This window comes from Crocuta crocuta, unplaced genomic scaffold, assembly GCF_008692635.1.
Source record: "Crocuta crocuta isolate KB4526 unplaced genomic scaffold, BGI_CrCroc_1.0 scaffold235, whole genome shotgun sequence".
NCBI lineage: Eukaryota > Metazoa > Chordata > Mammalia > Carnivora > Hyaenidae > Crocuta > Crocuta crocuta.
The window spans coordinates 3,040,741-3,112,829 of NW_027531285.1; the positions used below are offsets into that span (position 1 = coordinate 3,040,741).

General features: G+C 36.7%; 2 protein-coding genes and 1 pseudogene across 3 annotated transcripts; 1 reads left to right on the forward strand and 2 right to left on the reverse strand.

The window, feature by feature from the left end:
- Window positions 1–2,469: 2,469 nt before the first annotated feature.
- SLC7A13 (solute carrier family 7 member 13) lies at window positions 2,470–16,434 on the reverse strand. The gene is given in 6 exon segments (XM_077771330.1): window positions 2,470–2,724; window positions 3,236–3,284; window positions 4,845–5,202; window positions 11,357–11,488; window positions 15,758–15,863; window positions 15,865–16,434. Coding segments are annotated over 6 exon segments (1,470 nt in total).
- Window positions 9,609–11,953, forward strand: LOC144237591 (uncharacterized). 2 transcript variants are annotated; one of them, XM_077771267.1, is made up of 3 exons: window positions 9,609–10,175; window positions 10,526–10,621; window positions 11,731–11,953. In XM_077771267.1, the coding sequence occupies exon 1, from the start codon at window positions 9,773–9,775 to the stop codon at window positions 10,121–10,123; it is 351 nt and encodes a 116-aa protein (XP_077627393.1). In that variant the 5' UTR covers window positions 9,609–9,772; the 3' UTR covers window positions 10,124–10,175; window positions 10,526–10,621; window positions 11,731–11,953. The 2 variants fall into 2 exon arrangements, with proteins under 2 accessions (XP_077627393.1, XP_077627394.1); XM_077771268.1 differs by having other exon boundaries at window positions 10,526–10,603.
- A 54,837-nt stretch (window positions 16,435–71,271) lies between the features above and the next one.
- The window catches only part of LOC144237633 (small ribosomal subunit protein uS2 pseudogene), a 6,887-nt pseudogene continuing 6,069 nt past the window's right edge, over window positions 71,272–72,089 (reverse strand).

Genomic DNA, 72,089 nt, shown 5'->3' on the forward strand with positions numbered 1-72,089 from the left:
AATTTTCCCCAAACTGAAAAAAAAATATTTTCTGTATTGAAAACGCTCATTGAAGGTCCAACATCATCGATGATAATAAAGGGAAGCTTAATTTTTTTCCCCTCATCGTAAAGTTTCAGAAGTGCCTTACCTAGAAATATAATGCTGAAGGCTTTATTCTCTACAAACTTATTGTGTGACTTTTCTACAGTCAAGTAGTTTGTTTCTCATGCTTCTAAACAAGCACTTAACTATAAGCTAGGAAATATCCCAATATGCCTAAGGCATTGTCATAGAGCTGACACTTAAGCAAAATGACTTTTCTTACCTTCCTACTAGCTTCACGTACAAGAAATTGAACAAAGCAATTCAAAAGGATGTCATCTCCAAAACCCCCATCTTTTAGGCCTAATGGAAAGACATGAACAGAGTCACTGCAGCACAATTATTTCTTTCACAACCACATCTTTACCCTAGACAACAAAACATGGCATAAACGGCAGCATCAAGATTCTTGTTTGTCCAGACGCCTGGGTGGCTCCCAGGTCATAATCTCGCAGTTCGTGAATTTGAGCCCCACATCAGGCTTGATGCTGTCAGCCTGTCAGCACAGAGCCCACTTTGGATCCTCTGTCCCCCCTCTAACCCCCTCCCCCACATGTGCTCTCCCCAAAATAAATAAATATTTAAAAAAAAAAAAGGATTCTTGCTTGTCATGAATTCCCAGGGCTCTCTTTGTCTGCTAGGGTCTCTGACATCAGGATCATCATAATCCAGTTCTGGAGATTACCTGGCTATGATCCTTAAGTTTAGTTTATGGTCTTTTGTGAAATACTGATCTTGTTCTTTCAGGACATGTTGCTAATATGGAGGCTCACTGTATGACAGACATCCTGGGATAAATTTTGTGATCCTTCCAGATTGCATATTTTAGCTCCAGCTCTAGCATGCAGATGAGTTGGTACCCACAGAAAGAAGTAAAAACAGGCTGGCCTTCAAGAATGAGCCTGCATGTTATAAGAGACCACACAAACTAGGAATTGAATTTGATAACTAGGAAGACCTCGCTTAGTGGGTTGAATGTTAGCTCCCCTAAAGAATATCCACTTGGAACATTAGAATGAGATTTTATTTGGAATAAGGATCTTTGTGATGTAATTGAGGATCTCAAGATGAAATTGTCCTGGATTAGGGTGAGTTTCCTTTTAAGAGAAAGGAGAAGAAGATTTGACATACAGAGAGAAAAAGGAAAGAAGTTAGAGGTCAAAACGAGAGTGATGTAGCTACAAACTAAGTAAAGCCAAGAATTCCAGCCACCACCAGGGGCTAGGAGAGAGGCATGGACCAGATCCTCCTTGAGGGCTCCCAGAAAGAACCAATCTTGCCAATACCTTGATTTTGGACTTCTATCCCAAATCGATGAAAGAACAAATTTCTGTTTTTTTAAGCTACCAAATTTGTGTTAATTTTTTATGGCAACCAACTCTAGGAAACCAATATACCCTCTCAGAGATATTCTAAACCTGCTCTGCCTAGAGAGAAAGGGAAAGTTCCTCAGGTGTCATCTGCTTTGCCGATTTCATGAAACAACAGTTAATATCTCTAAGGTCCTATTTATACAATAGAGATGAGATGACTTTTAAACTTCCAAGTACAGTTATACACCACTAATTAATTTCCACAATTCACCTGGGTCAAATAGGCAGGTGCCATTAACTGCACTTCAGAGTATAACAAGTAAGCCCCTTGCATAACATCATCAAAGGAATTCTTGACAGATGGCTTCAAAACAGACTCTACTTAAAATAAATATTATAGGAAAGTAAAGCACTTATGGTCAGGAGTGGTACAAAAAGAACTGGAAAGTAGAAGAGATGCTACACAAACATTCTAGAAGGCCTTATTTCCAAACATATAATACATATATATATATAGATATAATAGAAAAAGATATATAATAGAAATATATATATATATGTATTATAGAAAATTCATGCTGCAATTTTACCTTGAAAGACAAATGTTAAAATCCTGGCTTTTTCTACCATCAACCAGTTGTGGAATAAAAGTCAAAAGTTTCCCTGAGAAATTTTATTGACCTGACAGACTTATAGAGGTGATATCCATCCCACGCAGTCTTAGAGTAGGCATGTCTCAAGCCGTGATTTATAGGAAAGACTTAGGAGATTTTGATTGTTAACTTGTATCATAAAATCACCATAAATTCAGCAGTAAAGGGTGGGGTGCAGAAAAAAATGGAAGATATGGGGATATATCATCAATGTATCAAGCCATGGAAACCAAAACAGACCTTTAGTTTTACATAACAATTTTTGCTGATTTTTAAAACTAGGTACTATTATGGGCACTTCTTTATACACTATTTCATTCAAGAAAGCAAGTTACCATGGCCATTTCATCATTAATGTTCCATAATGTGCTTGATCTTTTTTTTTTTAATTTGACGTGCCTTTAGAAGGTTATTTTTTTTTAAGTTTGTACTTCTGACATCTGTTCTTCACCCACATCAGGGATGTAAACATTAAACAGCAACTGTAAATAGCATGTCATTTTCTCAAACCAAAGCAACCTCAATTTGAAATATATTAAAGGTATGTAAAACAAACGTCCACTGAGAACAAAGAGACATGCATAAATATAATGCATATGTGGAGACTTCACCAAAGGGACCAAAACCAAGCACAGGTTGATGGCCATTGTTATCAAAGGTAATGAAAAAAACACCTAAAAAAGCAAACTTCAAAAAATAAAATTAGATATGAAAACCTATATAAAGTACTGCATGTTTATATAAACAAACATAAGATCTAAGTTAATGAAAGAAAATGGGCTAAATTATCTGTGTTTAGATAAATCTTAGTAGTAGAATGTTGAAGACTTTCAACATCAAGGCAATGGTTGAAGGGAATGACCATCTAGTGTTTGACTGTGGAAATAATCATGATCATTTTCTATTAAGATAACCATCTTCTGATCTAGGCAGCAGGAATTCATTAAGAGGAAGTTCCTAAAGCTCAGAAAGTCACAATTTTCCCAAGAAAATATCTCAAGGCAGTGGGAAGGTCATGTCAAAAACAGAGTATCCTCAGACCCTCTGGTTATTCAGGCAGATATTGACTGGTAAATACTATGACTTTATAGGCTCAGTACGTTTGAAAAAAATCAAAACAAAAACTTTGGCCAAGACAATTCTCCCTATTTTTGGTGGGTTTTTGCCAAGCCCTATTCTTGGTACCTGCTTTGCATTAGGATTGTTAAGTGTCCTGCACCAAACATTATCCAGCCTAGGGAGAAAATTCAATAGGCAGTCACACTTGATATACATCTTTAATAAATAGATATGAATCTGTATCCCCAAAATATAACATAGCTGAATTCATATTTATGAAACCCTTTAATTAAAAGGTTATTCTCCTAGGGAATTAATTAAGAATTTCCTTTTGGGGTGCCTGGCTGGCTCAGTCAGTAGAGCATACAACCCTTGATCTCAGGTGGTAAGTGTAGGCTCCAAATTGGGCGTAGAGCTTACATTAAAAAAAAAAAATCTCCTCCTAATTTGTAAAACATCCCTAAGAAAGATAATTTGTCATCTCACAGCTCAGAATTAATTATCAAATAACTGAGGGAAAAGAGCATTCATGTGACACTCAAGACAAATGTTAACTGCTTATATTTATGGTTGCCATTGCCTTTCTTTTTGATGCAAATGTGTATCAAATAATAATATAAATAATAATAACTATCTATGTTAGACTCTGGATTCTTTGCATGTCTTAGCTCACTTAATACATTCCATATTCCTAGGAGGTAGGCATTATTTATTCCCATTTAGTTCTGAAGAAACTGAGGATCAGAGGTGAAATAACAAAATGATCCCTCCTTCCCCATGTATTTTTTTTAACACCTTCTGGAGGCCACCATGTGGCAATAATCATACTATGATTTTTGGTTCACCTGAGTGTCCAGATAGATTATTCCCTGCCCAAGGGCAGGAGCCAAGTCTTACTCCTTTCTGCACCCTGAATATTTAGTAAGGTGCTTAAAATATAATTGCTTTCAATAACTGATACTCAAATATGCAACAATAAGGGTATGACTGGATGGAAGAAGTAGAAGGAGGATGGAAAAGGAAGGTTGGTTATGAGTTAACCAAGGGTGGTTATTGGAACATTGCTTTCTTTCTCCCTGTGTTCTTTATTAAATGATTTATAGTTGGGGTGCCTGGGTGGCTTAGTCGGTTGAGCGTCCGACTTTCGCTTAGGTCATGATCTCGCGGTTTGTGGGTTCGGGCCCCGCGTCGGGCTCTGTGCTGACTGCCAGCTCAGAGCCTGGAGCCTGTTTCAGTCTGTGACTCCCTCTCTCTCTGACCCTCCCCTGCTCACGCTGTCTCTCTCTCTCCTAGAAATAAATAAAAAATATTTTTAAAAAAATGATTTATAGTTTACGTTTCTTATATTTATTTGTATGTGCTAAAAGGCAAATACTCCAAAGGGAGTGTTTCGGTCTTGGCTTTACTCCACACAGCATGAAGTTGGGCAAGTAACAACTTTTCTAAACCTGTTTCCCCATTTGTAAGAAGGGAATAAGAGTAGTATCTGCCTTTGGTATTACTGAGAGGATTAAATGTGATAAGCCAAGAAAAGCTTTTAACATGAAGCCTAGCACACCTAGACTATTCTGATAATCAGAGAATCAAGGCCACTTTTCTCCAATAAAAACTAAGACCAGATTACCTCTACGTGCATCACAATTTGTTAGTAGTAAAAGGATCTACCCATATATGTTCTGAATATAGTCTTCAAACATGGTTACAGTATATTTTATTTCACACAGAAAAAAAATACCTTGTAAGGTCTAGACTTGGCTCCTGGTATCTCAGTTTTAGTATTCCTATCATTGATGATGAAGACCAAATAAAAACTACAAAATAAAGATAGTTTATTGGGTCAATGAGGTTTGTTGAGACAATGGCAATTGATGCCTTAGTGACAAATACTAGCACCAATATAAATGGAGAGGAGTAAATATTAAGCATATTAAATAGCAAAGGCAGTTGGCCCTCTTGGGCAGCCATATATGTTACTCTTGATGATTGAAATACATTATTAAGAAGGTTGCTAAATATTGAGGCAGAAATACTAAAAGGAATAACTCATGTTAATGAGGGGATTACTCCATCAGTCCACGTGATAGCGACAGCATCTGCAGAAAAATAAGAACACACAAAAGGCAATGTATTAAAAACAAGAAATTAATGATAAACCTTTAAAGATTATCTCTAAATGAAGGCAGGAAACTCAAAAGGGAATTAAGAAAGTTAAATTTTGTTTAATTTCATTATTTGTCTTACATGTACCTAACACCATATGCATGCGCCCATTTTAGTCCTGTCACACTGTATGGTTACCATCTCATTCATCATCCCCAAAAGACCAGAAACTTCACTTCTTGAGGGCAAGGATCATTCATTTTTTTACTATAAAGACATGTACTTCAACAAGTCTCAGAAATACTGTTTAAGCTTTCAATAACAATTATGAAATGAATGGTTGAATTGATGATTGCTAACCTATTTTCTAAAACTACAGATCGCTAATAGTTGCAGTCAGAGTCAAAAAAAAGCAACATTGCTGACACAGGAAGGAGCCTTACAAAGGCTCCATGTTGTGGTGCAATTTGAAATACTTAATAGAAATTTAAAAATCAACTCTGTAGACAGAGAAAACAAATTATGCATAGATTAAAACACTCAACACATTTCGGTGTTTGTCTAAACTATAGACCAGTGGTTCTCAGTCAGAAGTGATTTTGCGCCTCACAGATCTTTTGGCAATATCTGGTGGCATTTTTTGGTTGTCACAAGTGAAGAACTTGTGAAGAGATCTTATATTATAAACACTAACTCATTATAAGTCAGTAGATAAAAAAAGGTACCAATGAAGAAATGCACCCACTGTTTATGAGAAACTGAGTCCAATTCGTATTATGTAGATATAAGCTAGGACAGATCATTTAGACACAGGGAAATAAGTTCTCAGTGTCCTTGACAGTAGGTGTCCTCTGGGGCTTTGCCCTGGCACTGGCGTTGCCTCTAAGGAATCAACATAATGACTTATAACAAATATTAAAACTTTTTCAATATGACAAAATTAAGTTAGCATCAATGATTCGTCTTAAAAATCTCTATTTTTGAACCCATTTTAAACAGCCTTAGGTGTGTACTCGCTTCGGCAGCACATATATTAAACAACGTTAAGTGCTATTTTCACCTTTCTCTTTAGTGCTCTTCTACAATTTTAGATCTTCTTTTAAAATATTTCCTGTCTCACTTATTGTTCGTTTTAAATAAAGTATTATTGGTTGTTCCTGCTGGACACATATACCTCCACACATTTTCCATTTTCAAACACATCTCAGAAATACTTCTCCCCACTAGTAAAGCCCTTGTCCTTTGATTTCCTGACATTCATTCTACAAACCCAATTGGTTATAATTAGAGGAAGTTTTAGTTCAACTCTGCTACATAATCTTTAATCTCTATTCCACGAGTAATTTTTTCTTTTTTATTCTTTTTCTCATGTCATTTATTTTCTTTTATAATTTTATTATATATGCTTTTGATAAGAAGTAAAATAAATAGCACTGAAGCACATAAAGTAAAAAGTAAATGTCCTTCTCCTTACCAATCCTTCATTCATGCAATCCAGATGTAACTACTGTTAATATCTTTTTGGATATTCCTTCAGAAATTTTCTATGCCTATGTAAGCATTCGTGCAAGGTATGTACCTGTGTGTGTGTGTGTGTGTGTGTGTGTGTGTGTGCAGGCACACTTAGGCTTGCTTTGTTTTTACTTTCCAATATACCTTGATCATATTAGTACATACGCATCCATCTAGTTATTTTAAAGAATTCTCATTATTCCATTACATAACTGTAAATTAAATGACTTACCAATTGGTGGATTAAAATATTTTTTTAACATTTATTTATTTTTAAGAGATAAACAGAGCACGAGTGGGGGATGGGCTGAGAGAAAAGGAAACACAGAACCGGAAGCAGGTCTAGCCTCTGACCTGTCAGCACAGAGCCCTATGTGGGGCTCGAACTCACGAACCATGAGATCATGACCTGAGCAGAAGTTGGACACTTAACTGACTGAGCAACCCAAGCACCCCAGTAATACATTTTTAAATAAACAAATTATTACAAAATTACCCTCCAAAATGATTACCTCAACTCACCAGTAAGTGATTCTGACATTTCCATTTTCCTCTCAAAATTCCTAACCACATTTGATTGGCCAGCTACCTGCAGGCTGCTTCTGGTCAGGAAAACCTTCTTAGCCTCTGCTCCCATACAATTTATTTGCTGTTTTAGAGTACCTCTTCCTATGACAATATTCTCTAGTTTTAAAGATAACACGGGACCTTCCAGAATACTAAATGGGAGCACCCCCGTCAGCAGTGGTTTAGCAGGACTTGAATAACATTGAAGTCCTCAAGCTGAAAAAGCTGAGAACCAAGGCTTCTCATTATGATATTTCCACACACCCCATTCTAGAGAGACATCCTTCCCACTGTGTTGTAAAATTTATTTAAAATGATGCCCTTTTTTTTTTTCTAAGAGAACAATCAGCAAAGAAGCAGGTCAGAGCTCTAACACTAATATAAACAAAAACAATACATGATTAATAGCACTGGTGTTTTCTCCATATAAACCACAGAGTCTAATATGTATCACAGCTTGGTATAATTTTTTTCATCGTTCGTCAAAGAAAATGTAGCACCCAATTCACACCACATCTTAGATACTTTACATTCCTCTGGAACTTTTCGTATCTTTTAAATATATTCATTTGATTGAAAACACTCCTTAATCCTTACATTTCCTTAATTTAGGAATCTATTTCCTTTACTTATAATTTATTTCTTTCACTATATAAATTATACAGTTCATTAAAGAAAATTTGGGAAATCCAGAAAAGAACCAAGCAAAAATCACCACAATATCATTCCAAGAGATCTCCACCATTAACTATTTACTTTCTGTTTTATATCATAATATAGATCCTGCTTTTCCATCACTGTTACATTATAAACATTGCTCATTTACTTTAAGTATTCATAACAAAATGGTCTTTGAAAACACTCAAAATGGCCTATTATACGGATTTCCCTAAATTTTTTTATTTCAAATTTATTGGATACTTTGGTGATCTTTAATTTTTTGCTCTCATGTGTAATGCTATGATGGTTGTTCCTCTACATACATTTTTCATGTATAGCTCTAATTATCTTCTTAACTTAAATTCCTAATACAACAGAAGATAGGTATTTGAGGGGCTCCTGGGTGGCTCAGTCGGTTAAGTGTCCAACTTCGGCTCAGGTCATGATCTCACGGTTCATGGGTTCAGCCCTGCGTCAGGCTCTGTGCTGACAGCTAGCTCAGAGCCTGGAGCCTGTTTCGCATTCTGTGTCTCCCTCTCTCTCTGACCCTCCCCTGCTCATGCTGTCTCTCTCTCAGAAATAAAACATTTACAAAAAAAAGAAGATAGATATTTGAATTCAAGAAAATTATTACAGAATCTAAACAAGGTCTGAGGATTATATTCCTACAAGAGTAAGCACTGAAAACCAAATTACAAGCAACTAAAGTCAAAACACTTCATGGGACTTCCACACGTGTGGAACAATTGTGCCACCCATAAAATTGCTACCACTATTAGGACACACCAGAGAAGATAATCATTATTTTTTAACAATGTTTATTTATTTCTAGGAGACAGAGAGAGAGAGAGGCAGCATGAGCAGGGGAGGGTCAGAGAGAGAGGGAGTCACAGACTGAAACAGGCTCTAGGCTCTGAGCTGGCAGTCAGCACAGAGCCCGACGCGGGGCTTGAACCCACGAACCGTGAGATCATGACCTAAGCGAAAGTCGGACGCTTAACCAACTAAGCCACCCAGGCACCCCTATTTTTTAACAATGAGTATGACCAGAGCAGTGGCAGTCATAACAAATGCCAGATTCAATGAACTGTAACATCTGGGTCACCTGACCAACAGCCCTGACCATATCCATAATTAATTTTATAAATTTATTCTCTACATAATCAAAGTAGTTAATAAATCACTACTTGTTATTGTCTAATTTATCAGTTTGTTCCCACAAACACTCAAAATCTTGATCATATCTAGTGTACAGGTCCCTATGAGAGCTAGACCATTGTGACTCAACACTGATACCAAGTATATGACAGCTTCCTGAATGGCAGTAACACAAGGATGCAGGCAAAGTGTGTTAAGACTTTTATATTAAACCTCTCTTAGATTTACCTTCAGTGCCTCAAAGAGTTACCAAAACAGTAACTGTGGAAGCACAGACGGTGTGTAAGAGGCTCCAAACAAGGCCCCAGGCGGCCCGACTGATGAGCTCTAGGTAAATAAATGTTCACTGCCCCAGCTGGTTCTCTATGACCAGGAGACCTGCTTTTGAAGAACCTTCTGGAATGCTGTATTTAAGGGGAAGTCCTTTCAGTTGGTATGAAGTCTCTTTACAGCCCTCAGCCTGTGTGGAAAACACCTTTGTTAAATCCAGGCCTCAGTTGCTCTCCCCCTGGAGCAACACCGTCTCTCCTGACAACAGGCGACACACTTTGAGGTCTGTGACCCTAAGCATTGCAGGCTTTGGGGCCACGAGTGTACACTGGTTTTTCTTTGTGTGTCCAGCAGTCGCACGTACCAGTCCCTGGACGAGATGTACCCGGCCTACAGATGTCAGGCCTGAAAGAAAGTGTCCAATCCGTGGTTTTCCGCATCAAGCCTCCTAATCACAGACCCTCACGAAGAGCGACGTGTGGAGCTGGAAGGTCTGCCGCGCAGGAGACGACGCTGGCCTTGCAGAAAAGCGAGGCTGAAAAGCTTGGGGCACCTTTGAGATCGTCCACAGCCCCCAGCTTGGGAGCCCTTTCCAAGACTGAGCATCCGCGAGCGCCCTGCGAGAGGCTGCGCCAGCGAGCTCGTCGTGGCCAGACAGCCTCCGTCTCCTCAGACGTTCGCTTCGACTGCCGGGAAGTTCCTTGCTCCGCTGTCGCGTCAGGACCGGGTCTCAGGGGCGACGCGTGACTGCGCAGCACGGTGACACGGTCACCCAGGGCTGAAGGGCTCGTTGAGAAAGGTACTGCTCTTCCTTTACATTAATCAGAAAACCTCTCTCTCTCTTTTTTTTTTAAATGTTTTTTATTTATTTCTAGGAGAGAGAGAGAGAGAGAGAGAGACAGCGTGAGCAGGGGAGGGTCAGAGAGAGACGGAGTCACAGACTGAAACAGGCTCCAGGCTCTGAGCTGGCAGTCAGCACAGAGCCCGACGCGGGGCTCGAACCCACGAACCGCGAGATCATGACCTAAGCGAAAGTCGGACGCTTAACCGACTAAGCCACCCAGGCGCCCCACTCTCTCTCTCTCTTTTTTTAAATCTGTGTTCACAACCAGTTTTTTATTGGCCGTAACGGACCGTCTCTTCTTGTAGAGATCGATTTTGGCCAACGCGCGGCAGTTGATACGGATGCATGTTTTACGCCGAACGAGAATATGATCTTAGTTGCTTGTAAGGAATTCTGGCATCGTACGTGCATTTTTGTAGACTTGTTTCTGGACTTACAATTACATACTTAATCACGTTTCTGTAAAATTGAAATAAAACCAGATCAGCAAAAAAAAAAAAAAGTGCTACTCCAAAGAGTAGTCCTAAAGGTGCTGGATGATAGTTTATGTCAGAAGATTATTTCATATTTCCAATATGTTCAGGGCCCCTTTGTCACCATAAATTTTAGAGTAATTTATAATAAGCATTGTTATGTTACATATTAATGTTATTAATTATATCCATTAATTGACCCTAACATCTACCCTTTTAACGGCTAACGTCCCACATTTCAAGTTTATCATTCCTTATGTCACCTAGAAGAATATTTATAAAATCATTGTTGTAAAAGTTGTGTGGCGTTTTTTTGTAAAAGTTTTAACAAACCTAAGCACTAATTATATACTGTCACTCTGGTGAAGAAAGATCACTGAAGGGATTCAAATATTTTGAACCTAGTCTGCATCGTATATCAGCATTATAGATATTTTTCCATATCATCAGAAATATGGTTTTCTATATTATCATGCTTAAAAATATAAAACTCTTTCCTAAGCCAAATCATACTCTTTGCCCCTTTTATTATTTTTGAAAATTACAAGTTGACTGTCTATATAAAATAGTGAAAAGCAAACAGCAGTCTGACTGGTACTTACATATACTAAAAGGAATAGAACTGTCATTATTATTTTTTGCCTTAGTCACTTGCATACAAACCTGAAGAAAGAATTTCCCTGGGTGTGAGAACAGTCAGGCAGGAAATGTTAACCAGCAGATAAATGATAGTCACCAGAGGTAATGCAGTAAATATGCATCTTGGGATTGTCTTTCTGGGTTTCTTCAGCTCCCCTATAACATATAAAAGAGCAAAATAACAATTGGTAAAAAAATTATGTCTTAAATTTATCTTTAAAACTGCTTCCTGCATTACCAGTGGGGTTGACTTCTTCTTAGCCACCCTGGCCACTACCACACTTAATCATACACATAGACACAAACACATTGATGAACTGCTACACACCTATCTCCTTTCCTAGATGATCTTGGTGTTAAGTGTGAAAAAGGAGAAAACTTCTTTCTTTTCCTTACAGATGATAGCATTTCTGAAGAAAGTCACAAGACTGAACATCAAAGATGAGCCCATAGTACCCTGTATGGTTTGGAGACTACCTGTGTCTTCAACCCCATCTATTAGGTACAAGGCACTTAATCTGGGTAGTGGAATACAATAGTAAGCAAGAACAAACAAAGTCTAACCTCAAGAAGAGCTATGTATGAAGTAAATAATCACATAAATAAAAGTTATAACAGTGACTGTGGTAAGTGTCCATATGAAAAGAAATAAAGGGCTACAAGAATATATAACATGATAAGTTGATGGTCTGTGCTAATTGTGTCATAGGTCTACAGGTTTCAGTTTTTCAAAAATGTCATGCCCCCTATACCCATACTCTCATGTGGAAGTTCTTTTCCTTTCCTAGCTGCCTGGTTGACCCTTAATCTTCTTTCAGATTTCAGCAAAATTATGACTTCTTCTGGGAACATAGGAGGGAAAGCTCTCCTTGGCTAGCAAAACTGTCCTATTATAAGTTCTCGTAGTAGGGTGCTTGGGTGTCTCCGTCAGTTAAGCGTCCAACTGTGGCTCAGGTCATGATCTTATGGCTCCTGTGAGTTTGAACCCCACATTGGGCTCTCTGCTGTCAGCACAGGAGCCCGCTCTGGATCCTCTGTCCTCCTCTCTCTCTGGCCCTCCCCTGCTTGCTCTCTTTCTTCAAAAGTAAACATTAAACATATATATATTATATAATATATATATACACATTCTCATTGCATATATATAAAAAGTAAAAGGGTCAGTCATAAGTTCTCTTTCCCTGTAGGCTTGCCTTCCCTTTATGTCAGTATTAAGTGCAAAAAAGAAAAGAGATCATGATTTAGCATCATAGACAATGGGTTTTCTAGGATAGTCTTATTCTCAAATATTGTTCCATTTGTCACAGTGTTTTCTCCAATTTTGCCATTCTCCGAGAATTATCCCTGACATAAAGAATTGAACATTAAAGTTCTGAGTATATAATGTGACTCTGTGTCCTTACAGCTGTTGGCTGGTAAGACCTCTGACTTACTGGAAACCGATCATTGCCAGTACACAAGATTCCTCTCAAGAATTTGAACCAAATGTCAACAAAACTTAGAGAATCAGGAAAAAGCAACATAATGATGGGGAAAAAAAGAAAGGTGGCTGATGGCTCTAGTTTTTAAGTCCTAGAGCTTCCCTATCTCCTGTTGTTCCTAAAGATTGATTACTCAGGTCTTCCTTGAAATACGGTTTTCTTCTTCCAGCAGATTCCTTTTTTATTGTTTAAGCCACTGTGTGTGGGTTTCTGTTACTTAAAGCCAAAACCCTCTGATTAATAAATACCCTTCCTTCATATATGTCAAATCTGTTTCATCTGCATCTGCCCAGGGGTAGAATATAATGTCCATGGTGTATACTAATATGAGCTGATTAAGCACTTGAAGAATAAAAAATTAGAAAGTTCTCATTTAAATGCTTCCTGAACCATTTACTACGTGTGGGCTTCTGGACAATTTATTGAACTACTAAGTTTTCAATTTCTTTACCTGTATATTGGGAAGAATGGAAAATATAGAGACAATAAAATTCCAACCAAATGCCTAGCACTCAATAAGTTATTAATGACTATGGTTATTAGTCAAAGGTTTTGAACAGGCAAAAAAGGCAACTTTTAGGATTAACTATACTTTCCTCTGGGCCTTTTACTCTTTTTTATTATGTATTAGATTTATAGAGAGAAGGTAAGGAATATAACATAACATAACATAATTCAAGGTTATAATGGCCAGACAGTGAATATCCTTGGTCTTGAACTTAGAGGATAGATGTTCCTACAATGTGCTAAGTCAGCTGACTACATATCATCTTTTTACAGGTAAAAGAGTTACTTAGAGCTTAGCTATACTTAAAGTTTATTAAGTAAATTAACATCCCAGCATACACTGAAATTCCTCCACCTTTGTTTACTGTCAGCTGCTTGTGAGGAATTTTATAATAGTTTATAGGTTAGTAAATTTTGTGAACCTATTTTCAGCAGAGAAAAATTATCCAGCAGTGAAACATCTTTGGCAATGGTACAAGATGAATAAAATCGAAACCAGAGATATCTCTTCTAACCTTATAAGAGAGAGAAAGACGAAGTGAAAGAGAGGAAGTAGAGCTAATTATCCTAGTTTTTTCATTTGCAGTGGCACATTTAATCGCAAGCTGTGTAAGAGGGTAATCTCATCCCAAAGCTTTATTTTCTCAGTGCTTCACATTTTAACTCAGTACAGACTGACTTCCCTTTTGCATCCAAAGTTCACCAATAACTTCTTAGTGAAATGACTTCTGCTCAATTCTCAGCCTCCTCAACTTTTGGAAGCATTTCACCATGTTGAATATACCCTCTTCTTGGAACATATAGTGATTTTCTTTTATAATTCTCTAAACTTCCTCTGACTTCTTCATTGTAACTTCTTTCTCCACCTACCCTCTAAAAGCTAGTCTTCTCCAGTCATCTGTCTCTAATCCTATGCCATTTTGTTCTACTTCTCTTTATATACTTGCCTTAGTAATCATATCTATTAACCAGCTTATCAGATGGAAACCATTTTCAGTCACCCAAAGTTACATGCTGTGTCTTGTATGCACCTGCATACTTCTGGTTTCCACAGCTTCATTCATATTTTTTTTGCTGGAATTTTTTGAGTTCAGTGAAACTTGCCACCTTTTTGATGACACAGCTAAAGGTGATTTTACCATCTACTGAATTCTCATAGTAGCCATAATGTTCCCTGTATAACCACTTATTAAATACTATCATGCCGTTATCTGTAAGCACAAAAATTATAGTGATTTTAAGTCATAATGACCATTTTTCAGATGAAGGAGAGAAAAAAAAAAGGTAAGCCCAAACAAGTAAAGATACCTGCCACAGTTCATAAGTGCCACAGGTCAGACCAAAATCTAGATATTGCCTCTTCCATTAGACTTTAGCCTCTTTAGAGTTAGGAGTCCATATTATTCATCTTAAGGCATTACTACAGGGTTTCAAAAATAGTCAGTGTTCAATAAGGTATTTGCTGACCAAATTATTTAATACATAATGGACACATCAGTGACTCAGGGGGTCCTAAGATTAAAGGAAATACAGTATGTGTTTTAAGAGTAGAGCCCACTTCATATTGAAAGGTTAAGGAAAAGAACTGGTAAGAAGGTTGAAATTGAAAAAAAATTAATGAAATGGGGAAGATCCCTTAGGAGGTGAGAGGGAAAGGATAGAGTTCAAGGGAAGAGACATTTTATTTTGTTTTATTTATTTTTAATTTTTTAACGTTTATTTATTTTTGAGAGAGAGAGAGAGAGTCCAAATACAGGGGCAGAGAGAGAGGGAGACACAGAATTGGAAGCAGGCTCCAGGCTCCTAGCTGTCAGCACAGAGCCTGATGCAGGGCTTGAACTCACCAACCGCAAGATCATGACCTGAGCCGAAGTTGGATGCTCAACCAACCGAGCCACCCAGGCACCCTTAGACTGACTTGTAAAATGAAGAGAGAAATCTTCTGTCTTGACATTGAAGGAAAGAGCATTAAATCTGGCCTCAGAGTAATTTGGTGCATCTATGATTCTCTTCTCTTTAAAAGTACTTCAGAGCATAAGTGTGTCGCACCCACTCACAACACAAACACAGTCTGGCATTGGATCATTCCTGGATTCACAGTTTCATGGGAGGGAACTATTTCCACAATCCCAAAATTCATCCATTAACAAAAAGTAAACTAGTTAACATGGAAATCCCCTATTTATGGTCCCAGAAAAGAAAGTGGAAGAAAAGTAAGTCATTCAACAGAATAAGCACCTTTGAATGAAGGGGAGAAATCATTAAGACTGTGTGATATGTGCAAGACTGCCATTTTCTGACTCAATTTAGAAAGAATAAACATTGAATCATCATGTATTTAAAGCAAAACTCAAAATATTCAAAAAGAAAGTACATTTCACATTGCGTGCAGTAAGTCATGACTAGAGATTTTCTTTCTCAATGAATTGTTAATTACCTGCTATACATGTAAAATATTCCCCACCTGCAAAATATCCTCGGAAAATGGCTTCTATAAACTCAGAAGCTTCTGGAAACTCAATATCAAAAGAATTCTGGAATCTTTTCTACATTCTCCTTCCTTCCTCTCACCAGCAGCATGACTTCATTCAGGGAAATAAGGCCGAGTATAACCATTTTCAGTACTAGCCTGGCTGTCTGAAGCCAAGTCACCTCTTTCACACCATGAGAATTCAGAATTCCCACGATCCACAATACGGCCAGCGCCAGACATTTCTTTGGCAGCTTTGGAGCAGAGCAGCTGGGATAAAAAGTCTCGATGCTGTACTCAGCAAGGAGTAGGGCTTGGCTGGCAGCTAACCCTGGCACCAGAAACAAGCTTGTCCAGAGACTCAGGAAAGAGATCAAGTTGCCGAAACATCTTTTGAGAAAATAGTAGTGAGCTCCACTGCGTGGGAAGGTTATACTTATTTCTGCTGAGCAGAGAGTGTTCATCATGGACAACAGCTCACAAACAGTCCAAATACACAAGGAGACCCCCACATTCATGCAAGAGTATTTCAGTACCTCTTTGGGGGCCACAAAAATTCCTACCCCAATTACATTAATTATTTAAAAACTTGTGCCCCAGCAATATCCAAACATTCTCTTAAGTTGTATCTTCTCTTTATCCATTGTAATTGAAGCATTTTTTAAAATATGAAAATGTATATAAATTATAATTTTTAAATCTTCCTGCCCATAGTTCTGGAAAGGATATTCTTAGATTCTCTGAAATAGAACAGTTCTGTCCTTTTTGTTCCTCCTTAGTAAATACAGCCTATTTTCAATCATTAACAAAATATATGTGATGCATCCAAGTAAAATAGTGAAAGTTACTTGGAAGTGTTTAGTTTGACTTGTTTCTTAATTATTATCAAAATAATACATTCAAACGGAAAAAAGGAATTTCAAAAAACAGGGTATTACAACGAGAAAAACAGGGTTTTGCTCTACTTCACTCCTTCCCAAACGCATTTCGAGTTCTTCCCTCTGGAAACAACCATTCATGTATGGTTTTAGTTCTTTTTGGTAGTTGCCTCCATAACTCTAAATAATATGAGACTTTTATTCTTAAATAACTTTAGAAATCATCTAATGATTTCCTCCCATAAACACTGAGGAATTAGCTCACTAACTTTCTTATTACTTAATCTTCTTCTTCCTTCCATTTTTAATCATCAAGCTCTCAAGACACAAAGTATTTAGTTTTCATCAGTCTCCTGGAAGCCAATTAACAAGGTGGAAAAGTGAAATACTCTGCATGACAAGACTGTCCTTTAAATAGCCGCCATTCTCGTAGCCTGGGTCACATTCAGAAAGATGTGACTGGGAAGTACAGGAGAAAGTCTGACCCCACAGAAAGAGGGATGGAAGTTTCTGAATATCTGAGCAAGGCCTGGGCCTTAGTAGCTCTTAGGTATATTGACTTTACAATGCAAAGCATTGTTCCGAATATCTCCAAAGCCTTATAAGCTCGGGGCACACCCCCGGCCTTGGAAGTAAATTATTTCCCAATTATCTTTTAAGAGTAAATGAAAATGAAATTATTTATGTTTTTCCTATTTGTGGCTATTTTCTGGCAGATTGCATCCAAGAAAATCCACTCTGTATGGATCTCAATAAATACCATCAGATCTCCTCCCAAATGAAACCATGCCTCTCATCCTATACCACAGAGCAAAGACCTGGGGGTGAGGGAAGGATATCAGAAAGCTCACCTTAAGACAGAAGCAAAAAATGAGAAGTAAACCAGACAGAGAGACAAGTACTACATGATTTCACTTATACAAGGTATCTAAAATAGCCAAATTTATAAAATCAAAGACTGGAAAGGTGGTGGCCAGGAGCTGAGGGAGAAATGCAGAGTTGTTAATCAACAGTCATAATGTTTAAGCTAAATAAAATGAATAAACTCTAGAGGTATGCTGTGCCACAGTATACCTGTGGTCAACAATAATGTACACTGAAAATTTGTTTAGATGATAGATTTCGTATTAATTGTTCTTATCATAATAAAATGTTTTTTAAGTAAAATATAATTTAACTCATGGGGGGAAAAAAAACACAAAGTAGAAACAGGAAGCTGACTTAGCCAATGTCCTGCCCATCAATATCCCATCTACCTATTGTTTTAAGGAGAGACAGTGAGGGAATCCATTACCCATGACCTGAATCTCACAGCAGGAAAATAAGACCCAAGGAAGAAACATTGTCTTCAAATAGGAGTGTAGGAGTTCTGTAGTATATCACTTTGGCTAAGCTGAACTACATTTCCCAAATTTCTCAGATTGGACCATCGGGACAATTCTTTTATGAGATTTGAAGTACATAAGTGTAACAGCAGTTATTTTAATAGTTAATATTGACAACGAACCCCTCCTTGACCAAACTTGAGTCAGGTTCTGTTGAGCCCTCTTCTCAACTAAGCTGCATCCCTGGCCTATTAGTTTAACAAGAATGCCCATTCCTTTGATATCTAATCAAGTTCCTCTTTGTTATTTTCCATCCACTGTCGCCCAATTGGCAGAGTCCTTAGCTGTCTTTGCTACATTTGGGGTTAAGCTCAGTTCTAGACTGAAGTCTCTCTTTTCCTTATTGCAGTAACTTGAATATAATCTGTTCTGCCATTTTTTTTTTGTCCTGCCATTTTTTTAAAGATTTTATTATTTAACTAATACCTACACCCAATGTGGGTCTCTAATTCATAACCCTAAGATCAAGAGTGGTGTGCTCCATGGACTGAGCCAGGTGGCCCTGTCCTGCCATTTTTAGTAAGCATTTTGTACAATTTTTCTGTTACAACTTACATTGTTTTCTATATAATAGCCTACCTCTTTGCTGTAATTATCATGTATCTGCTGGCTTACTTCATTGGTGAGATGATGGCCAAGCCTTCCAGCACTCCACCTTCACCAAGATCTTTCAGCTTCTCCAACTTCAGGTGTGTATTTAGCTCTGTGATGAAGCACCCCAACTTCTGCAATATAGCCGCACCATCAAGGTTAGTGGTAATGAGAACTGACACAGATTTCAGTTCATTCTCATGGGCTCCAACTCATGCCTGCATGTTCCACCCTGTTCTTGTTTTCCCTTATTTTTACACTCATCATTCCATTTGGATTACTTGAACTTCAACTCCCAGCAGCTCCCACAACTGCATCAAGTCAAATCTCTATAGCAAACAAATACATGTAATAATATAGGTATGTGATTAGATAGAGAGATTCAGATATAGACACAGCTAAAGATACATAAATAAATAGATACAGATGTAGATGTAGATAAGTAGGCAAAGATATACATATAGATGTTCTAATGGTTCTGTTGCTTTAATGATACAAAGAGCAAAAGACTATGCCATTTCATGCACATTCCTGGAGTTCTACAATATTTAGGTATGTTTGTGATTCTAAAAATGAAGAATGTAAAACAAGAGACTTGGTCTGGGGTATAAATCCCCATTTTGGCTTTCTCAGGACTATCAGAGATTCTCCAAACTCAGGGGAAGCACTCTTTAAATAGTACCCTTGGTCTGAAGGGAATATACTTAAAAATTCTGTGTGGAATTACTATAACAAAAGGGAAAATATCCAAATCATCCAATATTAGGCTCACTGACATCACTTTTGCAGTGCTCAAAGGAGTATCATCCACATAGCATATATATAAGTGAACTCAGCCATTGAACAGAAATTCTAGAAAGCTAAATGATAAACTGCCATGATTGTGCCTTCTTACAAGTAGCATAAGAAATAGGAGACTGGGAATCGCAGAGGAGACATTTTGAAGGACATTCAATTTTACAGTGACATGCCACCCTGAAGAGCTTTCAATGTCATTACTTTTCATCTTTATTGTTCTTTTTCTATAATTGATCCACTAAGAGAAGGTCTGTCGTGATGGCAGATCAAAAGGTGTCAGTCTTATTGAGTGTATATCATATGCAAAAAAAAAGCTTATGGAAGTTAAGGAATATATACAACTCATGTGCCTCCATTCCTATCTTATTCCACAGTTCATGATCGCAATGTCTAAAGTATAATTTTTGTAGCCCTGACTTAAATATAAATATGATATTGGGGTACCTGGGTGGCTCAGTCAGTTAAGCTTCCAACTTCAGCTCATGTCATAATCTCCCGGTTGATGAGCTTGAGCTCCACGACTGGCTCCATGCTGACAGCCACACAGCCTGCTTTGGATCTTCTGTCTCCCTCTCTGTCCCTCCCCCACTTGTTCTCTCTCTCTCTCTCTCTCTCTCTCTCTGTTTCTCAAAAATAAATAAATATTACATATATATAAGTATGTATATATATATATATAAATTTGTCAAAATTAACCTTTAGTTTAGAAACTAATCCAAGATGAAGAACAATCTGAGGAGAATTTATTCAAGAAAAGCATCTGAACTTTGTGGATTTTTTTTTAACATGGCTTACTCCCATCCTATGGAGGTCAGAGGAAATGGGATGACATATTTAAAGTGCTGGGGGGTTGAGGGGAAGACTATCAACCAAGAATTCTACATCCAGCAAAATATTCTGCAAAATTGTGGGAAAAATTAAGATACTCCACTGTAAACAAAAGCTAAAAGAATTCGCAATCATTGCTTCTGTCCTAATGGGAGCCTTTCAGTCTAAAATGGAAAAACACTAGAGAGTAACTAAAATCCACATGAAGAAATAGAGTATCAGTAAGGTAACTACATAGATAAATATAAAAAAGCAATACAAATGAAATTTTTGTAGCTTTTTTCTTCTCCTGTCTGATTTAGAAGACAACTGTATAAAGCAATTAAAATAAGCCTGTATTGATGGTCTTATCATGTATAAAGATATAATTTGTATAATGATAATATCACATAGGAGAAGGGAGGAAATGGAGCTGTATTAAAGCAAATTTCTGTATACTATTGAAATTAAGTTAATATTAATCTAAGCTAGATTACTTTAAATTAGGAGGCTAGTTATAAAACTGAAGGCAACCACTAAGAAAATAATTTTAAGAGTAAAAGAGGCACAGTGTGACCCTGGTATCTGAGCAAGGGTGGAGTAAGGTAATCTGACCTTGCAGTTTCCTTCTCTCTTCCCTTGAGGCCAACTTGAGCTTTATCTCCTTCAATGGTCAAGAGAATGCGGGCTAAGCCTTGGAGCCAAGGAGAGCAACAATGGAGCAGAGACCATAGAAGAAGTTGTAGGGTGTGTTTGGCATCCCCCGTGATGGTAGTGACTTCCCAGATGTGCTACACCCACAGATGCATGGTAAAATATTTTTTAAAAAGAGGGAGGAGGGAATTTAAATGGTATACTAGAAAATATCTATTCAACACAACAGAAGTCAGTAATGGAGAAACATAGGAGTAAAAAAGATATACAGAAAACCAAACAAACAGTGAAATAGCATAAATCCTACCTTATGAGTAGTACATTAAATGTAAAGAATTAAATGCCCTGATCCAAAATGCAGAAACATGTAGAATGGATTAATAAAAAAAACCTCATGATCCAATTATATATACATATGTGCAGTCTATTAAAACATGTTCTATTTAGGGGTGCCTGGGTGGCTTAGTCGGTTAAGCGTCCGGCTTTCGCTTAGGTCATGATCTCATGGTTCGTTGGGCTCTGTGCTGACTGCCAGCTCGGGGCCTGGAGCCTGTTTCAGAGTCTGTGACTCCCTCTCTCTCTGACCCTCCCCTACTCACGCTGTCTCTCTCTCTCTCTCTCTCTCCTAGAAATAAATAAAAACATTTTAAAAAAATAAAAAATAAAACATGTTCTATTTAAAAAAATAGGTTAAAAGTAAAAAGATAGAAAAAACATGTAATATTAACAGTAAACAAAATAAAAGGTGAAGAGGCTGTACTAATAAAAGACAAAACAGACTTTAAGAAAAAGTTGCTACTAGACAGGAAAGACATTTTATAATGATAGAAGAATCAATTTAGTAGGAACAAATAATAAACCATAAACACCTAACAACTGAGTCCCAAACATATGAAACTAAAATTGATAGAATTAGAGGTAGAAACAGAAAATTCAACAATAGTTGTAGAGTTCAATATTCTGGCTTCAAAAATTGATAGAAAAACTAGAAAGAAAATCAGCAAGAATATATACCACTTAAAAAATATTATCAACCCACTTGACATAACACCCATTAACAGCAGAATACAAATTCTTTTCAGCCACACTTGGAACATTCTTAGAATAGATCATATGTTAAGCCATGAAATAAGTATTAATAATAAAAGGATTTGACTCACGCAAATGGAGTTAAATTAGAAATCAAAAACAGAAGGACACTACAGTAATCAAGACTGTGTGGTATTGGCAAAAGAATAGACAAATAGATCAAAGGAATAGAATAGAGAGTCCAGAAATAGACCCACACAAATATAATCAGCTGATAGTTGACAAAGAAGCAAAAACAATTCAATGAAGAAAACAATTTTTTAAACAAATAGTGCTGGAACAATTAAACATCCAAATGCAAAAAAAAAAAAAACACACAAAAATCCAGAGACTCTACACCTTTCACAAAAATTAACCTCAGGAGAAAATATCTGTAAATCACATATCTGATAAGGAACTTGTATCTAAAATATACAAAGAATTCTTTTAACTCATCAATAAAAAAAACAAACAAGTAAAAAGTGAGAAAAGAGGGGCTCCTGGCTGCCTCATTTGGAGGAGCATGCAATTCTTGATCTCGGGGTTGTGAATTCCAGCCCCAAATTGGGTACAAAGATTACTTAAAACTATAAATCTTAAAAAGAAAAAAGTGAAAAAAGAACTGATCAGGTATCTTATCAAATAAGATATACAGATGGCAAATAAGCATATGAAAAGATGTTCCACATCATATGTCATTTTGGAATTGCAAATTAAAATTATACTACACACTTATTAGAATGGCAAAAATCCAGGGCACTGACAACACCAAATGCTGGTAAGGATATGGGGCAACAAGAACTCTCATTCATTGCTGGTGGAAATTAAAAAACTGGTACAGCCACATTGGAGAAAATTTGATAGCTTGACAGTTTCCTAAAAAACTAAATATTGGCCTACCATATGATCCAGGAATGGTACTCTTTGATATTTACCCAAATGAATTGAAATCTTACCTCCACACAAAAATCAACACATGAAGTTTTATTCATAACTTATATAACTTGGAAGCAACCAAAATATCCTTCAATAGGTGACAGAATAAACAAAGTGTAGTATATTAATACAGTGGAATATTACCCAGTGATTAAAAGAAATAAAACATGGAGAAACCTTAAATGCATAAGTGAAAGAAGCCAATCTAAAAAGACTATATACTGCATGATTCCGACTATATGACTGCTATGAATTTAAGTTACTCTATGATATTGCTGGCTCAGCATCCATTTCCTTTGCCAAGTGGCCTTCAGAGGCTTTAAACTGACATTAGACCCTCATGCAAACACAGGCCTCAAATAACAATCTGCAAAGTCTCAAGTAAATTTAAGTTCCTGATATGACTTCTCCAACAGCCCCTGTGATAAAGTCTCCCCTGCACCTGGTACCCCCTTTAGATAAGACATTGTGTATCTTATCAAAATCCTGTTGTTTTACTGTGAATGACCAACCTGGCCGTAGCCTGGGAACCCCAAAATACTCCACCCATGGACCTTAATAAAGGCCTGTCCCCAGGTCCTGTCACGTTCTTTCTACACTCTGCCTTGACTACTCCATGTGGTCCCTCAAGGCATGCTGTGTACTTCCTCCAAGGCCTATGAGTGATAAAATTTTGTCTGTTTAAATTTGTCTTTTTATTTTTTTTGTTTTGTTTTTAGAAGACTTCACACCCAGTGTGGAGTCCAATGTGGGGCTTGAGATCAAGACCTGAGCTGAGATCATGAGTTGGATACTTAACTGACTGAGCAACTCAGGTGCCCCCAAACTTCTCAATTTGAATTCTCTTGTGGTCTTTTGTTGAAATAGGGCTCACCATTCAACACCACAAGACTGTATGTAACAAATATTAATTTTACAAAGTTATAACAAACATTCTGGAAAAGGCAAAATTACTGAGTCAGTAAAAAAAAATTGTCTCAGGAATTTGGAGGGGAAAAGCTACATGGGGTGGGGGGGATATTAGATTAGAACTATTTGTACCATACTACAATGGCAAATATATTTGTAAAAACCCAAAAGATACCTGAAACTAATGTAATACTATGTGTCAATTAAAAAATTAAATAAAAAAAGAGAAGGGGCACTTGGGTGGCTCAGTTGGTTGAGTGACCAACTCTTGATATCGGCTCAGGTCATGAACTCACAGTTGTGAGATCAACCCTACATCCGGCTCTGCACTGAGCTTGGAGCCTGCTTGGGAATCTCTCTCTCCTTGTCTCTCTGCCCCTCCTCCTCTCAGTCCTCACACTGTCTCTCAAAATAAATAAATAAACTTAAAAAAAAGTAGGATGTACAACACAAAACAAACCCTAATATAAACTATGAACCTTAGTTAATAATAATGCGTTGGCTCATCAAGTATAACAAGTGTATCACACTAATACAAGTTAATAGAGAAAACTATAGGAAGGGTGGGAAGGTGATAGGTAGAGGAAGTACAAGGGAACTATACTTTCTGCTTAATTTCCTGTAAACCTAACACTGCTCTAAAAAATAAACTCTATTAATTAAATAAAGATTACAGCATCAGGCACCTGGGTGGCTTAGTCAGGTAAGTACCTGACTCAATCAGTTAAGAATCCCACTTTGGCTCAGGTCATGATCTCATGGTTCATGGGTTCGACCCCTGCATTGGGCTCTGTGCTGACAGCTCAGAGCTTGGAGCCTGCTTCAGATTCTGTGTCTCCCTCTCTCTCTGCCCTTCCCCTGCTCACACTTTGTCTCTCAAAATTAAAAATAAACATTTAAAAATTTTTTAAAAAAGGGGTGCCTGGGTGGCTCAGTCAGTTATGCTTCCAACTTTGGCTCAGGTCATGATCTCACAGTTTGTGGGTTCGAGCCTGGCATTGAGCTCTGTGCTGACTGCCAGTTCAGAGCCTGGAGCCTGTTTCAGATTCTGTATCTCCCTCTCTCTCTGACCCTCCCCTGCTCATGCTGTCTCTCTCTCTTTCTCTCAGAAATAAATAAAACATTTAAAAATTTTTCAAAAAATTTTTTTAAAAGTACAGCAAAGTTACTAGATAGAAAATCAATATACAAAAATTAGTTGTATTTCTATATATGAACAAAATTAAGAACATAATTTCATTCACAACAGCACTAAGAAGAAAAAAATTTAAGAATAAATTTTACAAAAGAAGTGCAAAACATACACTGAAAATCATAAAACTTTGCTGAAGTAAATTTAAGAAGACCTAAATCAATAGAGAGAGGCATTTTGTGTTTATGAATTAGAAGAGTCAATATTGTTAAGATGGCAATTCTCTCCCAAATTAATCTATAGATTCAACACAATCCCTATCAAAATTCTGTAATGTGATAGAGATGTTAATTCTGACTACAATGGCAGTCATATTAAACTATATAAATATATCAAATTAACATGTTGCACACCTTAAATTGACACAATATTATCTGTCAAATACATATCAGTAAGAAAAACTTCCAGTAGGCATTTTTTTTCAGAAATTGACAAGCAAATCCTAAAATTTGTATAAAAATGCAAAACACCAAAAATAGTCAAAGTAATTTTGAAAAATAAGAACAAATGGGGCACCTGGGTGACTCAGTTGGTTGAGCATTCAATTCTTGATTTTGGCTCAGGTCATGATCTCATGGTTCGAGAGATCAAGCCCTGCATCAGGCTTCATGCTGACAACATGGAGCCTGCTTGCTATTTTCTCTCTCCTTCTCTCTCTGCCCCTCCCATGCTCATGTGGTCTCTCTCTCTCTCTCTGTCTCAAAATAAATAAACTTAAAAAAACTTTAAAAAAAGATAGAGTAGTCAAGACAATCTGGTACTGGTATATAGACTTGTAATTATATAGATTATTGGAACAGAATTGAGGACTGCAAAATAATGCTTTCTATTTTAGTCAACTGATTTTCTTTTTTTCACAAAGGTTCCAAAGCAATTCATTAAGTAAAAGGATAATCTGTTCAATGAATGGTGTTGAGACCATTAGATATCCACATATGAAAAGATTGACTTAGACCTTCATCTCAGACCATAAACAAAAATTAACTCAAAATGTATCATATACTTGAATGTAGGAGTTAAAATAATAAAACATTCAGAAGAATATATAGAAGAAAACCTTCAAGACCTTGTGTTAGACAAAGACCAAAAGCATAGTTCATAATAAAAAATAATTGTTAAAATGGACCTCACCAAAGATTAAACCATTTGCATTCCAAAGACACCATTAACAAAATGAAAAGACAAGCAATAGATAGGAAGCAATTATTTTCAAAGCGCATGCCCAGTGAAGGACATACACCCAGAGTTTACAAAGAATGCTCATAACTCAATACTAAGAAGATAGCCCATCAAAAATAGGCAAATATGTGTACAGACATTTACAAAACAAGATACATGAACAGTTAATGTAAAAATGACACAAGAAAATTCGATACTGAATAATATTAATTATTAAGGAAATACAAGTTAAAACCAGAGGGAGGTATCATTTCATATCTAGCAGAATGGCTATAATAAATCAGGCAGACAAGAACAAGCATTGTCAAGGATGTGGATAAACAGGAACTTTCCTACATTGCTGATGGAAATGTAAAATAATGTAGTCATTTTGGAAAACAGTTTGATCATTTCTCAAAATGTTAAACATTAAACTACCATTTAACTCAGCAATTCTACTCCAAAACCCAAGCAAAATGAAAATATCACTACAAGGACTTACACAAAAATACTTATGGCAACATTTATAATAACCAACACGTGGGTGCCTAGGTGGCTCAGTCAGTTGAGCCTCCAATTTTGGCTTAGGTCATGATCTCATGGTTCATGAGTTCGAGCCCCACATCAGGCTCCCTTCTGTCAACATAGAGTCCACTTTGGATCCTCTGTATCCGCTCACCAGGTATAATGCTTGCACTCTCTCTCTCAAAAATAAACATTAAAAAAATAACCAATCAGTTGCATTTCTATACACCAATAATGAAACAGCAGAAAGAGAAATCAAGGAATCAATCCCATTTACAGTTGCACCAAAAAGCATAAAATATCTAGGTGAAAAATCTATACAATGAAAACTACAGAAACCTCATGAAAGAAATTGAAGAAGACATAAAGAAATGGAAAAACATTCCATGGTCAGGACTTGGAAGAACAAATACTGTTAAAATGTCATTAACAAAATGTCAGTACTACCTGGGGCACCTGAGTGGCTCAGTCAGTTGAGCGTCCAACTTTGACTCAGGTCATGATCTCACAGTTTGTGGGTTCGAGCCCCACACCAGGCTCTGTGCTGATAGCTAGCTCAGATCCTGGAGCCTGTTTCGGATTCTGTATCTCCCTTTCTCTCTGACCCTCCCCTGCCCATGCTGTCTCTCTCTCTCTCCCTCTCAGAAATAAATAAAATATTTTTAAAAAGATTTTTTTAAAATGTCAATACTGCTCAAAGCATCTACATATTCAATGCAATCCCTATCAAAATAACATGAGCATTCTTCACAGAGATAGAACAGACAGTCCTAAAATTTGTATGGAACCAGAAAAGACCCAGAATAGCCAAAGTAATGCTGAAAAAGAAAACCAAAACTGGAAGCATCAATTCTGAACTTCAAGCTGTATTACAAAGCTGTAATAATCAAAACAGTATGGTACTGGCACAAGAACAGACACTCAGATCAATGGAACAGAATAGAGGACCCAGAAATGGACACACAAACATGTGGCCAAATACTCTTTGACAAAGCAACAAAGAATATCCAGTGGAAAAAAGCCAGTCTCTTCAGCAAATGGTATTGGGAAAACTGCACAGTAACATGCAGAAGAATAAGCCTGGACCACTTTATTACACCACACACAAAAATAAAATGGATGAAAGACCTAAATGTAAGACAGGAAGTTGTCAAAATCCTAAAGGAGAAAACAGGCAAAATACTCTTTGACCTCAGCCTCAGCAATTTCTTACTTGACATGTCTCCAGAGGTAAGGAAAACAAAAACAAAAATGAACTATTGGGAACTCATCAAGACAAAAAGTCTGAAAGTCAGAAGCCTACTGCACCCTCAAGGAAATAGAAAAAGGATGGGAAACTAGACATGGTAGTGTGGCACACTTAGGCATGAAAGAGACATACACACCATCCCAAGATACCTATGGCACCTGTGGGGTGCAGAAGGGGCTCTAAAAGCTCCTTTCATCCCCACATGTGGCATGGAAACTAACTCATTGTTACTCTTGCAGATATCCTATGATTGGAATGAAGAAGAGGTGTATCCAACAGGGCCTATGGGAGCCATTCTCAAAAGAGAAGTGGTAAGAATGAACTCAGGGAATCACCAGTGCTATGAAGCAGAGGAGATGCCAAGATAGTGCTGTATTCTACCCAGGTTGCCATTTGAGAAAGCATCATACTTAGCTTTTTCCATGAATCTGACAGCATAAGTTACTATATAGAAAATAAGGATCCAGTTTGGGACTGAACGAATCAAGACCTGGATGAAATAGTTCTCTCTCACGCCACCCACAGAGGCATATGCATTAGCCCTTACATTTGAAAAAATCCACCCAGGGGAAAGGATAGCAAGAAAAAACTGAATGGGAGGGGGAGAGGAACATCCTAAATATAATTAAATTTCAAAATTCAATGACTGAAAACCGACTGAATTTATTTTTACTCCAGAATGACTAACCTAACATTTCTGCCTCAGGCAAAATAAGGACTTTGAGACAAAAACCAAAGTGAATTATACAGACAATAAAGGAACGGACATTTGACAATCTTGTAAAGTAAGAACTACGCCCTCCACTGAGGTTCTCAAACTTTAACTTTTAGAGAACGTGGCAGAAGAGTTGGCCTGTCATTTGCCTGAAGACAAGTTCTGGCACTCATTGAATCCCTGTGTATCCTTTAGAAATAAATCTGAAAGTGCCAGTACCATCGCTAGTAATGAAGTACCAGAGAGTGAGATGCACCAGGAAACAGCTCATCGCATGTACGAGAACATTTAATGAGGAGATCTGGGAACTCATTATATACTCATTTTAATAATTTACAGACTGGGAACAAAGGTCCGCTTCTACAAACAATGATTTTAAAACTAGAGATCTTTCAGCAATCTTGCCCCTGAACTTTGGATTCTGGTTAAATAAAGTCTATTCAGGTTTTCAAATTAATATGAGCAGAGAAACATTGTTTCCATGCACTATTCTAAGCTTTCTTGAATTTAGTGAAAACCGGAAGATATGTTGTTTTGTTTCTCTTATTAATAGACTAAGTGGCTGTTCTTGTGTAGGGAAATGGTATAAACTTGCTTTCAGTATGTTTTACTGAGTATTAAGCATTTTTTTCCCCGATTCTGTTCAGTTTAAAACATTAAATACACCAAATTATATTACTTAATCTTAATCTTGTTTCTCAGACACCAATGGAGTTATATAATTTAGCCAATAGGTATAACATTAAAATACACAGTATTTTTGTACATGTGAGTGGAAAATATTGGCAAATAATCCAATGTAATTATCATTTGTGATCTCATATTTTGGCTTGGATCAAAAATCCACAACTGTGACAAAATGGCATGTACTTCAAACAATGATTGTTTTTCTACAGAAAAAAATGGGGGAAATTATTTGCAACTAAAATTTTTTTTTTAACTTTTCCATTACTGGTTCTGTTGTATAACATGTGGGCAAAATCTCCACAAAATGCATACAGAAGAAAATGTCTGCCACAAAGGGACATAAGTACTAAGAAAAATATTGATATTCTTATGAAAAAATATATCACATTACACTGGTAATCAAAGATAGAAATATGAAAAGTGAGAAGATTAGGTAAAGAAAACACTGAGAGAGCAAGGAAAGAGTTGGAGAAAAAGAAATAAAAAAGAAAGGATGGGGAAAGGAAGGAGATCTAATTTATCCTTTTGCTATTAATTTAATTTTACTATTCAAATCTCAGGAGTTCTTTCAAAGTTTCTTTCATTTTATATTGATTTATAATAATGTTTTGAGAGAAATGGCCAATTTATAAAAACCACTGACTATAAAACAAATACAATTTATCCTGTTCATACGAGGTGGTACTTACAATTAGACTTAAAAAGACAAAAACAGTAAATGGAGGGGCCTCTGAGTGGCTCAGTTGGTTGAGCATCTGACTTTAGTTCAGGCCAGGATTTTACAGTTTGTGACTTTGAGCCTTGCATCAGGCTTTCTGTCAGCACAGAGCCTGCTTCAGATCCTCTGTACCCCTAGCTCTCTGCCCCTCCCCCCATCTCTCAAAAATAAACATTTTTTGAAAAATAGTAAATGAAAAGTGGAAATGGCAAACTAGTAAATGCATTTTTCAATTTTGAAATTGGTCTAGAAAGTTTTCATTGCATTGAAAAAAATGCAACAATGTCCAGTTTGGCTTCAATATCATCATCTTCTAAGTCTTTGGTATAGTGATATTTGATATCATTATATTTTATTATATGAGTTAGGAATACATACAAATCAAATTATAGGAAATATGAGTGGCTTTTAAAATATAGTCATCTTTCTGCTTGCCTCAGAGGAAAACTGAGGTAGACATCAATTCAGTGGCTTGCCTCTGTCAAGGTTCCTAATGGTCACAAGATGGCTGCTAGAGCTTGGGCATAGTGCCAGCAACAAGGGCAAGAGGAAGAGAAGAGTGGCAGTGCTCCCTCACATGTTTCTTTTGCCAGAGAATCAAGAAAATTCATAAAAATTCCCCAGCTCCAGGGGGTAGAAAGGACTGTTGGATCAGCCAACCAACAGTTGTCAACAATAGTTTTTTAAGATCTATTTTTAATTCTGTGTGCTAAGATTCTAACTATGAAGTAAATCAAGTTCAAGAGTTCCATAATAAATTATAAAACTTTTATTTCAAAAGAAGTGAATATTCTAAGAAATAGGTTAACCTTTAGTTTCCCCAAATGTCAATTATACCTCTTTCAATGAGAACTCGCTTTCCCTCAATATCTGTGTCTACTAGGAAAATATCTATCAGCAAAAGAAACTGTGTTAAATTCCAACCAACTCACCTAGAAAATTAAAACAAGTCCTTTGTTGATTAACAATGGTATTAGAAGATCAAGACCCAGTATTTCGTATAAATATACCTAATTCTACCAGGTGGGAAGAACATTGAAACACATTTTTTTTTTTCTGGACCAAAGTAGTATTATTTTTTAAGTGGAGAATAATGCCAAGGTTTGGCTCCCTAAGTATTTTGAATATTTATTCTCAGTTTCATTTCATTTCTTTTTCATGTTTTACAATATTTCCACATGATTAGCATTCTAGAAAATATCTCAGCATTGCAATCATTTTTCTTCTTCTCCACTATTTTCACATACAGATATTAGTCAGAACTATTCTCAGGGGGAAAGTTCATAAAACAGATTTAGAAATGCTGGAACCTATCTTCCAGACCTACCAAGAAGAAGTGAGCAAAGCCATTGAACTATATTAGTACTTCTTCCAGTAAATTATTAGACAAGTTAGGTAAAACAAGTTAATGAACAATATCAGAGTTTCTTAAGTTGTCTGTAGAGGAATCCTCAGGCCTCTCTCTATAGCTGTATCTGATTCTGGCTAAATATTCTAATGGAGGCAAGACTTGGTCACTGAGGGCCTAGCCCTATTCCTTATCTTAGAAGTCTTTTGTAATTAACAATAGAACTCCCCTATGACCCAGCAATAGCACTTTAGGAATTTACCCAAGGGATACAGAAGTGCTGATGCATAGGAGCACATGTACCTCAATGTTCATAGCAGCACTTTCAACAATAGCCAAATCATGGAAAGAGCCTAAGTGTCCATCAACTGGATCGAGAAGATGTGGTTTATCTATACAATGGAATACTATATGGCAATCAGAAAGAATGAAATCTGGCCATTTGTAGCAACGTGGATGAAACTTGAGGGTGTTATGCTGAGCAAAATAAGTCAGACAGAGAAAGACAGATGCCATATGCTCCCACTTACAGGAGGATTAGGAGAAACTTAACAGAGGACCATGGGGGAGGAGAAGGGGAAAATTAGTTGGGGAGATGGAGGGAGGCAAACCATGAGAGACTCTTGAATGCAGAGAACAAGCTGAGGGCTGATGGTGGGAGGAGAGGGAAGTGGGGAGATGGGCATGGAGGAGGGCACTTGTGGGGATGAGCACTGGGTATTATATGGAATCCAATTTGACAATAAACTATGAAAGAAAAAAAAGAAGTCTTTTGTAGAAAGAGTGATTCCACTGAATTCAGGGAAATCCATGGGCCTCACAGGGCTGTATGCTAATCCTATGTTTGTAATTATTTAGATTTTTAAAGTATAGTTTATATTTGAAAAAGTAGAGTTTTGCTCTTGCCTCCAGAGACAGGCAAAGGCAGAACAGTCTTTATGGTTCAGTTTCTGTGGCCAGGGAAGGTCACACACATAAACTAGGAAACTATTTTTGATAACTTGGACTTGGAAAGACCAGCTGAGCTCTCTGTAAGCTATTTAAAACCTGCTCTGGATTCTCAGGCAGCACCAGATCTTTTGATTACATGTTTACAAGCCAGTCCTTAAAGATCTGTGTGGCTCTCCACTCCATAGCCAGGACACCTAATGCTATTCACTTTTCAAGTAAAATCCAGATACTAATGGAATAATCTCCCAAAATATCTATGCATGTAAATGAGTTCAATTAATCCTACTTTATAGAGACCAGCCAATAAGCTTTTGTCTAGTGTTACCAGGAGAATCTTCATTAAATCTGAGTTCAAATCTTATACTTTTCCAACTTAGTCAAAGTGCTCAGCATAAACTTGATGTCCTGGAAATAAAGTATTTGAAGAAATATAAGATAGATCCTGAGAAGCATGAGAAGGTAGTGGTTAAGTTCATGTCCTGGGAGCTGCACTGGCCTCACTGGATGACAGTCACAGCAAGGAAATGGCAGCGTTTGCACAGCTCCTGCCATGAGAAGCAAAACTGGTATCTCCTGCTACTACTGGCTCATGTTGGAAATGAGCCTGCTGGTATTGACCAGACCTCACAATATTCCAAATCAGACCGATATTCCCCACACAGATTCCGCATAAGGAAAAGCATATTCCTGCCTTTTCAAGAGATTTTAGATGAAAGCACTGTGGATGATTGTTAAAAGTCTCTTCCTATGGGCCTTGCAGATCCAAGACTTAGACAATAAAGGGGGTTAAGAACACAGGAGTTACAATTGAGCCTGGCCCCGACACAAAGAGCCTAATATAGAGTTAAGGAACAGAAAAGGGCAGAACTTAAATTAATACTTATACCTTTTCTAACTGGTGATATATGGCAGTCCCTTTCTACAAACACCCTCCCTTACACTGGCGGCTGGGATGAGGATAGATAAGAGTAGCTAAAACATAAACCCAAAAGCAAAGGTTGACACATTTAGGGCCTCCATGGTGTTTACACATTCAGCATCAAGTCAAAAAGGTTTCCACAAACAACTTATTAACCAGCTCAAAAACATTCGTCCTCTTGTGAGCTAGACAGAATGACTCTTAGCCTATCTATACACTTAACCTATAGCCTAATTTTAACATTATTAACTTAGGACAAATATGTATGTTATCCTGTTTTCACTAAGAATTCCTTGTTATTTCCTTAGTTATAAGATTTACTCAACCTCACTATGATTGGAGTAGTTCTGCAAGAATACTTCTGTAAAACCTGCTTCTGTACACTTTCCAAAGCATCTTATCACAAAGAGCTTTCCATTGTAAAAATTCATTTTTCTGATCTCATGTTGTCATTGGACCTTTAAATAAAGACACCAAAACCGACAGGACAGAGATGCCTGCCTGGTGATCAGAAAGATTCTCAGGGCTCTCTCACTCTCTCTCTCGTCGACACCATCCATCCTTCAGGAACCCCTGGACTTGCTGGAGCTGGCCTCCAGCACTCATAGACTCCAAAATCTGACTGGCTATGACCCTTGGCAGTTTGCTTGCTCTTCCTGTGACTTAGTTTCCCCATTTTGAAGTGGGGCAGATAATAATAAGCATGCAATAGATTTGTTGTTAGAACAGAATGAGCTTAATGTTTGGTAAGAACAACTCCCTGGAACATTGTGACTGCATCATAAGTATTAGCCATCATTAGCACAAAGCAAAAGATCTTGTTCTCCAAAATTACTTATTTCCCAAAAATAATTCAGTTACATAGTCTCTGTGAACAAAGAAAATTGGTATTGCTCTTCTGTGACACCAATGATCTATTTCTTTTATCTTGCTCTGGAATAAGATGTTCCTATCAATTGTGAAATAGTGGGTGTGAAGATTTGTAACTACAAATATTTCAAAAGTCTATAAATTACATTTATTTCTCCACAACTGAAATTAATTTACTCTCAAGCTCTAAACTGCATGTGTGACAGAAAGTTCATTCTTGCCATTTCAAAGTAATTTAATCACTTTTAGTTTAAAACTCAGTCTCTTATGACTATCTCATCTTTCTCTTGTCCTTTGCCCCCCTTACCCCTGTGTAAAGTTTCTAAGATTTTTTAAGTTCCTGAGATATTTGTCTTGTGCCTGTGGGAGAGGAAGGCTGTTCTTCCAGAGCTTTCTCTGGTGTGACTTCAGTGAGGGTAAACTTGGGCTACTTGGCCTTGGGCATTGCTTTTGTCTCACTATTTTTCCATACTGCCCTCATCTGGTGTAACATGCAGCCCATTGCCTTGGCATGGCTAGTCCATCCTGCAGACCCTGCTATAGGCTCCATAACTCTAGCCTTTAGTTCCTCTTTCAGATCTTAGTGCTTAGCCAAAAAGCACTAAGGGATGGGGATGAACTCCTTCATGCTGTTTTCGCCCAAGCATGCCACACCACCATTTCTACTGAAGCCACCTCTCGTTGGTGCTACACTACATTAGTCATCTATGGTTGCATAACTTATTACCCCAACACTTTGTGGTTTAAAACAATAAACACGTATTACCTCACTTTCTGTTGGTCAGGAATTCAAGAGCAGCTTGGCTTCGTGCTGGTTGTTCAGGATCTCTCATTAAGCTGCAATGAAGATGTTAATAGGGGTGCAGTTACCTGAAAGTTTGGCTGAGATTAGAGGACCCATTCCCAAGGTCACTCATGTCATTCTTGGCAGGAGGCCTCAGTCCTCACTGGCTATTGCCTAAAAACCTCAGTTCTTCACCATATGGGCTTCTCCACAGGGATTCTGAAGATTTCCCAGGACATGGCAGTCAGCTTTCCCCAGAGCAAGTAATCAGAGAGAACAATTTTAAAAGATGCTTTACTTGTAAATTTTTTTGATGTTTTATTTATTTCTGAGAGACAGCGTGAGCAGGGGAGGGTCAGAGAGAGAGGGAGATACAGAATCTGAAGCAGGCTCCAGGCTCTGAGCTAGCAGTCAGCACAGAGCCCGACACGGGGCTTGAACCCACGAACCACGAGATCATGGCCTGAGCCAAAGTTGGAAGCCCAACCGACTGAGCCACCCAGGCGCCCCAAAAGATGTTTTGCTTTAAAATAATGTTACACAGGACTCAGTGGTTTATGTGTCTCCCAAAGCAATTAAGGGGAAGTTTGATATTTAGAATTAAAGAGACGATAATCCTGCTCTATGATTATTCTCATTTGTTATTTATTTATTTAAGTTTATTTATTTTGAGAGACAGATACAATACAAGTGGGGTAGGAGCAGAGAGAGAGAATCCCAAGCAGGCTCTGCACTGCCAGCATGGAGCACCATGGGGGCTCGAACCCACAAAGAAGCACTGAGATCATGACACGAGCCAAAACCAAGAGTCAGAGAAGCTCAGCCCATTGAGCCACTCAGGTGCCCCTCTCGTTCGTTATTTAAATAGCTACTAGACATTGTGAATTTGAAGCTGTAAGACTGAATCTGCAAAAATAGGGATAATAACAACAAACTTTAAATCACGAAAATCAAATTTTGCCATATAATTATGGTACTTGGGCAGGAAATTGATATGAGTGTTATTTTAAACTGAACACACACACAAAATAACATTGTTTCTATAAGGCATATGAGAATTATTTTTTTAAATGCACACAGGAAAAAGTAGAGATAAATATCCTAATATGTCAGCCTTCTTCCAGGATGAAATAGGGAAAAAATACTGACTGGGAAAATGGCATTACCCTCATCCCAGTACCAGTAGAACCATTCAGGAAAGCTGAAGAGAGCATTTTAGTTTTTTGCAATTATTTTCTTTTAATCAAGCATAATTTACAAATTCAACACAAAAAGTACAGGAAGAAGAGCTGAATATGAGCAACTCTTTTATTTAAGAAAATAATCTTATAGATCAATATTAAAGAGACACATATTGTTTAAAATAATACAAGTCTACAATAGATAGAGGTATGAATTTAGGTCTCATTTCACAAATAATGTATTATAGTGTTTTCACCATTATTGATTTAGCAGATATGTAATCTTTATTAGAAATTTGGACCATCCTCACAAATCTGCATGCGTGTGTGTGTGTGTGTGTGTGTGTGTGTTTGTTTTTTATGATTACAGCTTCCTGCTCTGGTAGCAATTCATCAGCCACATCAGATAAAGAAGCATTTGAAAGCAATTATAAATCAATGATTTTCATCAAAACAAAATGAAAGAATTTAAAGAATACTAAAAGTAAATAAAACACATTGTACAGAGAAAATATTACACATAGATCATCTGGAGACGTGATCATTGGTACCCAAAACAAAATAGATGAACAGCTTAAACAGGAAAGCCCATAGAAAAGTATCTGCATATTTCTCTGACACAGAAAACAGCATCTGGGTTAATAACCTAAAAACAACTTAAGCCATGTGTGGTTTGTTGTGTCTGAAGTTGCACAATGAAACTGAATAGAAGGAGATGATTTCAGAGGGCATCTTTGTCAGAATTTTGGTTAAAGGGAAGGAGCACTCCTAAGTCATCAAACCCCTTGCATGTGTCAGGATTTATGACCACTTGCTGCCCTAGCCAGCTTGTGCTTTAGGAGATTTTCTTCAAGGCAGCACAAGCAATCAAATCTCACGCTAGAAAAAGTTCAGATTATAAACCCATAAGACATCATCCTGTTGTGTGACAGTCCAATTATTGGTGTGACTTAAGAAGTGTGTGTTGGGGGCTGGAGAATACAAAGAGGTGCTAGGACCAGGAATTCCCTGAGTCAGTTCTGAGCTTCGTTACTTCCCCTCCCCCAAATACCTCCACTGTTGGTGCCACTGTTTCAGGCGCTAATCTCAAACCACACAATTAAAGATTTATCCTTCTGGTGTTGAGTCATTCTGCATGCAGGCATTTTTTCTTCATTCTTGAATACCAGTGTGAAAGGTAAACCTTTTACCTAATAACATTTAGCGTAGTCCAAAACAATAACAAAGAAACAGAAATGGGCAGACAATACCTAAACAAGGGCACACAAGACAAAGGTTAGCTAATTTTCTCTTATAACTAAGACTAGCTTTGCCACGGTAAAAAAATTTTTTTAATGTGTATTTATTTTTGAAGGAAAGGGGACAGAGCTTGAGCGGGGGAGGGGCAGAGAGAGAGAGACACAGAATCTGAAGCAAGCTCCAGGTTCTGAGCTGTCAGCACAGACTCCAATGTGGGGCTCAAACCCAGGGACTGTGAGACCATGACTTGAGCCAAAGTCAGATCTAACTGACTAGTTAGATTTAACTAACTGAGCCACCCAGGTTCCCCACTTTGTCACTTTCAAAATGCAAATGTATGTTAGGTAATAATCATAACCATAAAAACTCATCTTTATTGAATGTGTACAATGAGCAGTATCCTAAGTGCTTTGCTGTCATTTATTTACTCAATTACTAAGTGCCAAATACTATTCTTCGTACATGGTTTATAGTAATGAAGAAAGCAGATACTATCCCTGCTTTCCTGGAATGTAGAGGAAGGCAAACAAGCTGATAAACCATGTATCAATAGGTGGTACGTGCTATGTTGAAAATAAAGGGAAAGATGCTTAGAAAACAAAGTCATTATCTCATTTAATATTAATAGCAAGCCTAAGAAGTACAAATGAGAAAACATGAGGTTCAGAGAGGTTAAGCAACTAGACCAGTCACACAGTATTTTTTTGACAGTGGCTTAAAAAAATTCTTTAATAAAATTGATAAAAAAGAATATTTAAGAATTTCTCAGCTTGTTTTCCTTTTCCACCCTCAAAAAAATACAAAAGTATTGGCACCCACACATATACACTCAGAATATAGTGACGTTCTCTACACAGGACGACATTAGAGTTTAAATTGCTGAAAAACCAAAACAATTCCAAGAAGTGATTACAGGAATTTTTTTCTTCAAAAAAACAGCTGACAGACAGTAAAGCTATTTAGATCGTTGTCAAATGTTTCCTAAAGGTTGCATTTCAACTAAAAGAAAATAAAAATCAAAATTCTCTCTCCCCTCCCCTTGCTAACACCCTTTAAGACTACATTTTCTTCCTGCTCCTAAGGGAAAATAATTGGATTTGCTCATATTTTCAGTTCTCTATGCACATGTGAAATTTGGGGCAGATGTGTCCAGATCAATGTGAACTTGACTCTTAACCACTGTATGGCTTTCATGGTTATTTTTATTTAATTATGTTCACTATTTGATGAAGGAATGGGACAATGAATAGCAAAGAAGAAAGGGAGAGACAATACTATACCTCTTAGAATTTCTAGAGAAAGATAAATCATAGTGTAGTGTCCATACTGCCAGTGATAAAAAAAAAACAAAAACTCCCCAGTGCTAGCTATGGGGTACCTGACACTCTTTGCTTGTCCCTAGATGGTCCTTACCATGCTACATTTTCAATTCTTTATTTTCTAATGGGCCATGAACTACTTGATGGAAGGGGTTATTTGTCATTCATGTTTATATTCACAGTATCTAACCAAGACCAAGGTTAGTTTCCAGTAAATAACTGTTGGATTAATAGGTTAGCAATTAAGTTAGAATCTGAGAGAATTCATTTTTGAAGCAGATAGCCCAAGTAATCTTTGTTCCAGCTGTTCTTTCCTACAGTCCAGAATACTTAACAGAGATTAGGTTAAGAGCTCTGATAGCAGAGTCAGAAATCCTAGGTTAGATTCTTAGCCACAGAACTTGTTAGTTGTATGCCCATGGCTTTTTCCTCAATTTCTCTAAGCCTCAGTTTCTTCATCTGCAAAATATAGATAATAAAAGCGCCTTTTTGCTGATGTATTAGATATAATAGTTCATCTTAAATTCTTAGCAATAAATCTAATATTTTATAATTGCTTCATACATATTGTTTATTATTATTATTATTTTAAGTAGTTGACACAAGCATGTAATTAGAGCATCTTGTCCTATAACTAGTTTATGTCAAGAACTTTTTAAGCAAAAGCTCTCCATAATAAAACCATTGTTACCCACTCACTCTTTCTGTTGAAATCCTCCTATTCTTTGAAGCACTGTAGACCAGATAGTTTTCCAGACCCTATGGAAGAAGACTAAGATGGAGACTGTAAGTTGGCAGGTTGACATTTTGGGCTAGGAGTTCTTAGATCACCACTTAAGATTCTACTTGCTATATGATGAAGAAGAAATACAGGGTGCTAATTCATAAGTGACCACTAATGCTCTTCAAACTTCTATAGATGATTAGCTACATAACTGTTCTTCAGAAGTAGAGTTAGATACTAGGATACAGAATTTCCCTAGAAGTATTTTTGCTCTGTATGGTCATCTGAGGAATTCAGAAGCCCTAGTTTATCTTTTATGGCATCAGCATATTGGCATCTCATAAAAATATAAAAATCTTCAGTCTGATGAAATTAAAATGACATCATATAGCTCAGACACTTTAATAGCTTCATTGAGTTCAATTTTTAAAAGCTTATGAGTTATTTTTATTCTTTTTCTAATGCAGTATACAATACTTATTCATTCTTATTCTTATTTAAAATTTTCTCCTTTCTTACTTGTTTTTGTCCAGTAATGATCTCAATGCTGGCTGCTCCTCCCTTACTTCTACACTTTACCCTTCTACACTTTTCTACAAGACCATTGTCCATAAAGAATTTTGAAACAAAACAAAGTGATCTCAAAACTATGTCTCCGTAGCATTTAACTAGTTGACCACCCCCCTCAAAAGGAACAAGTTAAACCAGACAATGAAGCAGTTGCCATCTAATATTGTGTTCTTAACAAAAATGGTGAGAAAAAAAATCGCAAAATACTAAAGCAAAATTGGGCAATGGAGTGTGGTAAGTTTCTTAACCTTCCTGTTCTGATCATTTCCTATTCATCTCATTGGTAAAGGAGGGATGCTTTAACCTGAATGGTACGATATGGGGGTGCCTGGGTGGCTCAGTTGGCTAAGCATACAGCTCTTGGTCTTAGTTCACAGTTCATGAGATCAAGCCCCATGTCAGGCCCTTCACTGACAGTGCATAGCCTGCTTGTGATTCTCTCTCTCCCTCTCTTTCTGCCCCTCCCTGCTCACTTTATATCTCTCAAAATGAATAAATTTTTAAAAAATTATTTAAATAGTGTGAGATGGCAGAACACATGACACATTATGCTGCACAGATGTGACTGAGAGCAGTTTTCAGACATGTAACCTCAGGGGAGGGGGACACTGTGCCCTCAGGGCCACAGGGACTGCACTCAGGAACAGAGTGAACCAAAAATAGCTGTGGGAGTCAGGCTCTGTAATAACTTAAGTGGACGAGGTGCCATCTGTTTCCTACTGGAGGATGTGATTGTCTTTTTGGAAAAGTTTTGCAAGCTGACATGGAAGTAAAATGATTAGGTTGATGACTAGGTGTGGCACAGCTGGTCCAGCTGGAAAGGGAACTAGCCAAGTGGGAAGCCTCTCCTGTTAGGTGGGAGGCCTATCTGGTGAGAATAGGACAATTCACATAAGGCCTTTGGGGCTCATTGATGTCATGACAACACTTGAAATTTTATGTCTTACCCCTCTATACTACTAAGTCAACAAATCCCTGAGAATTCTCTCTAACACTCTAATACTTAACTTTTGGAGTAAAACTAAGTGAGTCATCTTGTTTTGTCATAGAAATGAGTAATAGGAGAAACTGGTTCGATAGGGAAAGCTAACACGGTGAATCACACTGGATTGAAGAACTGATCAGCAGCCTGGTGGTACTCACTCTTCACAATTATTTTATGATCACCAAAGCAGGGAATGAACCTGTGTTCACCAAACCCATCTAATATTCCTCTGGAGCACACATTTTCTCTGCACCTTCAAGCCACTTTGCAACTAACTTGGGCTCATGAAACTGAGATTCAGCCAATGGAATGTGGGCAAAAGTTACAAATGCCACTTCCAGACCTCTATTTTCTCTTCCCTTTCCATAATGACAATAAAAGTCACAGGTTGAAGATCACAATCTCACGAGATAAGAGGAATTTTAGTCCCTGAACGACTATGGTTCTCTTCCCCATTGGACTAGGACATAGTGAACTATCACAAACTTCTTTTGTATGAAATCTCCAAGGTTTGAGAATTACTTGTTACAGCAGATAGTTTATCTTAATAGATAAGCCCAGTACAGAACATGAAGAAAACATAAGATGTAAGAGTACAGCTTAGGTATTGTTACAAATACTAGATACCATTTCCTCTGATTAATCCCTTTCTCCTACCATGCTTTGTGCTATACAAAACATCTCTAAACTGTATCATAGAAAAGAAAGTCAAGGGGCGCCTGGGTGGCTTAGTCGGTTAAGCATCCGGCTTTCGCTTAGGTCATGATCTCGCGGTTCATGGGTTCGAGCCCCGGGTCGGGCTCTGTGCTGACTGCCAGCTGAGAGCCTGGAGCCTGTTTCAGAGTCTGTGTCTCCCTCTCTCTCTGACCTTCCCCTGCTCACGCTGTCTCTCTCTCTCTCTCCTAGAAATAAATAAAAATATTAAAAAAAAAGAAAAAATCAAGCCCTCATAGGGAAAGTAGAAAGAGAATAAAGACTAAATATAATACAGCAAAGGTAAGTTCTGAAAAATACTACCCAAACAAAAATAAGTGAAAAGAAATGGAAAGACAGTCTACTGTGTTAATAAATAAAATGACAACTAAAAACCAAATGATAAGAAAAGAACAGGAGAATAAAGAAGAGATTATAAGAATTTAATTGAGGGCCAAAATACCATGATTATAAAGAGAATAAATTAGAAACAGAACAGAGATAAAAATTGAGTTACTGAGATAGGCAAAAGATTTGAGCAAGTCACCAGTGAAATCAATCACCAGATTAAAAAAAGTAAGAAAGGGGAGATGGGTATTAAAACAATCAAACATAAACAAATAGATAAGAGCCGTACATATCCACAATTCAACAGAAGGCACCTGAAAGTAGAGAACTTAACAAATGAGACCAAAAAGCCTTCAAAGAAGTACAACCAACAAATAACCCTCAAAAAGGAAAGAATGATTTCAACACATTGAACGCACATAGTCAACACGAATCAAGCCATAGCTTAGTACAATATTTTAAAAATAAAGAAAACAGAAGGAAAAAAGGGAGGAGGTAGAGAAAGAGAAGAACAAAGAAAGGAAAATTTATGAAAAGAAAAAATTCTTCAGGCTTCAGGCAGAAAACAAAACAAAAACATCTCTGAAAAGGGAAAAAAAATGAAGGACAGCAGGACCCAAACCAAAATACAGGGGAGAAACATATGAAAATAATTTCTAAAGAAAAAAAACTCCATATAAACTAAGAAGATTATATTCAACCAAGATGTCAGAATATCAAACAGACAGTACAAATTTGAAGGAATTCTAGGAATATAGGACTCCCAGGCTCTTACTGGAAGAGAAGAAAAAAGAAAAAAGCAGCAAGAAACCAAAATCAATTTACTGAATTCGGAAATGAAAAATCCATGTAAAGGGGCTGGGGATGGGATGAAATTCACCTAATCATGGAATAAATACTAAAGTCGTGTGGTCAAAAAACAATGGCATGTAAAACAGTATAAGTAATATACATTCTCACCATAGAAACAATGCATTCCACTAACCGGTGGGGATGCAGGCACGAATGTGGAAGAAGATGGTGGGAGTTAGAACCCAGGGCTCTGGGCCCAGGTCTGAATTCTAGCCCTGCTGCTTTCTTTGTAATGTGGCCCTGTAGCTATTGCCCTGGGCAATTTTATGAATCTTCCTTACCTTAGTTTTCTCACCTAAAAAATGAGGATGATACGTCTACCTCATGGGGCTGTTTTAGGGATGACATGATTTAATACACTTACGGTGTTCAGAATAGTACTTGGCATATTGTAATCACTCAAGAAGTGTTAGCTATTGTTAGTAATGACCTCATTTCCCATAGCAGGGACATTAATCGATACTGTTTAAAATGGAAATAAGTAATTTTTAAGAATGACTCCGACTTCTTAATGTGTTTTATTATCTCTTTTGAGTTTAGGGAAATCTTTTAGAATATAATATTCCAACAATTTCATTTCTTTTATACTCAAATTTAAATATTTTAATTTAGTCTATAATCTCATTGAAAAATTACTTCCACCAATGCATATGCCTATGCTTCCATCTGTATATACCTGTAGAAAGATCTCTGGGGTAAAGTTATTTTTATTTAGTGGGATTGGCAGTAATCTTTTTCTAATGTTTTTTGAGAGACAGAGAATGCATTTGTGGGTGTGTGAGTGGGGGAGGGGCAGAGGGAGAGAGAATCTTAAGCAGGCTCCATACCTAGCAGAGCCCACATGGGGTTCAATTTCATCACGGTGAGATCCTGACCTGAGCCAAAATCAAGAGTCAGAGGCATAACCGAATCAGCCACCCAGGTGTCCCAGTGGTAATTTTCTTTTAACTTTTTGCATTATTTAACTTCTTTATATTAATCCTGTGTTATTAAAATAAAAATAATATTACAATGAGAATAAGGAAAACTGTTTCTTGCACTCCTTAGATTATGTATCTTTGGGTATTATATACCTAAGCATGTATAATGTTGAAATATTAACGGGTTTTATGCAACCAAACACCATGCCCTTGGCAATATTACTGGGTTTATAGCCAGTAGATTTTCTTGTTCACCTCTTTATCCTAGTAGCTCCTTCCCTTCAGGAGCTTCTTATCATATTTGTTTTTGTCTTTTCTTAAAATTTTTAATGTTTTTTATTTATTTCTGAGAGAGAGAGAGACAGTGTGAACAGGGGAGGGTCAGAGAGAGAGGGAGACACAGAATCCGAAACAGGCTCCAGGCTCTGAGCTAGGTGTCAGCACAGAGCCCAATGCGGGGCTCGAACTCACAAACCGTGAGATCATGACCTGAGCCGAAGTCAGATGCTTAACTGACTGAGCCATCCAAGCACCCCTGTTTTTGTCTTTTAAAGAAATCTTTTTAAAAGTGCTTTACTAGAAAAGTAATGTAAACTCTTGGAAAATTTTAAAGGAAAAAAAACATACTGAGAAAAGTAAACCTATCACTGGCAATCCTCTTATATTCATTTCTAGCACAACAAGTTCTTTCAGAAGTTTTCTAGGCATGTGCACGTGTGTGTGTGTGGAAGACATATGTTGGTTCACCACTTTTTACATATATAAGAGAAAGCTACATATATTGTTTACTGCCTAAGATCCCAGAGGAGTGATCTCAGGAACACCTGTGGGAAGATAATGGCAACAGATTGGCCAGAGGGGAAAGGTGAACTCTGATGCTGAGAGCATCCAAGCCATGTTTGGCAACCACAATGATGCTACACAATTTTATCCTGACCTAACCTGACCTAACCTTTCCTACCCTTGGTACCAGAATTCACTTGTGTATTAGACTAAAATTCAATTCCATTAACGAAGCAATATCTGAACAAACAGGTCACAGTTCAGATCCCATGCCATATAAAAATCCACAAGAATGACCTTGTATCTTTTCTTTTCAGTCTTCTGTTTATTTATATCTTTAGTTATTGCTACAATAACACTATATGACAAACCAAACCAAATTCAATGGCTTACAAAAAGAAGCACTTATTCTCATGACCAAAGATCTACAAGTCAACTACAATTCATCTATTTAAACTGGACTCAGCTGGGTCGCTATGCTCCTGACTTGGGTTCAGGCGATAGGATAAGTTCAGGTTTGTTCTACATGTTTGTTCTACCTGAGGCTTGTTCCCCTCATGGCATGAAACTGGAATGTCAGGGACAAGGACATTTAAAGCCTTTTGTTCACATCATGACTACTAACATTCTATTAGCCAAAGCAAGTCACAGGCCAAGCCCAACATCGTGAGATTGGTGAAATGTACTCCACCCACAGTGGGAGGGGTAGGGGAGTGAATACTTCCTGAACAACTATTCAGATCACCACAGACTATTTCACTCAACATTATAGATGCCACTTCACAGTTCTCCGATGTCCTTGGTTGTTTGAAAACATTCACTCCAGCATTTTTTTTAATTTGAGGGAAAACTGGATTGGAAATACCTTTTCCAAAATAAGAAAATAGTGTATGAATAATTTAAAATTAGAGTATATGGATGTGTGGGTGGCTCAGTCGGTTAAGCGTCTAACTTCGGATCATGTCATGACCTCATGGTTTGTGGATTCAAGCCCCACGCCTGGCTCTGTGCTGACAGCTCAGAACCTGGATTCTGCTTTGGATTCTCCCACTCTCTGCCCTTCCCATGCTCATGCTCTGTCTCTCTCAAAAATAAATAAACATTAGAAAACATTTTAGTAAAAATAAAAACAGAGTATAAATAAAAATTTCCCATAATAACATGAACAACAGATCATTACTCTTAACTTGGATACAATTATATACCCATATATAAACCTATATTTTTGTTTATATATATATTTTTTATAGCACATCTCAGTTACCATGAAGTCATGAGTATTTTATTAAAGTCATTAAATATTTTTCATTAACATGGGCTGTATAATATTCCATCACATATTGATACCTTAACTTCTTCAATAATACCCATTATTGGACATCAATATTTCTCTCATCTTTTTCTTTAGTACTTACTGCTTTTTCACTCCTTACTCTCTTTGTTCTAGCCATACTCTCTCCTTGATTTTCCTACAAATTCCAGGCATACTCCGGCCTGAGGTACACTGAGAAAGCTGGCTGTTTTCTATGTCTGGGATACTCTTCTCTGAGATATCTCACATGACTTCATCTCTTATCTCATTAAAGCTTTTCATCGAATGTCACCTTCCCCATAAAGCCTCTCGTGACACCCCTTTCATTTGAAACTGTAACCCAAGCTGTGTCATTTTCCTCATTTCTCTTATTCTGATCTTTTTTTTAAAAAAAAACAATACTTTATATATTCTAATACCATAAATAATTTACCTATTTGCTATATTGACTATATGTCTCTTTCTGCTAAAATGTAAGCTTCATGAAAACAAAGATTTTAATATATTTGTATCATTTATAGATCCCAATGCCTAGGAATGTGTCTAGCATACAGTAGGTGCTCAATAAAGATTATGAATAAATAAACATCTAGAAGTATAATCAAAGACTATACTTTAAACTTCTAAAAATGTTAATTATGGCCAAACTTGTTCAGTAGGCATTTTAAATAAAAGTAAGCTAGGTCACATTTTATTCACTATATTTTATAGTGTTTCCATATCCAAATAAAACTCTTGTACTATATAAAAATTATTTTCTATTCATAATTCATTCATCTTGAAAGTTCCTTGATCATTATTCATACATAAATGCTTTCAAATTTTGTTACCAGAAAAATTTATCCTGCTTTTGTCTCATTGAATATGTTCCTAGCATGGCCAAATTATTAAAATCCAACATCTTCTACTCTTCACATAATTTAAGAACAGAGATAAAACTAAAGGCCATTATTAAAGTTTCGCATAAACTTTCTCAAACCTCTTAAACATTCACTGAAGAAGTAATAGTCATGTATTAAAAGGAATTTGCTTTCAGTGTTTAGAGCAGATAAGTAAATGCGATTTAGTGTTTTATGTAGGAAATTACTAATTTCCTGTTTCCTTAGTTCTCTCTCTTTTCCAAATTTCCTTATCTTTCTTGGATGTGTTACTCTTACTCTCTCTCTCTCTTTTTTTTACGTGTTTTATTTATTTCTGAGAGAGAGAGAGAGAGAGACAGCGTGAGCAGGGGAGGGTCAGAGAGAGAGAGGGAGATACAGAATCTGAAACAGGCTCCAGGCTCTGAGCTGGCTGTCAGCAGAGAACCCGATGCGGGGCTCGAATCCACGAACAGTGAGATCATGACCTGAACCAAAGTTGGACGTTTAACAGACTGAGCCACCCAGGTGCCCCACTCCTTCTCTTTTCTTTAAATGTTTGTTTATTTTTGAGAGAGAGAGACAGAGTATGAGTGGGGGCGGGGCAGAGACAGAGGTTCCAAAGCAGGGTCCAGGCTCTGAGCTGTCAGCACAGAGCCGCATGCTAGGCTCCAACTCATGAACCACGATCATGACCTGAGTCAAAGTGGGATGCTCGCATAACTGACTCAGCTACCCAGGCGCCCCACTCCTATTCTTTTTTTTTTTTTAAGATTTTTATTTTATTTATTTTGTAGGAGAGATAGAGAGCACAAAGGAGGAGCAGAGAGAGGGAGAGAGAGAATCACAAGCAGGCTCTGCAATGCCAGCACAGAACCGGGCACAGGGCTTGAACTCACTAACTGCGAGGTCATGACCTGAGCTGAAATCAAGAGTCAGACACCTAGCCGACTGTGCCATCCAGGTGCCTGCCTCACTCCTATTCTTAATATATGTTCTTACTTTTGAAATTTTTTTGGTGCACATTCTTATTTTTTGCCCATTTTCTGTACTTAACAAGGACTCTGAAATACTGCTCTGATTGTCATTAAAGACACATTGTCAAACTGACTTGACATTAAATACCCACAAGGCTATCAGGAATTATTGATTGTTTACATGTGTTTCTATTAGTCTTCAGTATATACTCTTTCAAAAGCAAACTTTTAAGAGTAATAACAGATTTGTTGTTAATAATGGATAATAAAACATTTTTATATATCCTTGGAGCTTGAACCTAAGGGACAATAGAGTAAATGCTTTTTTTTTTTTTTTAATCTCAACGTGAGCTGCCTTTAAATTGTCTTTGTACAGGAAACATTTTATTTCAAAGGAAAAATGCTACCCATGCCAACAGTGAACACTGATATTTTTCCAACTGCAGGTCTCTGACAGATTCATTCTCACTGAAACAGCAGTAGTGGAGAACAGACTAGAGGAAAACTTGTCTGTTAATAACTTTTCTAAAACGGTCTTTAGGGAAAGCGATGTTGACTCCCATTCTGCCCCATCTAGCAGTGGAACTAGAAGAAATTGGCTCTGATTGCAGTCCATAAGATTTACTGTTATTATGGAAGTTTTCTTCATCCTGCTCTCCCCTCAAATTACCATTCTATCATGCCTTTCTTTCATCACAAATGTCACAAAAATAACTCCCTCTTTCTACTGTGTGATCCACGCAACGTGGCTTCCTTCTCCTTCATTGTCAGAGATCACTAGAGTCTCAAAACAGTCCCAAATGCCCTCCTCCTATTTCTACCTCTTTAATTTCTCTGTAGCATGTGACTCATTTGACCTTCCTTCATGGAACTAGACTAGTTCTCTCTGAACATAATTGTTTAGTGTCTTGACTGGACCTGTGTCTTAAGAGTAGGCATTCCTTAGCCTATGTCATCTTCCCTTTGTCTCCATCACACATTTCTTTCAGGACTTTAGTCATTTCCATGCCATTATACATGCCCTATATTATAGCCAGCTTGGTTATATGCCAATTACAGTACACATCCTGTTGTCGTTTTTTTCCTGTCTCCACAGCCTCACTTCTACTGTTTGTTCTGGCTCAAGTGACCTCTTTAAGATTATTTTTCAAAACTCAGCTTAAGTTGGCCCCTTCTCCACAAAATCTTCTCCAAATGAAAGCGAGCATTCCTCTCCATGAATGCCCATAGTATTTCTTTCACTTTTTTTTTTAATGAGAACGTTCAAGTTCTCTCTTGAAAAATTTCTATTATAGGGGCCCCTGTGTGGCTCAGTCAGTTAAGCCTCTGACTCTTGGTTTTGGCTCAGGTCATGATCATGTGGTCATGGGTTCAGACCCCAGGTCGGGCTCTATGCTGACAGCCTGGAGCTTGCTTGGGAGTCTTTCTTGCCCTCTCTCTCTCTCTCTCTCTCTCTCTCTCTGACCCTCCTCTGCATTCTCTCTCTCTCTCTCTCTCTCAAAATAAATAAATAAATAAACTTTAAAAAAAGAAGAAAATTTCTAGTATGCAATACAGTATTACCAACTACACTGACCGTGTTACACATTAGATAGTCAGACCTTCCTATGAACCATTACAAAGTAGACATGCTGGGACCTGAACATCGTTCCTGCTTGCAAGTTTTTTCTGAGCAATGTTTTCTCAAATCAGGGAAGTCCTTTATGGGAAAGTGTCCGAAGTACAGATGGCAAAGTAAAAATAGCACCTGGTTCTCTTCAGAGACTTGGGCAGCCACAGAGGCAAGTGGAAGATGACAGAGATAGAGAGTTCGGTCTCCCTTTCCACCGGAGGGGCAAGAGGGCAAAAATGGGTGAGGCTCATCTAAGCCCTCAAGGGGGTACAGCAGGATTTCCTTCTTTTTTCAGGGTTAAAGAATATTTCATTGCATATATACCACATTCCCTTTATTCATTCATCTGTGAGCAAAAACTTAGACTGTTCCCCTGGCTATTGTGAAAATGCTACCATGAACATGGATGTACAGATAAATCTTCAAGGTAACAGTTTCATTTCCTTCTAATACATACCCAGAAGTGGGACTGCTGCATCACATGGCAATTTTACTTTTGATTTCTTGAAGAACCTTTGCACTGTTTTCCGTATAGTTGCACCCATTTACATTTCTACTACAAATGTACAAGAGGTGCTTTTTCTCCACACCCTTGCTAGCATTTGTTATAATTTGTCTTTTTTATACTAGATATCCTAAAAGGTCTTATGTGATATCTCATTGTGATTTTGATTTGCATTCTTCTGAAGATCAATAATGTTGAACACCTTTTCATGTACTTTTGGCCATTTGTATATCTTCTTCGGAAAAATGTCTGTCCAAATCCTTTGCACCCCTTTTAAAAATTAGGTATTTGTTTTTTACTATTGAGTTGCATGATTTCCTTATTTTGGAATAATAAGGAAATAATATTTTGGATATTAACCCCCTTATTAGTGGTTTGTAAATATTTTCTCCCATTACATAAACTGTCTTTTCATTTTATTGGTGGTTTTCTTTACTGTACAGAAGATATGTAGTCTGAGGTAGCCCCACTTATTTATTTTTGCTTTTGTTGCCTTTGTTTTTGATCAATGTCAAAAAAAAAAAAGCCATTTCTTAATCAATGTCAAGAGTTGAACCTCTATGTTTTCTTCTAAAACTTTTATGGTCTCAGGTCTTACATCGAAGTTTTTAATACATTTTGAGTTAATTTTTGTGTATAATATAAGATGGTACTCCAATTTCATTGCTCTTTCATGTGGCTATCCAATTTTCCCAACACTATTTATTGAAGACAATCTTTCTCCATTGTGTATTCTTGACTCTTTTGTTAAAAATTAATTAACCCATGGGTTTATTTCTGGGCTCTCTCTTCTGCTCCATTGATCTATATGTCTTTTTTTTTAATGCCAATATCACACTGTTTCGTTACTGTAGCTTTGTAGCATAGTTTGAAATCAAGAAATATTTCTCAAGCTTTATTCTTCCTTGTCAGTATTGCTTTGGCTTTTCAGGCTCTTTTAAAGCTGCATACAAATTTTAGGGTTATTTGTTCTGTTTCTATGAAAAATGTCATTGGAATTTTGATATAGATTGCTTTTAATGTAGTATGCACATTTTAACAATATTAATTCTTCCAACCCATTAGCATGGAATATATTTGCATTTATTTGTGTCTTCTTCAATTATTTTCATCAACATTTGATAGTTCTCAGGGTACAGATCTATTACTTGCTTGATTAAATTTATTTCTGTTTTTCCAGCAACCAAGTCTGTGGTACTTTGTTATGGCAGACTAGCAAATTAGTACAGTACCATGGTATTAAAATAGAAGGTATCGATATTATTTAATTAAAGAAAAAGTGTCTAAATGATAAAAGTTAATTATTTTTTCTTATCCTTTCCTTCTGACTTACACTAAAAATTTATAATTGTAACAGCCAACATATGCTCTACAAAAGGGTTCATTTTCTTCTAGGGAGATATCCAAAGAAAGTGGGTAGAAGTTGAAAATCTGGAAATTCTTCTGCTATTGCATCTGTTTCATAGCATGATAGTAAGAGCTCTTAAACCATTAGACAAATAGCTGTCTGAAGCAAAGACCGATGCCAGGAGAGANAAATAAAGGCAAGACTAAAAGTTAGAGCTTAAGTTAGAAGAATAAAGGAAAGAAAGAAGGAAGATAAAGAAAAAGAGAGTGAAGGGAAAGGAAAAAAAAGAAAAGGGTGGAGAGAGAGAGAAAAGAAAGGAGCAGGTTAGGAGAGTGAGAAAGAAAAAGTCTATTAAATAATTTTCTTCTTTATTTAATGTTACTAATAAAATATCATGGAGTTCTTCCAGAGTGGAAGTGTTTGTATGGGTTGATAACAGTGTTTTGGAGAAAGTAGCCAATGTGTGAGAAAATAATTCTGTGAATGTTTACAAAATACCATATTTATTTTGCTCAGTATTTTTGCAGAGGTATTCATAACAGCAATAAAGAGTAGGAAAAATAGTAAATGGAGAAGCAGAAGGTCTCAAATATGATGATTTTCCAAAAAATTATAATGCATAGAAAACCAGAGAGAGGTTTTTCCTCTCAATAATTGATTTCAGCAGTACTGTGCCTTCCAAGTACTTGTAAATATTGTTGCCAATAACTGTTTAAATTTTTGTTACTGGATGATAACAACTCATGGATGTCTCCTTCTCCAGAGTGTTACCCTTAGCCAAACAAGAGCCACCTTGCCTAGAAAGATAAAAAAAAAAAAAAAAAAAAAAAGGAGGCATTAATTATAACACAATTTCTACTCAAGAGCTCCCCTAGGGGAGACTGAAGTTGAGACCATAATTTTGCTTAGCTTCTTATCCTTTGCCCTATCCTGCTTCCTTCCTTCCCTTTATCCTGAGCATATTCCTGCAGTAAATCACTTCAATAAGATCCTCAGTCTCAGGCTCTGTTTGTGTTTAGGATATGGTCCTTATCTCTAAGGATGAGATTCTGGAGTTGGACCATTGCTGAAAGGCAATGAGGACACATCATGGGTAAGATGTAAAATATTCATAGTCACTGGCTTGCTATAGCTGTGCCATTGTGAAATTTCACCTTTGGCAAACTGTAAAGATTGGTAAAGGCATACAAAAGCTGATGCTATGTTTTGAGCATTTGAGAGACATTAGAGAAACAGCAGATGAAAAAACTGGAATGCTAGAATGAGTTGCTAAGTGTTATTGATTCATTGAGAAGAAAAACTAACAGTATCAGATTTATTAATCAACAACTTCATGCAAAACAAGAAAATCAAATGACCTCTTTGGATATCTTTAAAGAGAACTTAATTTCCTGTTGCTGAAACACTGAAAGTCCAATACAAGATTTGATTATAAAGTGGCAGAGCCAAAGAGAAGGCTAAATTCTCATTCTGGCAAATCCCCTATTACCAAGTCTGGGTCTGATGGAAAAGTAGAATCAAAATTTGGGATGGGTATTTCTGGGTAGATGCACTTCAGAACCTTTTACCTCTAAATTCCCCTGAACCCTTTGGGCCCACAGACTTGATCAATGTTCTCTTCCTGAAGGATAGATTCACCTTCACTTCCTTGTTTGAAACCTATGTGGAGGACTCATTCAAGGTAGAAGCCTTAGACGGCCATATTGCTCTTCTCAAGATCTGCCTCCACCTCCCTAGCTACAGACACATAATTAGGGTCAAATCTCTATGTAACCAGCTTGGAGAAGTGGAGGGTCTGCTGAGAGAGGAGAGAGAGTATATGCTAAAAAGGCTCAATAGGACCTGACTAATATGTCCCAGCAGGAACTGAAAAAGGGAGTGTATTTGGAGAATGTTGGATCAAGAGAGATGGGATATAAAACTGGATATGGGTGTTTGTCAACATGGGGAACATTCTCCCACAAGGCAGAACTGAATATCTTGGTCAGGGCCATGTGTAAGTGCTCCAATATGTTACTAGGATAGCTCCTGGAGGCTTAGAAAAATATAGGGGCACATATTAAACAAAGTAAAGAAGTCAGACCTGCCATGTCATTTTAATGGAGGAAGGGATTGAAAGGCTCAGAGAAGTAGGCACACTAGAAAGGGTTCACTATATAAGACTGAAAAACCCTCCATGTGACCATGTTCAATTCCAGGTACTTTTGATTTTAAAGGAAGTAAATTCAGAATTTAATCTCAGTCAGTGTGAGATTCTCAACTTCCCTTTGATCTTGCACTGTTCCCAGTAATGGTGTGAGAGAGATGGCAATGCATAAAAGGGGCGGGGGGTGCTTTATATAGCTTTATATAGAAGGGGCATGAGGAGCAGGTGTCCCATCCCAGTGCCTTCTTCTGGTCCTCAAAGGTGTCCACTGTGGTATAGCTTCACTAGATTGGTCTTCAGGCTTTCAGATTACCATCCGAAAAAAAAAAATTCTTTTTCACAATTACTGGAAAAGGTTTTAAAAATACTCCTTTATTTTCTAACTATTTGTGTAAAACCAAAATTTCTTCCTATACTTCAACTGAAACAATATACTGCAAAAGCTTGAATATAGAATAGATATGAGAATTCATCTGTCTTCTATCAAGCGAAACACGAAAGATATTTATAAAAACATAAATACTATTATTTTTGTTTGGGACAAAGTAGTTGTTTTTCATAACAGTATGCTATCTATGTTAACATTTAATAAGCTTATTATTGATATTTTAAGATAAATTAATAAATCAATGTTTTAAATGTCTCATTTTAGTTTATAATACAGTAAATACAAATGGATATAACCCATTTGACAAAAGTTCTTTAGAGTCCTCAATAATCTTTAAGAATGTAGAGAGCTCTTAACAGAAAGCTTGAAAACCAGCTCAAGAACTATCTAGAACCTCTAGAACTATCTAGAGGATAGTGATCAGGGTCCTCCTTCTTTCATAAATAAGCTGAACCAAACAGAATCTTGAGCAGAGGATCGTAGACTCTGAAAATGAAGAGAATGCATCCCGTTGGAGCAACAGCATCCTGACAAGACAATCCCTGCCATAAGCCCATTGATATGTGGCCTCAGTTCTTGCCCATTCTCAAGTCCATTTCTTCAGAATAATGTCCCTTATATTTCCAATACGTTGACTTTGCTTAAGTTGGGTGGGGTTAATTTCTGTTGGCTGCAATCAAATCATGCTAACAGATAAAGTGTCTAACAATACTCCTTTATTAGGTCTGAGTCTAAAATCTTTCAGTTATAGTTCAAACTCCATCGTGTCTGTGAGTTTCTGCCTATGAAGGCAAGCATCTGTGATGCCAGGGGATTCACGACTACAAATGAGGGATTTAATTGAAAACTTGGAAAACCTAATTCTGTTCTCCCTGGAATATTTTAAACCAATAATGAACTGTAAGCTTGTAAACTCACAAGACATTACTTTTTTTTTTTTTATTACATGTTGACAAACCAATCATTAAGGATCTACTTAGCCCTTTACCCCAGAGTTAGGGTGTCTGTTACATTTTATTTTCAAAGCCTGGTATACACATCAGTGGAATAACCTACACAACAAATATGGGTTTTGCTGGAAATGCTATTAGCCCCATTTTGAAAAGTGTAGCAATTAAATCTCTTCCCTCGGGTCCTCAAGAGGATACATATTTAAAAACTCTGGCTCCAAATGGCTCCAAAGCTCATGCCACTCAACATAATCATGGCCCCCTGAACAAACATGAATGTTCAGTATCTGTACAGAAAGAATTTGAAGGCAACAATTTTTCTGAACAAATTTTCTGTAAAGTCTTATTTTAAAATATAATAGACAATTCATATTGCAAATTTGCTCCAAGACTAATTTTATATTTCTATTTTCCAGCATGGTTATTTAATTTCTTTCTATATTTTTCTGAAAGCAGTTGCTCCATGGGAGGCCTCATTTACTAACTTTGGTTAATTTAATAATCAAGCTTTTGATTTGGTAAAAGATTTATGAAATCCATAAACCTATACATGATCTGAGGATCAAAACATTTAATATATTGAATCAGCAAAGATACAATCCTGTTTTAAACCTCCTTCGTCAGACTATATCTAAAGAAATTGCATTCATTCTTGGATAAGACATATTTAGAAAGTGTATAAAGGAAATTGATAAATCAGATCAAAATAGACTATTTACAGAGAAATTTAGAATAATTAGCCTAGAGAAGTGTGGACTAAGGAGCATGACAATGATTGCCTTAAAGAGTTCATTAGACCTCACAAATTCATCACCAATTTATGAAAGCTACAAGCTTTCACAATTTTCTGAAAATAGAGAATTCCCCATCATTGGGAATAGACAAGGTAGGCATGTTATATAAATGTAAGAATCCTTCTAATTCTCAGATGCTTTTATTCTAACTCTTCTTGTTTGTTATTTAAATACCTTCCACATCTGGGGGTGCCCAGGTGGCTCAGTTGATTGAGCACTCAACTCCAGTTCAGGTCCATGATCTCATGGTTCATGAGTTCAAGCCCCACTTCAGGAACTCTACTGACAGTGCAGAACCCTCTTCAGATCCTCTGTCTCCCTCTCTCTTTCTTCCCCTCTCCCACTCACTCTCTCTCTCTCTCTCAAAAATAAAAATAAACATTTAAAATATATAAATACCTTCCACACCTGAATCTGAAATTGACATTGAGTTAATGGAAGCCACTATCCAGCTTATATTATATAAAATGAGGTTGGGCTTCAAGTTAATAGTCTATAAGGATAAAATAGCTCTAAGTATGTATCTTATTTATAATTATATAAAAATATAGCCATGTCTTTCTCAGACATTTAATACCAGGAAATACAGAACAAAATAAATTAAGGTTTAAGATGGTGGTACTAGAAATTTAACAAGCCAACAGAGCAAATGGAGTTGTCCTCTTAACTTGAAATCAGGGCACAAAATAGGTTTTAGGAAAGAGAAAAAGATTTTTATTGTCAGTAATTTTTAGTTAGTAAGAGTGTTGTATAGATTTAATAGAGGCAGGAAAGAGAACAGAAAGAACAGATGAGTGGGAGAGGCAGTTTATAATTCATCAAGGTATAAAAATGGAAGTTCTGTACCGTTAAAAAAGGCACCCTTTGCAGATGAGTGCAGCCTGTATTGTGGGCAACAAAGCAAAAGCACATGCCAGCTGTTTGGATTGCTGCCCCCAGTACCCTGCACATCCTTAAGAAGTAGTCCTGTGAATAAAGGCATTTGATTTTTATTTTAACAAAAAAAATTGCTTTTTAAGTATAGATTCTGTGCAGTTATTAAAAATATACCTGTTAACCATATGCTTGACACTACATATTTTTAAAACAAACAAACAAAAAGAACACAGGCCCAAAATGGAGTCACTTGTACTAAGCCCCATGTCAGCAAACCTTGAATTAATACCTAACTTAATTGAGTTTCAGTCTTTCCCAGGAATGTAACCTTTAACTAGTAAATCTGAAATTACCTGGTCAGCACTGGCAAGGGTAGTGGGTAGACTGCTGCTGTCCCCAGCAGGAACGTGACTTTGCCTGAAATAATCAATACACTCTGTGCCAGAAACTCCCTTTTCCTACCCCCTTCTGCCTATGAAAGCCTTCCATTTTGTATAGATCCTTGGAACACCTTTCTATTTGTTAGATGGTATGCTGCCCAAATCATGAATCGTTGAATTAATTAGATCTTAAAATTAGATCTATTAGATCTTCAAATTTACTCAGTCAAATTCTATTGTTTAACAACATTTAGGTGTATATATATAATACACCTAATGTAAAATTATAAAATACCTTATATATAAAATTACAATACTTAGGCATATATAATCTGACTCTTTAAAAAAATATATAGGACTTTCACAACGGTGGTTTCACCAAGGATTTATCTTTATGTAGAATTTAGAGAATCCGTTTCCAGATACCTCAGAGAGGAAAGCGTTCACTAGGAATTTTAAATATTAAGTGGGTTTTCCAAACTAAGTGGAATAAAATTGAAAACACTTGAAGTTAATCACAATAAAAATTCTTTTTCTAGAAAAAGGAGAAAAACAAAGATTAAAATATATCTATGAGATCTGATCATTAGAATCAAAGCCAAGCAGAAATTAAAGCATTCTGGCCATTAGGATAAAAACAGTTTTTAAAAAATGTTATTTATCAAAATTAGGATCCCTTTGTATGTATCCTCTCCTAAAGATACAAGAAACAGCAGATGATTTAATAGGGAAAAATGAGCTAATATTAAGTTGTTGCCTAAGACTGGGTTTCAAAGAGATATTATAGGTTATGTGTTTTTTTAAACATTGGTCCAAACATTAACATTTAAGAATCAGATTGATGAAACAGCATCTCTCTTTTGGGACTAAGTATTTTGCTGACCAAAGTAGAATGATCATTTATGAGAGTTCCTATGGAGCTAGTATAATAAGTATCAATATGTTTCATGGGACAAATCTCAAAGCAGGAAAACATCAATGATGAAAATGCAAGTAATATATTTGTGTCTATTATTATTCACAGTTGAAAAAGATCAACACCAAACGGTATAAATTCAGGCCTGTGAAAGGATAGATTGTAGAGAGGAAATTTGGAAACCTGGCTGAAATAAATTTTCCTAAAGTCTGTCTGCAGAAGTAGAAATCTCCACTATCACTCTGGTTTTTGATTTTCCACTTTGAGAACCTTGCACTAAACTGTGCAGCTTGGGAAAAAACAAAGTAGGCAGACACTTCTGACATATAATTTGAGAAAAGCAAGCCCTCTCCTCTACCCCAAAATATCTCCACAGCTAGTCTGAGATTTTGTACCCCATAATTAGATGTGCATTCTTTCTGGGTCCTGAAGGGCTTTCATGTTTTGTTGTCTTGTGTAACTGGCAAATATTCCTGCGAAGAGTAAATCAATTAACACTTTAGAGAGAATTAGTTACTAAATAAGGGAGTGAAAGGTCTGAAGCAATACAAAAGGAAAGTCCTAAGCAGGATACACCTGAGCGAGATTTCAAATACTTCTCAGTTGTTCCCAAGGCTTTGCAAATTTATGTGCATAATATGGGTAGCAACAATAAATAATACTAATTGAACACATTCTATGGGGCAATGTACCAACCCCTCACGTGGGTAGCAGATTTGAAATTCACCAGTTGCAATGACCTCAGGTGCTCCAAAAATGCTTCATTAATTTTTCTAGAATTAAATACAAACTAATCCATAAGTACCTATGTCCACTAATTGAGGAAAATTATAAACATGCCCAATCAAACTAAATCCAGCCACTACTAATTTTATTTTTTTATTAAAAAAAATTTTTTTAATGCCTTTATTTATTTCTGAGAGAGAGAGAGAGAGAGACAGCATGAGCGGGGAGGGTCAGAGAGAGAGGGAGATACAGAATCTGAAACCGGCTCCAGGTTCTGAGCTGGCAGTCAGCACAGATCCCGACTCGGGGCTTGAACCCACGAACTGTGAGATCATGACCTGAGCTGAAGTCGGACGCTCAACCAACTGAGCCACCCAGACGCCCCATAGTCACTTCTAATTTTAAAAGATGTAACTTTAGAATGTAATCTCAGTCAGTGCAAACTTTCATCCTCTCCCTTGACCTCATTTTTTCCCTATTAGTGGTGTGAGAAGATGGGCTCAACCCAATGCCATCCTATGGGGCTCAAAGGCCTCCTCTATGAAAGTACAGTTTGTCTAGCCTAGTTTTCAGGCTCTCAGGTTATTGTCTCTATTATAGACATTAACTTGCCATTTGGAAACTTAAAGATATACAATACTCTTTACAATACTCTTTAAATCTTGACTGAATCCTTCATCTCTCTTTGACTCTAAGGGCGAAGCCCAGGGCAAGTAGGTAAATCCCAGGAAATACCAGGAATGCAAAATGTCTCTGTCAATACTTCACAAGGATTCTTCCATTACATATGCATTATCTTACTTAAAATTGTCCATGGCTTGGGGTGCCTGGGTGGCTCAGTAGTTTGAGCACCTGACACTTTATTTCAGCTCAGGTCATGATCCCAGGATCATGGAATCCAGCATGGAAGCCTGCTTGGGATTCTCTCTCTCTCTCTCTCTCTCTCCTTCTTTCTGCCCTTCTCCCCAACTCGTGTGCTCTGTCTGTCTCTCTCTAAAATAAATTTTTTTTAAATTTAATAAATAAATAAAATTGTCCATGGTCATGGCTAGTGAGTGAAAATCTGGGATTTTCCTCAGGTGGAACTGACAGCAAAGTCTGAGCAGTTACTTAGCCCGATATTTACTGTCACTCAGAGGAAAAACAAAACCACCATCCACTATTAACACCTCATTTTTATTTCACTAAGTTCAATGGCTGGTTAAGTTTGATGATCTAACAAAGGTCTAGGACACAGGAAAGCAAAGAAAAGAGGGGGAGAAAAATACCATTATTTTTTCTCTTTACTCTCTTTACTCTTAAAGAGAGACCCTAGAAATACATTAAAATGGGAGACCCTGAAAACCTTCCTGTCAAAATAGATGCTCTTCAGGGACTGTATCCATTTGGGGAGACAATTCTCGAGGGGTCCCTCATATTTCTGCACTTGTGTGCAGAACCACTGATGGCCTTTGTTCTGGTTTGTCTTTCAAGAATTTTGTATGGCAAATACCCTAGGAAGATAGAAATAGTGTCTTCCTCTATAGAGGGCAGGTTTGTTTGTTGTCAAATACAATAAAGATAATGTCTCCCCTCAGGGTGAAAGTTAGGAAGATTTGCTTGCAGTGCATTGTCAAAGTTTTCTTAGCAGTGACACAAATTCGTTGTATGTGCAGCGTCTACCTGGCCTGTTCCACTTCCCTTGTGACTTTGGGAACAAGGGTAACAGACATGCATATGCAACTTATGCTGAGTTTTGTGTTGTGAGTTAGTCCTTTGTCTCTGATCCAGGAATCTCATGTCCTCTGCCAACATCCATGGAATTGGCAGATTAATCTGTTATCTTACAACATTCAGAATTCCTGACACCCATAAAATCTTGTTCTTGCCTTAAGGTAGCCTCTACTACAATGCTATTCTGTTTTGGCCTATTAATATCTACCATAGGTTATAAACTATTTGAGAATAGTCTATCAGACAGCTTAGGCAGAGTTGTGAAATGGTAACAAACAACCTTAACTCTTAATGACTAAAGTCACACTGGAATATTAGGGCATCTGGGTAGCTCAGTTGGTTAAGTGCCCAACTCTTGATTTCAGCTCAGGTCATTATCTCATGGTTTGTAAGTTTGAGCCTTGACTCAAGCTCTTTACTGATAGTGCAGGGCCTGCTTGGGGATCTCTGTCTCCTCTCTGTCTACCCCTCCCCTGCTTACTCTCTATCTCTCTCTTTCAAAATAAATAAATATTTCAAAAAATTAAAAAATGAACATTGGAGTATTGATAAATATTTAACAACAAGCTCTCCAGGAATAAAGTCTTGATTTTATAGTATTAGGCAATTTCCATAATGTAAATACTCCGACCCTGACCAATTTTAAGCTGCTAATATGGCATCACCTAATGCAGAATTGTGAGGAGATGAGTACAATCATTTCCCACAAGCCAGTACAAGCCAACTCTAATACACTACTGGCTTTAACAACAAAGGCTTATTTCTTGCTCATGGTATATGCTTTTTGCAGTTCAGCTTCAATTCTGCCTAAGGTCATTTTCATTCCAAAATATAGGCTGAGAGAGCTGCCTTTGTTTGGGATAGGCCAATTAGCAGTAGAGAAAAAATAGTAGAGTGGAGCTATAGGATGACTCAATGAATCTGCTGGGAATTGATGTAAGTCACTGCTACTCACATTTTATTGGCCAAAGCACAACACTTGAGCAAGCATGAGGTCAGTTGGTTGGGAAGTATACTTCTCCTGTCAAGATAGATCCAGTAAGGAGGGACAGCAAGTATTTGGACACTAATAAAATCAACAATAATTTGTATCATATTATTTCTCTTTAAATTCATACTACTTAAGACAGTACTTTGCACATGGTTAGTGCTAGGTTAATAATAAGACTAAATAAGCAGTTAGTGATCACTGAGTCTTTTGAATTTCTATTATGCTTTCAACTTGTCTTCATTTTTAATGGTCTAAAGAATAAAAAGTATATAATTGTATTCAACCTACTCATAATTTGAATTTATATTTTATCCAAAAATATAAAAAATACAAAAACTAAAATTATTTACATTCATGTTTTCAAAAGTGCCCTAGTTTTTTCTGAAATGTTTAGAATTATTCATTAAAATTAAAGGATAAAAGTCTAATCATGGTTAATGAATATAAAATTTTCAATTAATATTTATATAAATAAAGCCAACTTTTGAGTTTTCTTTTTCAAAATTTTAATGAAGTGTTGCTAAATTTTTGTCAAAGAAAAAATATTTTTAATTTTACATTTTATGCCTAATGCCAAAATAAAGAACTATTATTATGCTTTATAAATTATGTTTAGTTCAATATATAAAGTTAAGGGTGAATAGAAATTGTTTAATACTGCAAATTATTCTTGGCCTCATGCAATTATTATTCCTTGGGTCCCACATGTCATTTTTCTGAACCACAAATTGGAATAGAAAAAAGATGCAGGGCACTACTGGGAAATAGTATTTCATTATGCAGGAATGTATTGTATCCATGCTATCAGAGAGAAAGGACTTAAGAAGTTAGTCTTTCTCTTAAAGTTCTTCCATTGCCTTTTGAAGTATGTCAATCTCAGATGCTGGCAACAGCACAATCCTCAAGTATTCATAGCATTCACAGTATACAGTTGCCTTTTACTTTGAAGACATAGGTAAAGACTGTGGAAAGACATTTCCCTGGGGCCTAAACACGTAAGTTATAGCAGTATAAGTTTAGGATGGAGCTGTGTTGTGCTGATGCTGAGAAATGGCTCTGAAGTGACAGAGATTATCTATGTGTCCATTAATAAATCTATTTTTGAATTTGGTAATATGGGGGCACCTCTAAAGCATGGAACCATGTAGTGCCTTGAAGGCTTTGGTAAAGAGTTGAGATTTTATTTTAGGTGGAAAATCTTTGAAGAGTTTTGAGCAAAAGAGTGACCTGATCTTATGTCAATTTTAAAACTATTTTTCTGAATGCAATGTGAAGAATGAATTATGAAACAGGAAAAATAGCTACATGAAGACCAGTTTAAAAGCTATTGCAATTGTCAAGTGGAATATGAAGATGGTTTAGACAAGATGGTTAGTCTAACTACCAGGGTTAGTCATGATGGATGTACTAAAAGTGGTTCAATTCTAGAAATATTTTGAAGACAAAGAAAGGATTGCTGGACTCAAACTTCCATATTTCTTTTTTTATGAAAAAAAAATTTTTTTCAATGTTTACTCATTTTTGAGAGACAGAGAGACACCGAATGCAAGAGACAGAGAGACACAAAATCTGAAGCAGGCTTCAGGCTTTGAGCTCAGCACAGAGCCAACGCAGGGCTCGAACTCAGGAACCATGACATCATGAACTGGGCCAAATTTGGAAGCCCAACCAACTGAGCCACCCAGGTGACCCCAAACCTCCACATTTCAAGATTATTTTTCTACACTTTGCAGTAGGACCATCTTTAAAATTTGAATTTACATAAAGATTAAATATGATAATCCATGTAAAGTTATTCTCATGATGTCCTGTATATAATAAGCATATAATAAATATTGGCCATTAAATTCCTTTAATGACTAACAAAGTCACTTTTCTCAAATGTTCTTTTTCAGGCCTCTAAGTTCTTGCACATTTATATTTCTATAATTAGAAACTCATTGATCCTGTTAATTTTTTTTTTTTTTTTGGTCAAATACTCCTATCTATCAAGGCTTTGAATATCAAAAAGCTTTCCAGTCTCAATAGAATGAAGAAAAAACCCCTGAAAATGGTAGGAGGTAGGTTGATGTTTGAGGGACAGGAGACCTTAATCTTCACAAGCAGTTATCTATTCTACTTATTACCTTCTAAATATGAAACTGACTATTGATATACTACAGAATGCATATTCATTAGCAATTCATTAATGTTTTTTTAATCTCACCTGTATGCATGAATAGATCCACAAAAATAAAAACTAATCTTATCAAGAGACTAGTAATGATTTTTGCCCAACTGCCAGAAATCATCTCCCCTCTCACGAGAAAATATTTTGCAGTGAATTACAGAGAACTTATGTTGAAAAGGGCTTATATATCCTACACACCAATACACTGGAAAATTAGACCTAGACTACATTATCACTATATGTTTTAAAACTGTTTGAGTTGTAAATAATTCTCCATATTCAAGTTCTGAATACATTCTTTCAATATCATGGAACCAAAGTCGTCTTTTCAAACAGAGTACAAATTATAAAGCGTATTACATCGTAAAACCAGTTTCTGGTTTCAACGGTCCTTTCATTAATTACATGGTCCCAAAAGGATTTGCAAAGTGAAAATAATTTATCAAAGCAAGTAAGCTGATATGGTAATCAAAATGGTTGCTACAATAGTCATTATTGATACACTCTTAGCTAGGGAAGAGGAAACTTTAAACTTTGTGAATAGTAAAAGCAGCTGGTCCTTTTGGCTGGCAGCTCAATTCAGTTTTATAAGAAAAGTACATGAGTCAGAAAGGCTGTAAATTCTCAGGTAGAAACACCAAAAAGAATGACCCATGTTATTGAGGGGATAACTGCATTAGCCCATAAGACAGACACAGAATTGCAGAGAAGAAAAAAGATATATTTAAAAAGAATCACCTGTGATATTTTCTTTGATCCATTTTTAAATGATCACAGGAAATTCTCCTCTGATGCAGAATACTGACTTCTACTTTCCATAGCACTTAGTTGCATTTAATATACCTTCTTAAACATATATCTTGTGCCCAACTCCATTAAAAGACTAATATTGTGTCATTTTTTATCTATTTCTTCTACTAGATTGTGAACCACTTATTGAAATAAGGAGCACCAAGACGGGCCCTAATAAGGATGTGAGTGGTTCAGTTCTGAACGTGTTAAGTTTGGGATGCCAGTGAGGTAGCGGTTTATTTTACTAAAAAGATCTTCCAAGTCTAGGACACATTCATGTTTCCTTGCATGTTGATTACATATCTCAGATCATTTTATATAGTAGATGTTCAATAAATATGTTGATTGATTTAATCACTAATGAAAATTTCATTACTAGGTTTTAAAACTGATTGTTTCATTCTGCAACTTGATAAAAATCAATCTAACTTCCTGCTTTCAAAGAGATCACATTATCATGATCATTATATAGAATAGGTAATCTCTTACTATCTACAAAACTTACTTTTGTTAAAAGAATGCTATTTTCACTTTGATTACACCATCCAAAATAAAGTGTATTTCAAGAGGGCAGTGTTCATGCTAACAAATAGTCGTTCTACCCGTTGAAAATGCTAGGCCAAGCTGTAGCCATGCAAACAATTTTCTAAGAAAGGAAAAGGAAATAGGGAGAGGAAGGAGGCTGATTCAGTGGGAGACTGTTAATTAGTAAATATGTGCTGTATATATATTGAGCCATGTGGCTGCTTTTCAAAAAAGCAAAGTACATGGAGAAATTTGGCTGTTTCCTGAAAATATGCTCAATTACACTTCCCCAATAGAGAGATTGTTTATTGCCTATGAGAACTGAGGACTTTGTTTTATTGAAAAGAAAGGAAGAAAATGGGAAAGGGAGAAGTAGATACTGTGGAGTCAGGCTGAAAAAGAGAAAAGGTTTTATGGCTGAGGACTTGTTCAACAGAAACAAGTAGAAACATAATTTTCTTACCAGAATGGCACAGTTACATTCTTTCTTCCTAGAAAATTTGTAAAATTAGAGTTGAAGACAGAATTTGGGTGTGGGTGGGGTAGGAGGCTGGTGACAGTTGTTGGCACCCAGTTAAGTTTTCTAAGTACGTTTAAAAGGTAGACAGTTTAATCAAGCACTACCAGGATCACTAGGGCTTAGACTGTTGTCCAGGTCCTTGGCCCATGACCATGTCACCGAGTTCATGGACTTTTGTTTATTTATTCAGCAAATATTTACTGAGAACATACTAAGAGCCAAATATTGTCCAAGGTGCTAAGAACATAGCAATGGGGAAAAAACAGATTAATGTCTCTATTCTAAAGGAATTTACACTTTACTGGAGGAGACAGGACAATAAGCAAATAAATAGGATTTTCGGGTACTAAGTGCCATGAAGAAACTAGCATGATGTGACAGGAGTGACCTTGACATTTAGCAGAATAAAATCCTCTCCAAGCTGCCAGACTGGCTCTATTGGGTTATGACCCATTAGAGTCTCTGTAGGAATCATGGACCACTCAAAATCCAAGTCTATGCAGAAGACAGCATATTCACCTCTATTGGACAACTGCTCTAAAGGCTCCTGACTGGTCCAAGACCTATGCTGGTTAAAGGATCTTCATGATCCATAAGCAACTGCTGTCCAATAGCGCTGAGTTGTTCTGAAATTATAGGCCTCTTTAAGCAGATGCTCTTGACTAAAATAACTGCTCCCTCCAAGCATGCCCTGATTTATGGTTGGCTTAGTTTTCTTGATTGCCTTAATGTTGTTGATATCAAATTCCATTTAACCTTGAGCCTCATGTCCTTTCTCTACTGCCAGTACCTAGACTATGCTGCTTGTTTTCTCAACAAGGCAAGCTTGCCTAATCCTATCTAAGGACTAACTCTGTGTAGTTGTAACTTGGATGAAACATGCTACTGACATGCCTCACGGTGATGATATCCTGGCAGAACCTGGTCTTTGCTTTCCCTGTGCCAGTACCAAGACTTTTGCCAACTTGCCTATTCTTACAAATGCTCCAGCAGTGCCTCTTAAATCTATATATCTAGGATATTTCGTCAACCGAGGTTAAGATGTTATGCTTTGAGCACTTGGTAGTAAAGGACTCTGAATGAGATATCTAAACCAAGATTGCTAATTGGCAGAAAAAACTCTATGCATTAATACCAAAAATGTCAACTGCCTGGGAGGCATACCTGTGGGCACAAGAATTCAAACCAAGGGATGGAAAAGTCTGACTTAGAAAGAAATAGTGGTTACTGGAGCAGTAGCATCAAGTCTGTGCCAAAATGGCTCTAGAGCAGGGCAGAGGCTCATGTTAAACAGAAGTTACTCAGAAACAGAAACTCAGAGCCATTTGAAATAAACCTGGCTGGCTAACAGAGAACAAAATGTCGGTATGGATAGAAAGATGCAGAGAAGAGAAATGGTACTGTTTGAGAGAAAAACGAAGAAAGGTGGCTTGTCTGAAGTTGTTGTTGTTGTTGTTGTTTGGTTTTTTTACTTCAGCATTTATGAAGCTTAGTGGTACTATCTACAGTGGGATTGGGTGAGATTCCCACGTAGCCTTCCAATAAACTCCCTTTCACCTGGTCTATTGGAAAGTTTTTCTCAGCACCCTAGGCATGTAACATTGGAGTGAGAAGCTACATAGCTATTTCAGGGTAACTCAATTCCTTGGTTTAATAATCAGTTTTGGGAGTTATTCCTATACTACCTGCACTTCCTTTACCTGTGCCCATAGGTATACCTCTCAATGACAGTTTTGGTACTGAGAATGGGTAGTTTCTCTCCATCAACTAGCAGACCTAGAGTTCAGATATGTTATTCAAGACTCTTTACCACCAAGTAGTCAAAGCATAACATCTTCATTAACCTCAGAGTCTCAGAAAGAGAATCTGATTGGCCCAACTGTACTTTTGGTTGTTTTTCTGTGAGATATCTGTCCAGTCAGCTAAGGCAAGACCCTAGAGCTGAGGATCTCAAGACTGTGCTACAAACCTGGCAACCAGGGGTGTGTCAGGGGAGAGATTTTCTTAGACGGAGGGCAGGGTGTGGTAGGTAATGATCAGCCAACAGGTCCAGTCATCACCCACAACTACCAATAATGCTACGCTTTCCAGGCCAATGGCCATAAAGAATCTGTGTCTCCAATTTATATGAATGCTTACATTGTCCATTGTTAGTGAGAATGTACTTCTAAATTAACCCACTTTCCAAAGACAAATCAGATTGTAGATGCTGAAGATAAACATTTTTTAAATCTTGATCTAACAGAATTAGTCTAGCTAAGCAAGAAGTTTTGAAGTACTGATGAGCAAGAATGTGAATAGAAAAGAATTTTAAGGCAGGGTGCCTGAGTGGCGTAGTCAGTTAGATGTCTGACTTCAGCTCAGGTCATGATCTCACAGTTTGTGGGTTCAAGCCCTGCATTGGTCTCTGTGCTGACAGCTGGGAGCCTGGAGCCTGCTTCAGATTCTGTCCTGCTCTCTCCCTGCCTCTCCTCTGCTCCTGCTCTCTCTCTCTCTGTCAATCTCTCTCTCTCTTGCTCTCTCTCAAAAGTGAATAAACATTAAAAAAAGAAAGAAAAGAGTTATAAGGGGCTAGAAAATGGTGGCAGTCTTCCTTTGCATTTGCATATGTTGTTTCTTCTCCCTAGATTGTCTTTCCTTCCACCATCTTCTTGGCAAAGTCTTACTCTTTCTTCAAGACCTGGATTAACCATTATTTCATCTGGAAAGACTTTATTGACATGGCCCACTTTCTTCTCTTTCAGGCAAAGGTCATCAGTCTTTCCTTTGATCAACTGCAACATGCACATCATGTCAACCTTTATTTCAGCAGTTCTCACACTAACTTACATGTATTGCTTATGACACTGCATCTACAATGCTACTTTAAGTCCCTTGAAGGCAGAAACAGTCTTATTTGATTGTACATTCCTGGGCACCTAGCTGGGTGCCTGAAACAGAGTTGGTATTCAAGAATTGTTGGCAGAATAAAGAAGAGTAAAATTATATTAGTATTAATTTATATTAGTATAAATTATAAATTAGTTGATACTAATTATAAATTAGTATAAATTATAAGTTAGTTGATANATAGTCTGAGGAATGTTCCAGATAATTGAAGTTTACACTTTCAGCAATCACAACTTTTAAAATATTTTATAAAGACAGAAATCTTTCAGATTTTTCTGCCTCATTAAAAAAATGAAACCATATCATGAATATTTTGTAATTTACTCAAATTCCTCATTTTGAATCAATTATAGTTTTTTCTAAGGTATTCTCAAGAAAGCTTTGTTCAGGCACCACCTCCACCAAGAAGCTTTCTCTAACCCTATCCCATCTAGACTTCACTGGATATCATCTTATATTATTCATAGAGCCGTCTTGTCGCTTACAATATTTTATGGAAATTACCTGTTTATCCACATGATTCCATTACTTCATATGGTCACACATGTCTTTTCTCCATTAGACAGTGGGCAACTCTAATGGAGAATAGCAGACTCCATCTTACTCATCTTTTCATTGCCAGGGCTGAGCAGAGCACACTAGATGCCCAACAAATGGGGAATTGAAATGAATATAGTAGTCTGATAAGAAGGCTTTGAAATGTGTAAAACTCTTGATCTCTACACTAAATAATTCCTAGTTTTTTCTTTTTTATAGTATTAAATTTTTTTATATTGCTTGTTTTTTTTCCCAATTGTATCATGCTACTCTGTCAGATTAACTATCTCTAGAGAGCCTTTTACACCTCATTTACGAATCCAATGATTTCAATACTTTTTTGATCCCATATCATGTGTAGAAAATATTTCAACCCATACTTCTTCTAAATGACAGATGTAGCTTTGTATATACATTTATACACACATATTTACAATTGCATGCATCGGTTTTTATACTGATATTTTATGTATACTCATAACCATAAGCAAAAATAATTAAGAGGAAATTTTAGATAAGAGGATAATTTTTAGATAATTGTTATTTAGCTAACAATAAAACAGATATTTTAAAACTCAGATGACACTTTATTGTGTTTATCAATAACATAAAAATTCTTTGCTCTTACTTTGTGAGAGTAAGAGCTCTTACTCTTATTTTAATCTTGGTGTAATATTTAGTGATAGCAAATTTTGAGGGCTTGGATTCTAGATTCAATTGATGCAATGCTTAATTTGAATGATTATCATCGATTAAAAAATACTGCAGGTGGACAAATTATATCATTATCTTCAGTTATTAAAATATAATACTCATATCGTATGCCCAGGACCAGTTATACAAAACTTTTTGTTGAAATTCAAACAGGAAATTCAGTTTTCCTTGATGTCACCTTGATGTAGGCATTGTGATTTTTAAAAAAGTAACAAAAGGATTCAAAACTCTCCATTTGGAAGATGTATAGGTAGTGCAGAAAATTCCACTTCAAAAGTTGTATTTGTCACAACATTGATGGACCTAGAGGGTATTATGCTAAGCAAGATAAGTCAGACATATAAAGAGAAATACCATATGATTTCCCTTACCTGTGGAATATAAAAAATAAAACAAACAAACAAAACAAAACAAATCCAAACTCGTAGATACATAAAACAGATTACCAGAGGGGCTAGGAGCTCAAGAGTAGAGTTGGTGAAAGGGATTAAGAAGCACAAACTTCCAGTTATAAAATGAATTAAGTCACAGGGACATAATGTATAGCATGTGGGCTGTAGTTAATAATATTGTATCACCTCTGTATGATGACAGATGGTAACTAGACTTATTGTGGTGATCATTTTGTAATGTATACAAATGTCTATTCACTGTTATACACCTGAAATTAATATAATATTGTATGTCAATTATACTTCATAATAAAAAATGTTGTAGTTTGCAACTATAAGCATCCTTATAGGTGACATACTTCCATGATTTTTCAGCAACAATATCACATATTAATAAATATATTTTCAACCGCTTGTTTTCAAATACCTTTTCCATAATACTTTTTCCCCCAAATTGTTTACTTTCTCATTTACTATGAAAAAAAAGTTTGCTTTGCTTTACTGATACCTAAACAATAACCACACTTGTTTTTAAATATTTAAAACTTTATTGATAACTCTTTTCTCATCAGTGAAAAGGTCATAAAATTTTAAACACTTACCTTTTTGTAAATAATATATCTAATTTGTCTCTAAATTCAATAGCAATTTTAAGTATTTTTCAATGAAATAACCAGTAAAATTCTCTATGGTGGCAAATATTATCATGGTTATCCCCCATTTCATTGCAATGTCATTTAAATACTTGACAATAATTTAAAGGGTCATGTTTTTATGAAATTAAAAACATCAGTGTTGATGCACTTCTGGATTCTGTTTCTCTGATGAAAAGCTTTCCTATCAATGCTGCAGTTAAGAGATTTCCCATACAAAAACATTACCTAGAATATTTTTGAATTTTCAGCTGCAGGCAAACCATCAAAGCATCAATCCCATCATAACATATATTTCCCATAAACATTTTTAAAAGAAAGTCTGTAAGGATTCTTCCTCTGCTAAGAATTTATCTTTTTCAGTAAATACTTCTTTTTAAAGTTTTTATTTAAATTCCAGTTAGTTAACATACAGTGTGATATTAGTTTCAGATGTAGAGTAAATTCTTCCTTTAAAGGCACAAAATTGTGATCATGAATTTCCTCCTTGAAATACAATCTAGTTGGGGCGCCTGGGTGGCACAGTCAGTTGACCATCCAACTTCAGCTCAGGTCATGATCTTGTGGTCCATGTGTCTGAGCCCCACATCGGGCTCTGTGTTGACAGCTCAGAGCCTGGAGTCTGCTTCAGATTCTGTGTCTCCCTCTCTCTCTGCCCCTCCCCCACTCACACTCTGTCTCTTTCTATCTCTCAAAAACAAATAAATGTTAAAAAAATTTGAAATACAGCCTAACAAGTAGATTGAGACACAACAGAAATGCTGATCTATCCACCCAATTCTATCACTATATAAATTCTAATGCTACATTAATTTGTTTTACCTGTTTCTCAAAGCCTTTCGCAAAGTTTTCTACGTATCTTCCAACACTAGTGATAAAGGAATGAATATTTGTTTGTGGCTTATTACTTCATGAATTATTTCAGTATTATTCACTCTGGAAGGAAAAACAGTTTTCCAATTGGTCTTTCTCTCTTTCTCTCTCTTTGTCTCTTTAGAAATGGTTTATTTTTTTGTCAACCTTATTTCCATTTTGTTTGCCTTCATGGAAGAGAAGTGTAAGACCAGTCAGTGGTTGCTCTAGTCTTCAGCAGGGAACTGCTAATAGGCACAGAAGGCACTTGCAAACCTTCAGACCGGTCTGTGACTTCAGGTTGAGTAGCGATGAACTCAGGAGCTGGAATAATCCATTCACCCTGAAATTCTTCCTTGGTCCCAGTCTTCTCAAATGCCGCCTGCTCTTTCCTTTCAATATCTTCAGAATCTCTATAGAAGTAGAGATCAGTTACTGAGTGTTGTATGTAAGCAGTGAACCATGGGAATCTACCCCAAAAACCAAGAACAAACTTTACATGCTGTATGTTAGCCAATTTGACAATAAATTATATTAAATTTTTTTAATGGTTATTTATCTTTGAGAGAGGCAGAGCATGAGTGGGGCAGGGGCAGAAAGAGAGGGAGAAACAGAATCCAAAGCACACTCCAGGCTCTGAGCTGTCACACAGAACCTGATGTGGGGCTCGAACTCATGAACCGCGAGATCATGACCTGAGCTGAAGACAGACATTTAACTCACTGAGCCACCCAGGCTCCCCTGAGAATAAATTGTATTTTAAAAAATTAGAATTAACCAAGTATTGAAGTCTAGGTTATTTTCATATACAAATACTTGCAAATAATAAGGGAAATGCACAACATTTATTAAACATTGTGGATATGTGTGTGTGTGTATATATATATATACATACATACATATATATATATATGCGCCAATAATAAATGTATCTGGGTAGCGGGAGGGTGTGTAATTTATAATTATTATAAAACCTTCATTTTCCATATTTCTAGGATGAGTATGTGT

Excerpts from the sequence above, each read along its gene's own strand:
- LOC144237591 (XM_077771267.1), top strand. The coding sequence starts at position 9,773 with ATGTCAGGCCTGAAAGAAAGTGTCCAATCCGTGGTTTTCCGCATCAAG.